The sequence below is a fragment of the Cnephaeus nilssonii genome (assembly GCF_951640355.1).
Source record: "Cnephaeus nilssonii genome assembly, chromosome: 16".
In the NCBI taxonomy this organism is placed as follows: domain Eukaryota; kingdom Metazoa; phylum Chordata; class Mammalia; order Chiroptera; family Vespertilionidae; genus Cnephaeus; species Cnephaeus nilssonii.
The window spans coordinates 24,817,773-24,889,861 of NC_137087.1; the positions used below are offsets into that span (position 1 = coordinate 24,817,773).

Below are 72,089 nucleotides of genomic sequence, written 5' to 3' on the forward strand. Positions count from 1 at the left end.
ACCGCTGAGCCACACCACCTGAGCTTACTTTGTTTTATAGGTTGACTTGACGTATAACATTCCCTTTGGGAAAAAAAGTATGCTTTATACCAAAGTATGAAATCTACCTTAGTTCAATCATTTTACACTATACGTGAGGCAACTGAGGTCATTACTGGTCTAGAGACTGGGATTTGCCAAGAGGCCCAACTCTGCTTAGCAGCTAGTTAATACAACTCTGTTATATTCTTCCTGTGGCAAAAGGCAAAATTTCAAGTCCAATGTGCTTTAAAGAAAAGGAAATTGCAGTTGGCCACATAAATGAGAAGCTCAAGAGTTGCTTCAATAATACTGGATGCAGATGCCCAAAGCTGGTGTCCAGGTGTCCTTCCCTCTCCATCTCTCAGCACTACACTCCTCCAAGTTGGCTTATGCCCAGGCAGGCTCACTCTATCCACAGAGTTGCTCTGGAAAGTTCAGATTTATATTCCATCAGACTCAAGTCTAGTGGAAAGACAGTTTCCCTTTTATGTGAGTTTCATCACATCTGAGCCAAAATTGCTCTTCGCTGGCTTCATGACACTGAATCAATCACTGTGTGTAAAGAGATGGAATATGCCGATTAGCTAGGCTTAGGTCACATACTCACTCTTTAAGCAAGAAGTGACACTAGCCCACTTGAGCCACACAGATGGACTGGGGAGGAAGGGTGGTGTTCCTAAGGAGATTTTGGGGCTCCAACCAGAAAAGTTAGCAATGAATGTTGGAAGAGCGTCAACGCAAAATGTGCACTATCCTTAGTCACCTGATGCTGTCAAGAGCTTGTCCATTGAGCCACTCTCCATCCTAAAATGAGTGGTAATGATACACACATGAAAAGCAGAAATGACAGAAGGCAAATGCGAGAAGGAATCCAGTGTCTCACCTCTGCTTTTTCCACTTAAAGTAAGAGAGAGGCAAGGCAGGAAAAATGAAAGGGAGGGAGGGAGACAGGGAAGGAGGGAGGCAGGGAGGGAGGGAGGCAGGGAGGGAGGGAAGGAGGGAGACAGGCAGGGAGGGAGGGAGGGAAGTTGCAATTAGCAATTCACACACAAATTGTCCCTGAAGCTGCAAGCTACCTTTTGTGTTTCTTTTTGCTGTTTCTGCCCTGCAAGATGGTGCTCTGAGACCTCAGAACTCTACAGTGGAGACCCAGAAACCAAATGGCACCTAGAAACATTGTGGGGACCACAAGGGGAGATAATGTGTATTTCAAGCAATCCTGTTATTCAAAAAGGCAGCTATTTTTCTATTCCTCTGATTTTTAATTTAATTAGTAATGGAGTACAGATTGGTTCATGAAAGGTTTACCAAACATGGGCACTTAGGTGTTTGGTTGCTATTAAACTATATGAAGCTCAGTTTCATTTTCCCCAAAGCAACTGTCTGAAAAAACAATGTGTGTGTGTGTGTGTGTGTGCGCGCGCGTATACACAAGTGTGCACACTGAAATTAAAGCCATGTTGCATTCTTAGATATTTTTTATTAATTTAAGCCAAAGTCATTTAGCATATCTGTTGATTTACTAAAAGTATTGATGATAGATACTCTGCTAATTCTTCAGCTAAAATGTTTTATGGTTATTTCTGTATGCATTTAGTGCTTTCATTCAAAAACTTTTCCTAAATACTTACTCTGAACCAAAGTCACCTTTCTGAGTCTACAAACAGAATGACAATCTTATGCCCACTTCCTACCCATGCTTTAGTCAGGTAGGAGAGACCCATAATCATAGTGTCCTATATAATAAAAGCCTAATATGCAAATTGACCAAATGGTGGAATGACCAGTGGAACGACCAGTCGCTATGACACACAATGACCACCAGGGGGCAGAAGCTCCATGCAGGAGCTTCCCCCAGCTCCCAGGCCCCAAGTCAGCCAAGGCAGGTTTCCAGCAGGGGTGGGGGTCACCCAATCTCCCCACTGGTCACCCCACAGAGGGAGGCAACTGACAGTGGTGGAGGGGGGGTGAGGTGCTGGCAAGCAGGTGGTGCTAGGCCAGCCAAGGAGGGTGCCAGTGGGGACCCCCAACCACCCTGACAGTTGCCCCACAGATAGGCCCTGATGGCTGGCCAGGGCATGAATTTCATGCACCAGGACTTTAGTAATTCAATAATGTTTAGAAATACAGTTAACTGCAAACCTAGATGATTCAGAAAAATCTCAAAAAAATCGGGACAATGGGCTAAATTCTAAAGGATAAGTAATAGTTTTTAAAATTGCAATTTATAAAGAATTCGTCTTTGACTATGACATTAGGAAATCTCTTTTTGTTGTTGTTGTTTTCCATAGAGCTACTTTAACATGAATCTCCACTGTATTTTTTACTCCATTGTGAATTCAATTAATTTTCTTGTATTTCCATGTCACCCCAGGAACTGTTCTATGTTGGCACATTGGCATGCTTGCCTATCTTGGGCATTTAGTTTATTTCATTCTATTTTGACTTCACTTTCCTGGAACACCATGTGGCTTCAGTAAAAACTGCAACTTCTTAAGTGTTTCTGGCAGCTTTGTATGATTAAATCAAGTTATGGAAATGTGTTATGACAAGTTATATGCTTTTCTTCAAAAAAAGTTTCAGGCTTTATAAAATGAACAAAAAAATGTTGTGAAAAGGAGGCCTATTATAAGACTGGATTTTGTTTACGCTTAGGAAAAATGAAAACCAAGAAAATGATAAAACTTTAAAACCTATGTAATAATTACATTGAGCATCTGATACATGTAAGTTAATGGAGTTTTAATAAATGTTAATTGCATAAGCACTAAATTATTACTGCATAATTTAAAACAAATACAGGTAAGTAAACAAAAAGAATGAACCAACTTAAAAATCACCATAATCTCAATGCTCAGAGATAGCCACCATTAATATTTGAGTACTATATTTTTCCAGACTTTTCTTATCACATCTGCTTATTTACATAAGTAATTTTTAATAAAAATGGGTTCATGTCATGCAAAAACTGTTTTGTAACCTACTTTTCCATTTAATAACTAGAGATCTGGTTATTTAATAACTAGAGGCCTGCAGGATCAGGCCAAAACCTGCTCTCCGACATCCCCTGAGGGGTCCAAGATTGCAAGAGGGCACAGGCCAGGCCAAGGAACCCCACCAGTGCACGATCAGGGCCTGGAAGGGACACGGAAGGTTGGCCAGCTGGGGAGGGACCATGGGAATGTCCGGCCCATCTCGCTCAGTCCTGCTTGGCTGGACCCCAGCAGCAAGCTAACCTAACAGTTGGAGTGTCTGCCCCCTGGTGGTCTGTGCACATCAGAGTGAGCAGTTGAGTGGCCTTAGCATATCATTAGCATATTACACTTTAATTGGTTGAATGGCCCACTGGACGACCAGACACTTAGCATATTAGGCTTTTATTATATAGAATAGGTCAGTGGTTGGCAAACTGCGGCTCGCAAGCCACATGTGGCTCTTTGGCCCCTTGAGTTTTTAGCAAAGGCCAGCTTAAGAGTACCCTAAGTAAGTTAATAACAATGTACCTATGTATATAATTTAAGTTTTAAAAATTCGGCTCTCAAAAGAAATTTCAATCATTGTACTGTTGATATTTGGCTCTGTTGACTAATGAGTTTGGCAACCACTGGGATAGGTCATGAACATCTTTAACTATCTATATATTTCTCTATCATTTTAAATATTTGCATTAGTTATCTAAACAACACAATAAAAATACAAGATTTTGCAATTTGAAACCACACTTCAAGAAATGTCATTACAGAAACATCTTTGCATAAAATATCAATTACTTAGTCGACAAGTTCCTAGTAGTCAAATGATATATGCATTTATAAAAAAAAATTGAGCCATAGTGCTTAGTTTTTCCTCAGAATAACTGTATCAGTGTGAATACCCATCAATAGAATATAAATGTGCCCACTATTCTCCTTACTTTTGCCATCACTATTACTATTTGTAATTTGCCAATCTTATAGGCAATAATATTTTCTTATTCTAATTTGCATTTCTTTAATCACTAGTAAAGTTGAATGAGTTTGGATTTTGGATTTTATTTTTAGTTTATTATGTATTTTTTGTTTTGTGTGTTACCTATGAATGTCCTTTGGAAATGTCCTATGTAAAGTTATATACTTTGAAAAGAGCTATGTGTTTTATAAATTTCAGCAATAAAATATTGTGCGAAAGGTGTTAAGTAATCATGTTTATGTATACTTTTTTTTAAGATATTAAGTGAGCCTTTTCAAATGCTGCTTTTCCTCATTGCTCCCTGAGCTGCCAATGACGCCCAATATGCTATGACATCATCATTGGGCTGCCCTCCTCCACAGACTTCTCTCTTCCTTGGTGGATTTTTCAACACCCTCTGCTGGGCCACCACCTACCAGCATAGACACCCTCCTTACATGGGTTGCCCGCCCCCACTCTGGTTGCTTGGCCTCTTTTAATTGCTTTTAGACTGAATTGCTCAATGGGAAAAGAAAGAGATAGTAAGAGAAAGAGGAAGAAGAAAATGAAGAATAATAATCATTTTAATAAAATGAATTTATAGAATTCTTACCCAGATCTTTATCATTTGTAAGTGAACCTTCCCTTACACAATGGAAATGTCTTAATCAAGAGAATGTTATGTTTATTTCTCCTTTTTTAAAGATGAGGTAGTTGAATATTAAGATTAATCAAACCTTATATTTACTGGGATGGGGGGGCACTCTGAAGTAATTGTCTATATAGGGCAAGTACATTACATAAGAAACAGATGCGTTGTGCTTAGAGCCAAATTAGTAAATCTTTCTAGTTCTAAGAAGTGTCTACATTAAGCAATTATGCATATCTCTTAGCTTTTCCCTGGGTCACTGGTCCCTTTTGAAAATCTAATGAAAACTATAGCTCTTTTCAGAAAAATGTACATACTGATTGAAACACACAATTTGCATTCAAATTTATAGTGTTTACATTCTCCTCTAGAGAGTATGTAACCTCCCGGTCAAGGACAGAAATAAGTCTTTCAATAATGTCAGTGTTTGCCTACATAAATACGCCACCAGCACCCAGTCTTTGCAGCCAGACCCACCTCGGCTTAAAAACAAGCTCTACCACCTACTTGATTTGTAACTTTGGCCTTAACTCCTCTGAGCCTTGTTTATAAAATGGATATAATTACTACCTCTGGGCTAATGTGAGAATTTGCATTTATGTAGAAAACAATGTCATGAAGTGTTGCAGTGGAGGAATGTGGGCCTTGGTTACCAGATCATAGAAGGTTGTTTTTTCTAAGAGAAGTCAGAAATTAGGGTTTTATAAGAAATTTCTCAATTTTAACACATTGTGTGGTCCATCATTTTGCAGCCTCTTCCTTACATGGAGACATGCTTATATGTAGCCAACATTGCTCTGTTTTTTTTGGATAAAAAGGTAAAAGCATAACTAGATGAAAATATAGTTATGAGTAGCAAAAATTTTTTTTTCATATAAGTCTATTTAAGATACTAAACAGAGAAAGCAAAACCTGAGTAGCTCCTCTGCGATTATATAAGATGTGCATAACATCTGAAAAGAGAGATATTATTTTATTGTTTTATAATTGCTTGAAGATGGCATTGATAGTACTATGTATGTGTATGATTTCAGGCTTTAACAGACAACCCTGTAATATTTTAAAAAATAAAGTTGATATAATCATAGTTGTCTTGAATAAATAGCCAGAACTTAAACTTCAACAAGTTAATTTATAAATTCTAGAAAAGCCAACAGTGGTACTTGTTCTATATAGGTTGGTTTATGTTTACCCAAATTGTGATTAACCAAAGTACAACTTAGGTGTTCTTTATCAAAAATGCCAAATTTTTATTTGAACATCCTCTTTAAAGTGAAGCAACTGAAGGTAGAATATTCTTATCAAGTAAGATTGAAAAACAAAAACACAACGTAATACTTTCCTAGAAAGAACTGCTAATTTTGCATCGTATTCTAAATAAGAAAATGTATTTCACTGAGGCAACATATTCCTTTCTTCCAAATAGTGCACTTTGAGCCTATTCTTGCAGTGAGGTCATCTCCCTCATCTGGCCCTATGAAACTAGGGCGTAAAAAAAATACTCAATTATATCATATTGACTGCAAACATTGTGGGGATACCAATGAAACACAAACAAACAAAATTAAGACAATGTTCAACAGAAAATTAAATATTTAAAAAGTCATAAACTTGAATGGACTCGTAAAAAATATACTTTTTCTTTCTTATAAATTTTGTCTCTCTTAACAAAATCAAGCTTATAGGAATTTAACTAGTATTGAGTCTGCAGCCATTCCCATGCCTTTGCCTGTTCCACTGTTTAGTTAATGTAGGAGTGAGACCCCAGAGATACACTTGGTTATGAAAAAATGCTGCTCTTCTTCAGAATCTTTGAAATGTCTTTTAGGAAGTAAAATCTGTGTGCTCTGGTTGCTTTCAGAACTGAATTATGAGATATGCCTTGCTGTTCCAAGGTGCCAAGAAAAATGGAAGCATTACTAAGGAAACCTTCAAACTTACTAGTTAAGTCAGTGGATATAGTAAATAAAATACCTAGGGGAGGAGGAACCACATCAATAAAGGGGATAAAAAAATCAGTGCATTTCATTAGAAAGTCCTTCAATAAGCAAGACATTGATTATTTTCAAGCAAGGAATCATTATCAGAAATGGGAATCAGTAAGGTCTAAGAGATGAAGTTCTAGTAATTTAAAAGAAGCATTTGTTTCTTCCCCTGCAAATGTGCTCTGAGGCCTAAGGAGCAGGGCTACAGAACCCCAAAGCTGTAAGAGCAGCGGAGATCTCAGAAACTGCTGGATGAAACTCCAGGCTGGCTGCAGCTCCTATAGAAAGCCCCACCAGCCCCTCTCATGGTGCAACCACATTAGTGTAGGAAGTGTACAGCTTTTCCAGGTAGCTCCCAAGCACTTTCTGCTGCTCCAAGTAAAGGGAAGTATAGTCAAAATTTCCTTTAATCTAAAAGAGCACCAGAAATGCCAGAGAGGATGAGAGACAGAGACAGAGACTTAGAGGATGCTGAGACAAGAAAGGAAACAGAGGAAGTAAAATTACCACAGAGACAAATGGTAATGTGCCCATCTTCTGGGAGAAAACATGATTAACAGAAGCTAGCAGGAAAAGGATGTAGCAGCTAATACCAACAAAAATAAAGCGCAGGACTATACTCCTTCTCTTGATGAACTGATACTTCATAACCTCCCTCTAATACTTAGGGCAGCCCTAGAGAATAAAAGGAAAGGAGAAAAACTCTGGATGACTTTGAGAACATTTGAAGTATCTACCATAAACCTGAACAATGTGCGCAATTACTCAATTGACCAAGGTTATATTTACAGTAGAGGCCCTGTGCATGAAAATTCGTGCACCAGTGGGCTCTCTCGGCCTGGCCTGAGGGATCGGGCTGAAGCCGGCACTCCAACATCCCTGAGGAGTCCCAGATTGCGAGAGGATGCAGGCCAAGCTGAGGGACCCCACCAGTGCATGACTGGGGCTGGGGAGGGATGCAGGAGGTTGGCTAGCTGGGAGGGAGTGCAGGAGGGCTCCAGGGCATGTCCGGCCCTTCTCGCTCAGACCTCATCGGCTGGACCCCAGCAGCAAGCTTATCTACTGGTCGGAGCGTCCCCTGGTGGTCAGTGCACATCATAGGGACTGTTCCACAGGTCAACTGTCTACCCGCTGGTGGTCAGTGCATGTCATAGCAACTGGTAGACCGGTCAACTGTCGGCCCCCTGGTGGTCAGTGCATATCATACCGAGCAGTTGAGCGGCCTTAGCATATCATTAGCATATTATGCTTTGATTGGTTGAACGGACAACCGAACGACCAGACACTTAGCATATTAGGCTTTTATTATATAGGAACAATGGAGTAAGAGTTCTAGGTATGATTAATTTCATTTATTTTTTTTTCAATAGAGAACATTTATATTATTATATTCTTGAATTTTGTGGATAATCTTTGCTCCTAAACACGGTGTCTCTATAATTAATGTTGGAAAACATGCTTCTGCCCAGCCAGTGTGGCTAAATAGTTGAGCATCAACCTATGAACCAGGAAGTCATGGTTCGATTCCAGGTCAGGGCACATGCCTGGGTTGTGGGCTTGATCCCCAGTAGGGAGCGAACTGGAGGCAGCCAATAGATGATTCTCTCTCACCATTGATGTTTCTGACTCACTTTCTCTCTCTCTCCCTCTCCCTTCCTCTCTGAAATCAGTTTTTCAAAAAAAGAAAACATGCTTCTAAGGCCTTACACACACCTGGCACATGAGCATTCAAAAACTACTGATAAAATAATAATAAATGATGTATGGTACCATAATATTCTAAAATTATGTATGTACCATCATTAGTTTAAATGCTTGTCCTATTGCTGGACAGTTTGAAGGTATTAAAAAATAATACTATGATAATCATTTTTACATACAAAGCTTTTTTTCTAACTGCTGATGTATAACTTAAGCTGGGTGACTAACAGGGAATTAATTATTAGATCCATGAGTATAATTCTTATAAGTCTCCTTATAAGTAACACCAAATTGTGTTCTGGAAGAGTCATACCAATTTAATTGCTACCAACAGTGTATTGTTTCACTTCATCATTGCCAAACATTGGATATCTAATTTTTTTTCTGGATAATGTAATAGTCAAACAACATATCATCTGATTATTGTTTAACTCTGTATTTCTTTAATTACTAGTGAAGTTAAATAAATGTCACCTACAATAAGTCCACCTTCAGGAACCAGTGGAAGAATAAGGAGATCAAAAGGCAACTGTAGTAAAATCAAATCTTCTACATGAGGAGCATATAATTCCAAGTTTAAATACATTCCCCAAGAATAAACAAACAAATAAATGGAGCATTAAGCTGAATATGTATAACTGAAGCAAGTTAAAAGACAAAGTATAAGTTAAGCAAATAGCTTCAAGGGACATGCATTTATTTATTCATGGCCACTAGTGTTCCAAACCATAAATCTACTTAATTAGATTTAATTACAATACTGTTCAAGACAAGCAGACATTATAAAATCTGAGAGTGGCATCTTACGTATTGCTGGAGGCATGTCTGTTTATGAAAATAATTGACATCTTCACTCAAAAGGACTAATTGAATGAATAGTTTAAGACTATATGGCTAATGATGGGAAGAAAAAAATAAAAACAGTCTGAATTCTTCAAATTTTAAAGATCACTGTTTTTTATTGGGACCTCTAACTCACCAGGCAAAATAGAGTAAAATTACGTTGCTTTGGGGAAAAACAGAATATCCTTGTGTTTGAAACTTTCAGCAAAGTTAACTACTGCCTTCCTAGTTGATATTTCTATATTTATTGGCCAGTTGTATTATTATTTATCTATTTACAAGGCTTTTTCCCCTACAAAGCTGTGAGCTCGTTGAAGTACAGGGCTGTGTCTGGTTCATCATCTTATTCCTAGTGTCCATAAGAGTCCCTGCTACATAAGAGGCATTCAGAAAAGATGTTGAATATAGGAATAAATGGGCACTAGGAAAACATTAACATGCCAATAATAAGAGTTTTCATTTTGGTCATCATTTCTAACTTTGAAAAACAGTTCAGCTCTTTAGTCGGGTGTTCTGAAATAAAGCTTAGCCTTGATCATTTCAGGATAGTCCCTTGCACTGATGATAGCTCTGTAAAATTTCTTAACTCTGTCACAGTCATGAAACATGAGAACTTTGGGGCTCAAGATGTTAGCAATAGATAAAATATCAGATCCAGATAACCAAAGTGGCTATAAGATGCTCAAGTACCCAACCACCACTTCACGTTACCATTGTAAGTGATAAACAAGTGACCTTGTCTATGTGATGTGACATTTGAAATATATTAATTAGTCTGTCTCTCTACAAACTGGATTCCCTAAATGATCGCCCTGGGTAGGATTTAAACAAATAACTGCAAGTTTTTGACAATTCCAATCTGCTATGCTGTGTATACACGCCTCGCTGTTACCCCCAATCAAAGCTCCCCATCAAATCTCCTATCTGTGTATAATGTTTGCTTAGATAACCTGCTAATCAAGCCAGCACTGTGGTAATACTGATAACAATTATTTCTAAGCTTGCCAGGTAACGCTGCAGGACAAAGAAACAAAGGTAATAAGGCAATATTTACTAACCTCCTGCCCATCATAATATGCATAGAAAGTGCAGGTATTGTGCAGAGGCAGATGAGGCTGCCTCTCTGGCCACCCTTGGCTCTGCCCAGTGGCTCCTGGATCTAGGAAGGAGGCACATCTGTGTAACTCTGTATAGGTCAGGCGCAGCTTCCTAGGACACAACTTGAGATTGAACTGAACGTTATCTCAAGGTTCTAATTGTCTAGGTTCCATGTAAACCTTGTAAATTCAATGATACCTCAAGGAGGAATAATACAGTCATATTCGTAATTTTTTTTCCCCTGTCCCTTCATCACGAGATTGAGACTCAGGGGGGGGGGGGGGGGGGGGGGGGGCTTAAATGCCGCTAGTATATCTGTGGGTTTGTAAAGACAAATAAAAATTAAAAACAAGAGGTTTAATTCTCCCTGATAAAAATAAGGAAAGAGGTATTCCACCTCCCTTTTCTTAGAGCATATTTTTGGTAAGTTTGTAATTATAAATTTATGTAAATCTTTAAAAAAAATAAACCTCTTGACTGTTTTACAACCCAGGAATGTCTTTCTCAAGGACCTGGAGCCATCCCTTTGAAAAGCAAACATCAAGTGGAATACTGCCCACATCTCCCAGGCTCTGTGGGAGAAGTGGGGTCTCATTTCCACAGACAGCTGGCTCCAGGTTGTATAACCATCTTCTGTCATAAAGATATGAAAAATATAAATTTACCTTTGTATAAAGGCAATAAAGTAACACAGATTATCATTCCAACTCCCAAATTTAGAATGAACTGTGTGTGACTAGTTATCATTTATCTTTAGAACATATACACTGAGTGGCCAAATTATTATGATCTCTGAACACATAATAATCTGGCCACTCAGTATGTGTGTGTGTGTGGGGGGGGGGGCGGGCGGTGCATGAATTTGTGCATAGGTGGGGTCTGGCCAGCCTGGCCAGGGGGAGGGGACATGGGCAGTTGGCCAGCCTGCCTGCTGGTCGAACTCCTGGTCGAGGGAACAATTTGCATATTAGCCTATTATTATATAGGATATACACTGAGTGGCCAGATTATTATGTGTTCAGAGATCATAATAATCTGGCCACTCAGTGTATATCATGTGTTGTACCTGCTTGCCTAGATAAAAGTGAGATTTCTGTAGTTTTAATCTCTTACCAGATGGCCTGTGATGTGCATCACATTATGGTTTAATGCTTACTCAAAAATAAAAGTGTTTTCTTTCTCTAATGCTTTTGTGTAGAGGTTTTCTGGGTTGAGAGATAATTTTGTTTTCAATTATATTTCCCCCAAAAGGAAGAGGCATTTGCTCAACCACATTTGTCTTGGTTCTAGCTAGTCTCTCCATTCAGATGGTAATTTTATTCCATTTGATACTTCAGCATGTCCCCTGCCATGCTGGCAATCTCCTGGGGTATAAATATGCTATCATCGCATTCCTGGTGGGACTGATCCAGCTGCCTTTGCTGTCCTGTCCATCAGCCCTTTGCCTGCTCAAGAGTGCTGTCTCCCCAGCCAATGTCCACATGAGCTCAAGAGGCCACAGACATTATGATGCCTCCTGCCCTACTCTGGAAAACCTGTAGACATTCTCCAACCTCCTCATGACTAGACATAACACATCCGAATTTCTGTACTGTTTCACCATGATGGCTTGGAGAATTCTTCCATGAGGCTCACTGTTCCTTAGGCCTTACCTATCTCAGATATCCCCAAATTCTCACATTTGTTGTTATCAAGATGTGGCTCAGGCTGGAGCAAGGAGACAAAACACAGAGCTCCTATACCACAAAACACTTCTTTTTAAACTGTTCCCACTTCCCCAACTCTAAGGGCCTTTTCTCTTGGGTGGAGAGATAGGTGAAAAACTGTAGCTTCCTTGAAACTTATTTTCAGACTTACAATGCAATTGTGCCTTTTAACCCTTGAAAATAAGAACTTGGGTATATTTGTTCTTTATTTCCACGGTGCCTAGACAGTGAGCAAAGTCCTAAGTCATAAAGGAAGCATATGGATAGAGGAAACAATGAACACAACCCAAGGTATCAACCACTACATATATGACCAACGGAAAGTGAATATATATCATTTGCACAATGGCCTTTATTTATGCCTAAAGCCTCAGACATCTTTTTTTATTTTTTACATGAAAGAGAATAAACTTAGTGGGTTTCCCACATATGGAGTTTTAAAAAAAATAGCTTACCCTAGTGGAAGCAAGAACATTACAGAGCCATTTGAGGGCCTAAAAAAATCAACTGCAGATGCACTGTAAGGACTAAAGAAGCAAATCAATAACATAAGAGATCTCCTGGCCTGTGGACTAAATAATGAGATGAAAAACCTGCAAGCTAATGAAAATCAATACATGTTCATCTCTGTGTAGAAAAACTCAATACATTCAGAGCTCCTCCAAGTTACCACCTAACAAAATGTATTGCAAAATGTACATCCACCGCAGTGAGATGTGCTAAGTAACATGACTGTAAGAGGCCATTTTACTCAGACAGTTCCCAACACTCAGTCACAGAACTGATTGCAGCTGCTCATGCCATCTGGTAATTGTTCTCATACATGGAAAGTGACCAAACTATTTGGGAAAAGGCACAGCAGGTACCAAGTCATACTACTCATCTTCTGAATCTATACCTGTCTAATTTATCTCTAACAGCCTTTCCAGGCTCAGGGAAGTCACTAATATAATTAAAATACTGAATGGCAAGATACTCCTCATGAAGAGGTAAGAAAAAGAAATCCAGACAATTTGATAGTGCCATGGGGTATGTCCACATGAGAATTTTTCAATAGCAAATCAGAGAGATATAGGAAAGTTAGAGAATAATATGGCTCTCTAATTGGAACTCAAGACAGACAGATGTGCTGTAGAAATATGCAGTACTAAGTGGATTCTTTCAAAACAATTAACACTAATGTTCATTTTGTGTTCTACCAGAAGGTTCTCTGAGAAGAGGAAGGGCTGCTTCTTAGGAGAAGGAACGAAGCAAGTAACATATTTGATATTCTTTTTTCTTTTTTTATTATTCACTTACAAATACATATTGAGAACTTGTGTGTGCAAGATACTAAAGATACAATAGGCCTTTTTTTTTAAGGTCTGATACTATTCCTAAGGAGCTTCTAATCTTCAAAAGAAATGTATGTGTAATTTTTAATTAGAAAATGAATATAAGTGAAAAGAAGAAACACACTTGGCTTCTGTCAACTTAGCTACACTGGAAACATGTTTCCCAGCATCCTTTTCCCTGTCTGATTCCAGGGGAGGGCTGGACAAGAGAGAATACATAAGAGGTTTGGAAAGCGAAAGGGAAGCAGCAGCCATGATGTTCTACAAGTGAGTGCAAGGCGAGTGCCCTCCTTCACCTCCACATAGTGAGCTGGCTCACCTTTTCACAGCAGCTGGGTTCTCAGTGCCTCAAGTTCTCACTACATCTCCTCCAGCTTCTCCAAGTCCTGGGTGTACAGCTCTGCAGTGAAGAATGCCAGCTCCATCCATGTTGCAACTTTGAGGTCAATGAAAGACAGACAGGGGGGCTTTCCAGTTTGTTTTCATGGGTTCCAGTTGGTCCTTGTTTGAACAAACCCCATCTCTATGCCCAAAGTCAGATTCCTCTCATGGGTCTTTACTCTGAAGCTCCTCATTGGGTTTGTCCAGACAGACTATTAGTAAGCTTCACAGTATGGAGCCTTTTCTTGCACAATCCTGACCCTTCCCCTTTTAATACACAGAGATGTTACCCTCCAATAAAGCTCTTATAATCCTAATTCCATCTACTGCCCAAAGGACTCAAAGACACAGTTGGTACCAAGCATAGTCCAAGAACACAGATGGTAAAATGGGTTTTGAGACTGGATTGCTCATTGACAATAATCAGATGGTGTATGAAGTACGAGAAGTCCATGGTACACAGTGGACAAATTGCTTAAACATTTATCAGTGGAGATTTGGAAAAGTATTCTATCATCAAGGACCATCCTGGCTAGTGTTGTGGAATTTGACAATTAAGGGAGTTGGGAGGGCATGCCAACAAGAACTATAGAATCACTGGTTATCACAAAGTTGCATTGATGCCCCACAGAGGGATAATGAAAGCTAAGGGTCATTAACAATTATAGTTGACCCTTGAACAAAACTGTTTGAACTGTGTGGGTCCACCTACATTCAGATTTATCCACACAGTTCAAACCTGCATTGTTCAAGGGTCAACTCCATGGCTGGAAATCCACTTATGTGGAAGGCCAACTGTAGTTACAGGTGGGGGTTTTCCACTGCATGGGAGGTTGGTGCCCCAAGCCCCCGTTGTTCAAGGGTTAACTATAATTGAAAACAATGAAGGATAAAGGGCCTACTGTATAGCTTACAAAGAGGCCTTTATCCCCTACCATGAAAGGGCAGAAAAAGCTAAAAACCAAACTCAGAATTTAGTATTTAGAGTTACAGACTCTCAAAAATAACTGAATGCTAACCTGAGGCAGGTCTGTTATACTAACTCCTGGCCAAAGAAACTTGAGACCTTGATCTATAAGATGGGTACACGACCCTGGGTCTGGGTGAGGCCACGCGCCCCTGGGTCCGGGTGAAGCTGGATCCCGGGTCCGGGTGAGGCCGTGTGCCCCTGGATCTGGGTGAGGCTGGGTCCCGGGTCCGGGTGAAACCACGCGCCCCTGGGTCCGGGTGAGGCCGCGCACCCCCTGGGTCCAGGTGAGGCCACATGCCCCTGGGTCCGGGTGAAGCCGTGCCCCTGGGTCCGGCCGAGACCAAACCAGAGGGAGTCGGACCTGCATTACCACCATTTGTCCACCATCCAGAGCTGAGGGGTCAGTGCCGACATGTACACATAAGGAACTGGTGGACATTGATATGGGTCTCAAAAGAACTGTTGGTCCAGAAAGAAGCTCACTACAGACTGATTCATTTGCCTGTCAGCATAACTATTATTGCTCGTCTCACATTCAGTTCTTATAAGTATATCTCTAGTGACACATGATTACGCTCATCTAGGGGAAATGATGAACAACATAGACTGATGAACAAGAACAGAACCAGAAACAAGGAGGCATCGATCGGACTATCGGGCCTCAGAGGGAGGATAGGGGAGGGTGGGGGGAGGGGGGAGAGATCAACCAAAGGTCTTGTGTGCATGCATATGAGCCTCACCAATGGTTAAGTTCAACAGGGGGTTGGGGCATCCGTGGGGAGGGGTGTGGGATGGGAATGGGGGGATGAGGACAAATATGTGACACCTTAATCAATAAAGAAATTTTAAAAAATAATAAATAAATAAATAAATAAATAAATAAATAAATAAATAAAATAAGATGGGTACAGCTGGATAGATGCCCCTGAAGATTTTGGCTCCCCAGTTCTTCCAAACCATCAGAGCCTTCAGAGATTGCCTACTGTACCTCCATATCAAGAGTTCTAGTATTTAGTGATGAAATGGGATTTTTAAATTTTTACAAAAATGAAGAATGTAAAATAATATCTCACTGTGAAGTTAATTTACTTGTTCCTTTTTACCTCTATCTTACTAGCTATGAATGACATCTTCATAGCTTTTGCCTATTTTCTATTTAGCTGTTTCTCAAATTGAAATGTAGGGTTCTTTCAATGCTCTGGGTACTAATTATTGTAGGATAAACCTTGAAAATATCCTTTCCTGCAGTGTCATTTGTCTCTTCACTTTTTAATGGTCTCACTTGAGGCAAGAAAATTTTAACTGCAATTAAATTTATTAATCTTACCATTTTTTATTTGTAGCCTTTGAGTTATTTCAGAAATTTCTCCCTAACTATTTGCTCCTATATCTTCTAAGGGTTTTAAATTATGCATTTTGAATGTATATCTTTAATCTACTTAAAATTTATTTTTCTTTGTGGTATATAGTAGGGAACCTTTGAAACTTTATTTTTCCCATGTAGATAACCAATAGTTTCTGCATAATTTGTTGTACAGTCATTTCCCCCTTCTAATATAGAATTCCTCTTTTATATATCTAATTTTTATTAGTGTGTGGTTCTATTTCAGTGCTCTTTATTCAATTCCATTAATAATTTGCCAATTGAGATTATGCTCTAGCATGTTAATTACTACAGATTTGGTACCTGATGAATCAAGTCCTCTTACTCGTTTTCAAAAGTGTCTTTACTATTCTCAGACTTTTATTCTTTCATAGAAATTTCAGAATCAGCTCATCAACTTCCACAAAAAAAAAAACAACTTTTTTGTATTCACATACTTTTATATACATTTGATAATTTTCCGTAAGCATAAGGCAACATTTCTGATTGTCCACTTTGTGCTCCTTCCTCAAATTACTGAGATTTCTCTAGTTGGCTGTAATACATTTTTTTCTTACTCTATAGATGAGACCACTGAAGTGACTAGAAAAATAGTGAAACAGTAGGTGCTAAGATTATCTAGTGAATTAAAAGCAAGTAGTTTGTTAAACCAAGATCCATAAATTAGAGATGTTGGGAGAACTTTTGGCTTCCAGACCCCTTCAGGCATAAGTAAGAAAGAGACAATTCATTACCACAAAGTTATAGAGTAATTTTTTCCATTAGTGCAACCCCCCTAAACGTTTCTTAGCCCTAATAATATTGTGCAACCTTCCAAAAGAATGGCCAATTTGCTTCTCTAAGTTGGGAATCCAATATTCTTTGCAGACTGGAGACTCTTATTTACTTAAGAAATCTTTAGTTTTGTCTCAAACTCTGCCAGAGTCTAAGACCATAAGCATTTCCCACAAGTTCTGGCACACCACAGTTTCTATCCAGGTATTTATTTTATTTATATCATGTTGACTTACTTTTTCTATTTTAAAAAACTTCAAGCATAAAGAAAATGTGTGAGGGAGTAGCACAATATATACTCATACACCCTGCACTTATAATTGCCAATTGCTAATATTTGCCATGTTTGCATTTTATAGGTAGATACAGAGACAGACAAATACATATATATTTTTGTTGTTGCTGCTGAACTTTCTGAAAGTAAGTTTTAGCCATGATGACATTTCACTCCTCAAAACATTAACATGTATCTCCTAAGAATTAGGATAAGTCCTAAATAATAACAATATCTACATCATATCCAGAAATACAACTTTTACATAAGCTATCTTATTATAGTCATTATTTAAATTTACTAATTACTCCATGAAGCCTATTGTAACTACTTTAATATTGATCCAAGATCCAAATTTATTTGCTGAGACAAGTATTCAAAACCATTCATTTTCCTTCTCTTGCATTTGGTCTTAGCCATGTGACTTTCAGCAATCAGTGAACTGTTAGAAGACCTAAAGTTAGCAAGGCCCTGAAATATGCTTGCCCATTTGTTTCTATCATTGCTATGAAAAGAGCTTCCCTAGCAAACGAAACCCAAAAAACTATACCTCTAGTTAATGCTCTGAAATAACCACACACGGAGCAGCACTACCCAAGTGACCCACAAACCCATAAACAAAATACATGCTTATTACTGGATGCCACAGATATTTTATACCTAGTTGTTATGCCACAAAACTAAGTGATACAAAAATAAGAGATCCACATATATTTACTTACCATGTCTTCTGGTGTCCTTTAATCTAGATGGGTTCTCTTGCTTACCACTTCCTCACCACACACACACACCTACCTTGTTTTCCTTTCGGGTCATTGATAGTTTTTGAAGAGTCCAAGGCAGTTGTCATGTAGGATAGTCCAAATTCTGGATACGCCTATTGTTTCTTCATGAGTAGATTAAGAGTCAATGTTTTTGGCAAGAATATTATGCTCTTCCACAGAGGCCTGCACGCCGCTGCCGTCATGTCTCTAGTGATTTCTGAGAAGTGCCAGCACATTTTGCGAGTACTTACTCAACACCAATATCGATGGGCAGTGGAAAACAGCCTTTGCCATCACTTTAAGGGTGTAGGGCGAAGATATGCTCATGTGGTGTTGAGGAAAGCAGACATCGACCTCACCAAGAGGGCAGGAGAGCCCACAGAGGACGAGGTGGAACATGTGTACACCATTATGCAGAACCCATGCCAGCACAAGATTCCAGACTGGTTCTTGAACAGACAGAAGGATGTGAAGGACGGGAAATACAGCAAGGTCCTGGCCAATGGTCAGGACAACAAGCGTTGTGAAGACCTGGAGCAGCTGAAGAAAATTTGGACCCACAGAGGGCTGAGCCACTTCTGGGGTCTTCGTGTTCGAGGCCAGCACACCAAGACCACAGGCCGCCGGGGTCGCACTGTGGGTATGTCCAAGAAGAAATGTGTCTGTAGGCCTCGTCTGTTAATAAATAGTCTAAAAGAAAAAAGAATACTAAACTAATTGTTGCTTATTTTCCATGGTATTATATATTACATAAACCACGTATTAGTTTGTACAATTTCTAATAATGCTAAGTTTGGTGACTTGGTTTAGAAAATATCTATGCTATTTCTCCATTTTACTGGTATTTTCTTTTATATTTAATAAATAATATATGGGGTGATACTTTGAGACTGTGCATATCCTGTGCCCAACAACTTTTTACAGAATGGCTTAACAATCATAAATGGTCCTCTTTTATAGAAGGGCATTATGCTAAGTAAAATAAGTCAGACTACTTATTAATACTCCTCCTTCTCCTCTCTATTTTATAATGCATAAATCTAAACATAAAATAACCTTGAATACAATTATAAAATTATGATAAAATTTTTCTTTTTCACTAAACACAGTACTCTAAGAATTAAAAGAGTTTCCTTGAGAAAAAATTTTAATTTCTATATTGCTTACCCAAATTATCCCAGCTGATTTAAAAGTGGGGGAAAAAATCAACCCATCAAGCAACTATTCTGTCTAAAAAAGGAATAGATGTTACTCTCCCTGAATACAATGCCCATACCTATTTCTTCCATTAGAGAGTAACATTACAGAAAGTTTTAATGTAATTTTTCTCTTTTGCCTTTTCTAGATCATTGAAGACATCCAATTACTTGGGAGAAGACTGGATCCTATCACAGAAGCAATGCAAAGTAAAAAGATAAGATAATATTCAGGATTCAGGATGTAAAATTACTGTTACAAAAGCATTCTTCAAATTTCTTTATTCTTTCACCAACCATCCCAATTTATCATAACAGCAAATAAGCATGAATAACTCAGATCATGAAGTGTTCTTACAATGTAGAGAATATAAAAGGAATATTTTTGCTAGCACCAGAGAACAGAAGAGGGCAAAAGAAGGAGAGACAGGATAAAGAGAGAAAGTAATTACTTCTATTTTTCCTCTTGTAGCCTCCACATAGAGAGACAGGAGGTATCTGAGATATGCCACAGCAAGAGGCAGAGGGAGATCTTACTATTGTGTCTCTAGGAGGCGGGTGATTTGCTGGCTGCCCAATACATATTTGGGCTACTGCCACCCCAAAATACCCTTAATTGTACAGCATGGTTTGCCCTGGGAATTAGGTCACTGAGTCAGTGTTGGTTCCTCACACCCAGACTGAGCTCTCAGAGGGAATGCAGAGATTGGCTAGGGAGTTTCCACAGAGATACTTCCCTAGTGAAGGGAAAACAGCAAATCACCCAGACAGGTTTAAATGCAAATCACACCAGACCTCAGAGGGGTCTATAGTGCTGTGAGGAATCAAAAGAGGCCAAGTCACCCAGGAAGCACCACCAGGCTCTGGCCAAGTGGACAGAATCCAAATCACTGAAACTAAGATGCCAACAAGGGAAGGAGTAACCAAATGAACAGAAAGCACTGTCCTTAACATTAGAGAAGTCAGGGAAAAAAAGACTAAAGATCTTGACTCTCTTTTTATCATAAGCCTGCATAAATTCTTACCTCACCATCCCATCCCACCCAATCATCAATAGCAACATCATCAACATGGTATTATAGGTCATTCCACTTTCAGCACCCCTTACAAAGGGGAAGAGATTAACCAAAGAACTTACATGAATATATGCATAACCATGAACACAGACAATAGGGTGGTGAAGGCCCAGGCAGGGGGCGGTCAATGGGGGGAAAAAAGGGGACATCTGTAATACTTTCAATAATAAAGATAAATTTAAAAACAAAAACAATAAAATATTTATGAATAAATTTAACCACGAATGTGAAATATCTGTACACTGAAAATTATAAGTCATGGATGAAAAAAATTGAAGATGACAGAACTAAATGGAAAGATATCTCATGTTCATAGACTAGAAGAATTAATTTTGTTAAAATGTCCATACTTTTCAAGGCCATCTGTAGATTCAATGTAATCCCTATAAAAATTCCAGTGGTATTTTATTTTTATAGAAACAGAAAAAGTCCTAAATTTCCTATGGAATCACAAAAGACTCTGATAGCCAAAGCCATCTTTAGACAGCAGAATAAAGCTGGAGGCTTCACACTTCCTGAAATGGGTTAAAGACTTAATGTAAGACCTGAACCCGCAAAACTCCTAGAAGAAAACACTACTGGACATAGGTCATGGCAACTATATTTTTAAACATGACACTTAAGTATAAGCAACACCAACAGAAATAACAAGTGGGGCTATCTATATATATAAAGACCCAGGGTCGTAACATCCAAAATGACCAAAGGCTTGACCAAACACCAGGTTGTGTGCACAGCAGGCGAGCAGGCTGAACTGTTGACCTCTCGGAGAGAGAGAGAGAGAGAGAGAGAGAGAGAGAGAGAGAGAGAAAGGAAAAGCAGCGGCAGCAGCTGCTGGTGAGGCCCGGAGAGAGAAGCAGACTGTGCTTCTCTCTCCGGGCCTCGCCAGCAGCCAAGCCCCTCTCTCTCCCCCAGAGGTCAGCAGTTCAGCCAATCGCCAGCAGCCTGGGGTGGCTGCTGATCAGCCCCGCCTCTATGATCAGGCCCAGAGATGCTGACTGGCATAGAAACCGACCAATTAGAACCAAATCTGGGTGAAGTGCGAGGAGCCAATGGCTGCCTAGGAGGCAGAGCTTTTGAAGCTGACTGGAATAGAAACCGACCAATAAGAATCTAATCTAGGTGAACTGCGAAGGCAGAACCTAAGGTGGGGGCTAAGGAGGGGTTTTAAGGGCAACAGATTTTTGGTGTAAGGTGTAAGAAAGTAATTCAATTTTTTAATGATTGGTTTGGCAGTATTGTGCATATGGCTAGCTATCAGTGCAGATATAGAGATTATGTATTTTTGTCTGCCAAGAGCATCTCCTCCTGCTGAAAAAGGCTTCCCCCTCCCATTTAAGCAATCCTATCCTATATAATCTATCTATACTACTAAAAGGGTAATATGCTAATTAGACCAGGTCGACCAGCCATCTTCCAGATGTCCAACTTCCTTCCAGACAAAGCCATGGTGGTGGGGGCCGAGGCAAAGGCTGTTAGGGGCGATCAGGCTGGCAGGGAGGGAAGTTGGGAGCGAGATCAGGCTGGCAGGGGAGGGCAATTAGGGACAATCAGGCAGGCAGGGGGGCAAGGTAGGGGTGATCAGGCTGGCAGGGGAGGGCAATTAGGGACAATCAGGTAGGCAGGGGGGCAAGGTAGGGGCGATCAGGCCGGCAGGGGGGCAAGGTAGGGGTTATCAGGCCAGCAGAGGGGCAAGGTAGGGGTGATCAGGCCAGCAGGCAGAGGGTTTAGGGGTGATCAGCCAGGCAGAGGGGTTAGGGGAGATCAGGCATGCAGGCAGGCAAGTGGTTAGAAGCAAGTCAACCCAGATTGCAAGAGAAATGTCCGAGTGCCGATCCACAGGGATCAGGGAGCAACCCCCTCCGTGCACAAATTTTGTGCACCAGGCCTCTAGTATGAAACTAAAAAGCTTCTGCACTGCAAAAGAAATGGTAAGGAAAAAAAAATGAAAAGGCAACCGAGGAATGAGAAAATATTTGCAAACTTTGTATCTGATGTGGGATTAATATTCAAAATATATAAGAAGCTCATCTAACCCAATAGAAAAAAAGATAATTAAAATTGAACAAAGATCTTTGAATAGACATTTTTCCAGAGAAGATATACAAATGGCCAACAGATGCATGAAAAGGTGCTCAACATCACTAATCATCAGAGAAATGCAAATACAAACCACAATGTGAAATCAGTTCACATGTGTCAGGATTGCAATTATTAAAAAGACAATAAATAAGTGTTGGCAAGGATGTGGATGAAAGGGATTCCTTGTGCACTGTTGGTGATAATGTAAATTGGTGCAGCCACAATGGAAAATGATATGAAGGTTCCTCAAGAAACTAAAAAATAAAACTGTCATGTAATAGCATTCTCACTTCTAGATATATTCAAAGAAAAATAAATCACTATCTCAAAGAGGTATCTGTACCCCCATGTTTATTGCAGTGTTATTTACAATAGCTAAGACACAGAAACAACCTAAGTGCTCACTGACAAATTAATGGGTAAAGAAAATGTGGTGTACATATATACACTGGGATTTTACTAAGCCATAATAAAGAAGGAAATCCTGCCATTTACAACCACATAAATGAACCTTTAGGGCATTATAATAAGTGAAATAAATCAGATAAGAAAAATAATGATCTCACTTATATGTGGAATCATAAACAAAGACACAAATTCACAGAAAGAGAGCATAAAATGGTGGTAGCCAGGGGATGAGAGGGGTATATGGTCTAAGAGTACAAACTTCCAGTGTAAGATAAAAAAGTTCTGGAATCTAATGAACAACATGGTGACTATAGTTAACAATACTGTCCTATCTAATAAAAGAAAAACATGCAAATTGACTGTACCTCTGCTATAACCACAAGCCATGCCCACAAGCCAATCAGGAGCGAGTATGCAAATTAACCCAACAAATATGGCGGCAGCCACGGAGCTGGAGCCAGCCAGAGGCTTGGGTTGCCCCCGGCAATGGAGGAAGCCAAGCTTCCCCTCCACCCCCAGCCTGCCCTGGCCTCCACTCAAGGGTACAAGTTTCAATTATAGAAGATAAATAAATTGCAGATACCAGGGCCCCCGCTTGGGTCCCCGGGGTGTGTGGCTGGCCTGCAAACCACCACAGGCCCCTCACCCAGGCCGCCCCACACCCCAAGGGAACCCCCACCCTGATCCAGGACACCCTTCAGGGCAAACCAGCCGGCCCCCACCATGCACCAGGCCTCTATCCTATCTAATAAAAGGGCAATATGCAAATTGACCATCACTCCAACACACAAGATGGCTGCCCCCATGTGGACACAAGATGGCCGCCACAAGATGGCCAGCAGGGGAGGGCAGTTGGGAGGGACCAGGCCTGCAAGGGAGGGCAGTTGGGGGCAATCAAGCCTGCAGGGGATGGCAGTTAGGAGGGACCAGGCCTGCAGGGGAGGGCAGTTAGGGGTGACCAGGCCTGCAGGGGAGGGCAGTTAGGGGCAATCAGGCTGGCAGGGGAGCAGTTAGGCATCAATCAGGCTGGCAGGGGAGTGGTTAGGGGGTGATCAGGCTGGCAGGCAGAAGCAGTTAGGGGCAATCAGGAAGGCAGGAAGGCGAGCAGTTGGAAGCCAGCAGTCCTGGATTGTGAGAGGGATGTCCCAGATTGGAGAGGGTGCAGGCTGGGCTGAGGAACACACACCCTCCCGTGCACGAATTTCGTGCACCGGGCCTCTAGTATTATATAATTAAACTAGAGGCCCGGTGTACAAAATTCATGCACTGTGGGGTGAGCGGTCCCTCAGCCCAGCCTGCGCCCTCTCACAGTCTGGGAGTCCTTGGGGGATGTCCCCGTGGAGAGTGGGCCTACGCCAGCAGTCAGACATCCTTAGCACTGCCGCGGAGGCGAGAGAGGCTCCTGCCACCACAGCTGAGCTCGCCAGCCATGAGCTTGGCTTCTGGCTGAGCAGCACTCCCCCTGTGGGAGCGCATTGGCCCCCAGGGGCAGCTCCTGCATTGCGCATCTGCCCCCTGGTGTTCAGAGTGCATCATAGCAACTCGTCATTCCACCATTCGGTCGATTTTCATATTAGCCTTTTATTATATAGGATGTTGCTAAGAGAGGCCCTGGCCAGGTGGCTCAATTGATTGGAGTGTCGTACCATACATCAAAAGGTTGTGGGTTCAATTCCTGGACAGGGCACATACCTAGGATGCAGGTTTGATCCCTGGTCCAGGTGATGATGGGAGGCAACCAATGTTTCTCTCTCTTTCCCCCTCCACTTCCTCTCTCTCTAAAAATCAATAAAAACATATCCTTGGGTGAGGGTTAAAAAAAGAAAAGTTAAGAGTAAATCTAAAAAGTTTTCACCATACATACACACACAAAAAGTGGCTTCTATGTGAGGTGATGGAAGTTTATATATCAAAGCATCACATTGTACAACATAAACTTACACAATGTTATATGCCAATTATATCTCAATAAAGCTACAAAAAGTAAATAAATTATGCAATACAACTAATATTTCCCCCTAGAAACTTAGAGGAAAGGACTTTGTGATGAATCGGCTCTCCTCTAGCCCACATTTATAATGAGATTCTGCACATTCAGGCATTGAGGTTGAAGTGTGAATTAAATATTTTAGCATGTTGTATTGTTTTTGTGGCCAGATTTTGATAAAGTGTTGGACATCTGAGTGGGAAAGAAGTATGCAAGGAAGGATAAAAGAATAGGATATGTTTTTACTTGATTTTTACTCAGTAGTGTTATCTCTTAAGTGTTTTAGACATGTCTATGATAATTTGCTGACACTCGCTAAGCCTCTCCCCTCAGTAGATGCTAACAACAATAATAAATCATCACACACTGTCAACCTAAAATAACGTAATTATTTAGTACTCTGAAGAGTTCCAATAAAGGCTGTTTTTAGTCAGCCAAAGAGAAAAAAATACAAGAGCCTCATAAAATAAGGTCGATTTTTAAGGCTAATACTTCATGGACTTGCTAAACTTCAAATAAAATTATTACCCCCAGAGAATGTTCAAATGTAGAAGCAAACGCCTCTCCTCCCACCTCAGATATGGATTTAAAAAGACTTAATGAAAAGAGTATGGGGTTAAAACATATTGTAATAATTACAATGTTCTAGAGAAGAAACTCTTGATAGAAAAAATATTTTAAAAAAACATATAAAAGAGAACAATACAAATAAACCATTATTATTGCTGACAAGAAACTCACTGGTTTATTAGTTCTCATCACTGGGAGTTTATATCTCATAAAAAATTCCAGTTAAGAGTCCTATTCAGATTATATATTGCCAAGTTTACCACAAAGAAAGAATGAATTAAAGTTTGTATCAATAAGAAATTTTCTGGTCATACAAAATGCTTAAGTTAAATATTAGAGAGAAGAACAATCTCAGTATGTTAGTGGGTTTTGAAGATAACAAGTGCTAGAAAGGATGTAAAATTCTAAAAATAACACTAAAGCACCTTTCCCATGAAGTAGGCATATTAATTTCCTTCTAAACTTAAAAAGTACAATCTAAATCACTTGGTCAGAGATCAGAGTACAGTCAGGCATTTAATAAAATCCAGAGTACACTCAATCTATGATCTTTCCAATACCCTTGACCTAATCACCTCCAGGATCTTGGCAAAGAGTACAATAACAGCTATGCCTATAACCTCTGGGCAGGAGACTGACTCATCTATAGGAAACACAGAGTAGTTTGATAGAAAAGACCTACAGTATGTCAGTCGGGGTAGTCTAATAAATAGGCCTGCTGCCTAGGTTGAAAGCTTTATAACACTGGGCAAATCAGTAAATTCACTGAGCAAATAAAGGAAATATTGAGGATGAGGAGATCTAGGTTTCTCTTACTATTGGAGAATGTATTTACAAACATGGAAAGGGAAAGGTAACAAGAACTTTGAAGTTTTGGATTTAAGCAGATGGTTTTAGTATGAATTCATGGTTCATGATTATTGAAAATATATATGTTTGTATATACATACCAAGGATCCTGCTCTTGGTTTCTAATTACCATCTTCCCCTTAAAAAAACAACAACAAACAATACAGGAATTCTTGGAGAAGTGGCTGATTCCAAGGCAGGAGCATGGACAGTACAAGAGGAGCCCAGACATCTTATGGTGCTAGACTATTATTTTCTTACATAAAGAATGATGACAACATATCAAAAGACATGAATAATCTTGAAGATGCTTCTATTAGCCTAATCTAGAATGATTTGAGCATCAAAAAATGATGACAGTAACTAATTATAACTCAACACTAAAACAGGAATCCATAATTTCATAGTGATATAAATTAAATAAATAAATGAATAAATAAATGGGAGGTGGGAGAAAACTCTTCATTACAGTAGAATGATGAAATGACAAATAATAAGTATGTTTAAAATAGTGAAAATAGGTGGTTCCCAGAAGCAGGGGATTAGGGATAAGAAAAATGGATAAAGGTGACCAAAAGGTATAAACTTCCAGTTATAAAATAAATTCTTGGAATGTAATGTACAGGATGGTGATGATAGTAAACAATACTGTAGTATGTATTTGAAAGTTGCTAAGGACTAGATCTTAAAGTTCTTACCACAAAGAAAAAAGTGTGTAGCTATTTGAGGTAATGGATGTTAAATAAACTTATTATAATGATCATTTCACAATATATGCATTGTGTACCCTAAACTAATACAATGTTATATGTCAATTAACATTAGCACTCCAACTCTACCAGTGGCTAGTGGCATGCCAGGAACTGTTATGGAAAAGGTGTGTGATTTTCCACTACAGATGACAAGACCCGGCTCTAGAATCCCAGGGGTTTACATTGTAATTCTCCTATTGATAAGGGCTTGTCACAAACCTCCCACAACTTCTTTTCCCACCACAGAGACTTCCAATACCATGGGCTATTCTAGGTTGACAGTCCATCTTACTGTAGTGTATACTTCTGGTAAGGTTTTGATTTGCCTTTGCTCATCCTATCTAATAGACAAATATGCAAATTGACCATACCTCCGACACACCCACAAGCCACGCCCACAAGCCACACCCACCATCCAATCAGAGCGAGTATGCAAATTAACCCAAACCAAGATGGCTACAGCCACAGAGAGCAAGGTTTCCTAGGTAACAGAGGAAGCCAAGCTTTCTGCCTGCCCTTGCCAGGCCTAAGCCTCCACTCAAGCTACAAAGTTTCAATTATAGAAGGTAAACAAATTCAAACAAATGGCAGCAGAATGGAGCTTGAGAGAGCAGGCCAGGGTTGCCACCGGCAACAGGGGAAGCAAAGCTTTCTGCACATCCTGGCCGGGCCCACCCGCTTAAGGCAACAAAGTTTCAATTATAACCCCAACACAAATGGCTGCCGGCCTCGGAGGGAGCCCCAGGCTTGGCTCCGCTCCAGGCTACAAAGTTTCAATTGTAGAAGGAAAATAAATTCCAGATATCAGGGCCTCCACTTGGGTTGCCAGGGGGCATGGCCGGCCTGAAAACCACCACAGGCCCCTTGCTCAGGCCGCCCCACACCCCAAGGGCACCCCCACCTGATCCGGGACGCCCTTCAGGGCAAACCAGCTGGCCCCCACCCCTGTACCAGGCCTCTATCCTATCTAATAAAAGAGTAATATGCAGATTGATCATCACTGCAACACACAATATAGCTGCCTCCATGTGGTCAAAGATCCTGCCCCCATGTGGACACAAGATGGCCACCACAAGAAGGCCATCAGGAGAGGGCAGTTGGGAGGCACCTGGCCTGCAAGGGAGGGCAGTTGAGAGGGACCAGGCCTGCAAGGGAGGGCAGTTGGAGGTGATCAACCCTGCAGGAGAGGGCAGTTAGGGGTGACCAGGCTGGCAGAGGAGGGAAGTTGGGGGCAAACAGGTTGGCAGAGGAGTGGTTAGGGGGTGATCAGGCTGGCAGGCAAAGCGGTTAGGGGCAATCAGGAAGGCAGGCAGGCAAGCAGTTGGGAGCCAGTAGTCCTGGATTGTGAGAGGGATGTCCGACTGCCTGTTTAGGGATCGGGCCTAAACGGGCAGTCGGACATCCCTCGAGGGGTCCCCGATTGGAGAGGGTACAGGCTGGGCTGAGGGACAACTCCCCGCCGTGCACGAATTTCGTGCACCGGGCCTCTAGTGTTTTATATAAATGGATAAAATATCATTTTGAGATTAAAGGAAACAATGGTCCTGCTAAATGCTCAGCTGACACACTGGATCATGACTGAGTATCTGGAGACCAACTATAAGACTCAAAAAGAAGTTGTATTTTTCTTTTTCTTTTCTGTGGCATGTTTGGATGACTGGCATTAGTTAAAGAGACGCAGATTTTGGAACAATCACCACCACAGGTGTCTGAAGAAAAAAAGTACATATTTTGGAGATGAAGATCTCCCTCTTACTGGACAGCCATTTGGATGACTGAAACTTCAGATGGGAAATTAAACTTGATTGATGGCTTGTAACCAAGAATCCAAATCAGAATTACCTGGAAAGTTTTCTTTCAAATCATACAACCTAAAACCTGGTGATTCTAATTCTATAGACCTTGAGGCTTCCCAGTGTTTCTATGAACATCCCAGGTAGAAACTTAGAGATTTAGGTGACCTTGACATTCCTTGTAACACTGAGGTCTTTTAGTTTGGCTACTGTTGTTTTAATTGGAAATAAAATCCAAGGGCTAACTATAAAACATTCAAAATAATATTGATTCAAAACAAAAGACTCAAAGTTTTCATAGGACGAATAAGTAAACTAGACCTTGGAAAGAGAAAGCAATTGTAAATATAGAAAAGAAATTATCTCTAGTCAATATCCTCAGTCCTCCTATTTCCCCCTGTCCCCAAAATTGATTAGTCCATAATTTTGGATGTGGTAAGAGATAGTTTAAATAGATAGAAAAAGTGAATTAAAAAACAGACAGCTATTCAATAGAAATTTTGGAGCTACTGCAACAAATATGGATAGGTGTGTCTTATTAAATTATATTACTACCCCATGTAGCTAGAATAATTGGTCTCAGCAGAATTTGATATGTTTGTTGAATTCCCTCTGAAAATAGCTTTATTTCTTTATTTCCTATAAAGGATAAATAATCTTTCTAATATAATGTACATCATGTAATTTTAAAACTGCCCTAAAGGGATACATAAGAAAGCTCAGACGGGGTAGCAATTTTGTTTTTAAAAGAGGAGGAAGTGATTTCCTGTAGCATCTTTTTGTCTTACCAACCTATAAACAAAAATGTAGATCCATTCTGCCAGTTTTACATGTGAATAAAATATTTCTTTGAACATTTTTTCAGAAGATCATGAAATAAACTAAATTCAACCATACTAAATAATCTACACTTATAAAAGAGAAGCATGCAAATTGGCCACCACTCTGTACAGCCACCAACCAATCAGGAGCGAGTATGCAAATTAACCCAACAAAGCTGGCGCTGCTGGAGTGTCTGGGCCTGTCGGCCCGGCTGGGGGTTGCGAGACCAAGCGGCGAGGCTGGATACGCGCCATTGGAGTGTCTGGGCCTGTCAGCCCCTCCATGAGGCTGGATGCTGCATCCAGGGGGCACACACAAATTGTCCCCTCAGGAGTTCGACTGGGAGACCAGGAGTTCGATCACTTGCTATGACATGCTCTGGCCACCAGGGGGGCAGTGCAGAATGAAGGAAGACCCCAGCTGGCAGCTGGGGAAGGGAGGCCCCAGCCAGCAGCTGGCAGCTGGGGAAGGCAGGCCCCAGCCAGCAGCTAGCAGCTGGCAGCTGTGGCAGGGAGGCCCGGCCAGCAGCCATAAGGCCCCAATCAGCCCTGATTGCCGGCCAGGCCTAGGGACTCTACCCGTGCACGAATTTTGTGCACTGGGCATCTAGTAAAGCTATAAGCAGACTACAGAAACACCTCCCTTCTCTGCCAGAGCAATACAGGTATTGGTTTGGACTGTTCTGCAGTGTCTGAGAATGTCCTACCAATCTTGGTGATGGCTGAAGTTCAAACGTCTATAGACCTTAAATGAACATCCATTCTGTCAAAAGTTAACTAGCCAATCTTTGCCATCAGAGATACTTGAATGACACATCTAAGTTCATACCCTTTCTGTGTGAAATCAGAAAACCTACCTCATTCATGTAAGACAGTCAGCCATTCAACAACTTCTTAATGAGAGAACTAACCACTAAAATTTATATATTTTGGTGACTGTTAAATGCATATATATATCTCACACACACATATTCAAACTTACCTTCTAAAATATGTGTATTTCATACAACTTTTTGAAGTATGGTAGCAACCATACTTAGGTAAAAACTGCTGTTTGAATTTTAACCCTGCTATTCTGGCTTCTGCACGCACTTCCTTGCTTAAACAATAGGGCAGTTACCTCAGCTTCCAGACTGAGACCTGGAAACTCACCCCACATCACAAAGGTTCTTCTCCTGTGCCTGTGGACCAGAACCGCAGGAGACTGATTCCCACGGACTCAGTAGCTCCAGGAGTAGAAACTGTAGATAACCTTTAGAGATGATTAACTTTGCTCAGTTCTGCTTCTTCATTCCAACGTCCAGCAGGATGTGGCTGGGAACCCCGCTGCGGGCTGTTCCCAGAATTTAGAACAAAGAAAAATTTTTGTGGTTTAGACCTTTAAAAGGACTGCCTACACCTGAAACAGTGTGGTTGTGGGTGTGGCCACCTGCGTGTGGTGCTCTCACGGCCGTCCTGGTCAGTTCAATAAATCCTTGCCTGCTTTTTTTAATCAATCAGCATCCTTTGGTGGTCTTATTTTTGACTTCAGGGTTCGACCCCACAACAGTTTTATCTAAAAAAATAATAAACTGTATCCTTTCACTTACATCAGAATAAATCAATTGAGAAAAGATCACTGAATCAAAATTTAATAGTTCACATTGAAATAAATAAAAAGCCATTTTAAGATAACATTCCATCATAGAAGCTTCTTCCCTCAGCTTCCTCATTCTAGGTACCAGAAGCTTAATTATAACAATCCAATATAATTACAATCATCAGATATGAAACACTCAGTCTTTATTGTGTAATGAGATATATGACACATCCTTACTTTCAGAGAACTGAAAATGTTAAACATTAGCCCTAGCCAGTTTGGCTCAATGGACAGAATGTCAGCCTGCGGACTAAAGGGTCCTAGGTTTGATTCTGGTCAAGGGCACATGCCCGGGTTGTGGGCTCGATCCCCAGTAGGGGGCATGCAGGAGGCAGCCAATCAATGATTTTCTCTCATCATTGATGTTTCTATCTATCTCTCCCTCTCCCTTCCTCTCTGAAATAAAAATATATATTTTAAAATGTTAAACATTAAATTCTGATTCTCCATTCTACTTCACAAAGGGGTGTGGGGGAAAATTCTGGCCCCATCTGAAGCCTTTACTGTGTGTCCATATTGCTTGTAATATTCTGATCTGGCCAAAACTTCTATTTTATACTCCAAAGTCCTGATTGCTACATACCAATAGTTACTCATTATTTTCTTATTATTTCTAGAAAGCAATGCATGAGCCTACCTCTCTTAGAAATGAGCTGAGTATAATTTTTAAAAGTTAGGTATCAGTGGTATATGAGTGTTATATGAACCAGTGGTTATCTGTCCATTCTGTACATCAAGCATGTCAAACTTGCAGGCCACATTTTGTCTAACTTGCGGAATGATGAGTCGCTATGATATGCACTGACCACCAGGGGGCAGACGCTCAATGCAGGAGCTGCCCCCTGGTGGTCAGTGTGCTCCCACAGGGGGAGTGCTGCTCAGCCAGAAGCCTCTCACGGCTGGCGAGCGAAGCAGCAGTGCTAAGGATGTCCGACTGCCGGCTTAGGCCTGCTCCCTGCGAGAGGGCACAGCCCAGTCTGAGGACACCCCCCTCCCCGAGTGCATGAATTTCATGCACTGGGCCTCAAGTTTTATTATAAGATGTGTCTTCTAATGCTGGCAGACACCCAGGAGGCCCAGTGGCCAGGACTACCATTGATATTCACAGTTGGAAAGAAGAGGACAAATGAAGAAGGCCCATGTACCATCTGTCTACATAGTAAATCAAACTTTAAAACTGTTGAATAAAATGACTTTTATCTTCTTACCTAGACAAATATACGTTCATAATAGAACTGAAACATATATATAAATTAATATATCTAAATTATATAAATATACATACAGACTATAGTATACAGGGGTTGGCAAAAGTATGTTTACAATTGTTCATAAGGAAAAAGACACGCTGGTCATGATTATTACAACTGTATTAACTCAAAGGAATTCTCAATGCGCCCAGCCAGTGTGGCTCATGAACCAGAGGTGGCTGGCTCAATTGCCAGTCAGGGCACATGCCTTGGTCCCCAGTGGGGGGAGTGCAGGAGGCAGCCAATAGATATTCTCGCTCATCGATGTTTCTATCTCTCTCTAAAAAAAAAAATTTAAAAACTGTTGCAATGGCACAGTAAACCTACTTTTGCCCAACCTTTTATAATTAAGTCTATCCTCTCTAATAAAATGGTAATATGTAAATCAACCATCACTCCGCTACATAAGCCACGCCCACCAGCCAAGCCACGCCCACCAGCCAATCAGGGCGAGTATGCAAATGAATCCCAATCCAAGATGGCTACAGCCACAGAGAGCAAGGTTTCCCAGGTAACAGAGGAAGCCAAGCTTTCCATAGCCGTTGCAGGCCTAAGCCTCCACTCAAGCTACAAAGTTTCAATTATAGAAGGTAAACAAATTCAAACAAATGGCGCAGAAAGGAGCTTGAGAGAGCAGGCCAGGGTTGCCAGCGGCAACAGGGGAAGCAAAGCTTTCCGCACACCCTGGCCGGGCCCACCTGCTTAAGGCTACAAAGTTTCAATTGTAGAAGGTGAATTAACTGCCACAGAAATGGCTGCCGGAGCCCCAGGCTTGGCTCCGCTCCAGGCTACAAAGTTTCAATTGTAGAAGGAAAATAAATTCCAGATACCAGGGCCTCCCCTTGGGTTGCCAGGGGGCGTGGCTGGCCTGCAAACCACCACAGGCCCCTCGCTCAGGCTGCCCCACACCCCAAGGGAACCACCACCCTTATCTGTGACACCCTTCAGGGCAAACCAGCTGGCCCCCACCAGTGCACCAGGCCTCTATCCTATCTAATAAAAGAGTACTATGCAGATTGATCATCACTGCAACACACAATATAGCTGCCCCCATGTGGTCAAAGATCCTGCCCCCATGTGGACACAAGATGGCCACCACAAGATGGCCAGCAGGGGAGGGCAGTTGGGAGGCACCCGGCCTGCAAGGGAGGGCAGTTGTGAGGGACCAGGCCTGCAAGGGAGGGCAGTTGAGAGGGACCAGGCTTGCAAGGGAGGGCAGTTGGAGGTGATCAACCCTGCAGGAGAGGGCAGTTAGGGGTGACCAGGCTGGCAGAGGAGGGAAGTTGGGGGCAAACAGGCTGGCAGGGGAGCAGTTAAGCATCAACCAGGCTGGCAGCAGAGTGGTTAGGGGGTGATCAGGCTGGCAGGCAGAAGCGGTTAGGGGCAATCAGGAAGGCAGGCAGGCAAGCAGTTGGGAGCCAGCAGTCCTGGATTGTGAGAGGGATGTCCGACTGCCCGTTTAGGCCCGATCCTGGTGGGATCGGGCCTAAACGGGCAGTCGGACATCCCTCCAGGAGTCCCAGATTGGAGAGGGTACAGGCTGGGCTGAGGGACAACCCCCTGCCGTGCACGAATTTCGTGCACCGGGCTTCTAGTATATATATAAATACATATACATATGCTTGTTATATGAATAAAAAAATGACAAAATATCAAAGACACTTGAATTTGTTATTGCTTATGTCTGAGTGTTCTACTAATGTACCAACAATATTATTTTACATTCACTCCATAAAACTTATATTTTCTTTCATATCAACAAAACCACCAATCATGCTGCTACAAGTGAAACTTTCATACAATTAAGTGTTATCAATAATAATCTAATGAATCTTAAAATATGGTGTTCATTTTGAATATATTTTTATTTAAAAAATAATTAAATAGAAAAATCATTTTCATGTTTCTAAAAATGTTTCTTCCTAAAATATTCAAAATTATCCATAAATATTAAAAGGCAAACTACAACTTATAAGTAATTCATATTAAATTTTAAAACAATTATTTAAATAAAGCCAAAAATTTCGCATTTTATTTTCTGAAAATTTAAATGTCACATTAAGTATTATTATAAAAACAAAATTATTCTCCAACCTGCTATTGAAATTCTATCTAGTTGCTATTGTAAACAATCAACACCACACTTTTTTTAGTGTTATGTCTAGACTACATATGTACAAATTTAAGAATGATATTAATTGCTTAACTTTGCAAAATGTTGCTATCAGCCAACATGGGCAATTATTGCAAATATAATTTCAAACACAAAAATAACAAGATAGTGGGCATACAGCATTATGGGAATATATAGTTTCTGCAAGAATGTGTTATAGAGAAAAAGGTTGACAAGTTAATGAATTACCTTTTCTTTTATTTAGTACTTTTACTGCTCAAATCCTTCCTGTCTTTCAAAATATTGTCCTTCGCTGACTTCAGTATAGACACAATCCAGAAACTATCAAAGAATTCCAAAACAGGGTTGCTAAGTTTTGTGAATATAAGGCAAGAAATGTAAAGCAGTTCCTTGGGGGTATCGCTGTAAGCGGTTGGGCTTTTATATTGTTGGCTGGGAATGGGGAGGGGAGGGGAGGGGAGGGGAGGGGAGGGGAGGGGAGGGGAGGGGAGGGGAGGGGGTATTCAGAATCATCCAGTGGAAGCCAGGGAGGCAGGGAGGGAGGGAAAGAGAGAGGGAAAGAGAGAGAGAAAGAAAGAGGGAGAAAAGAAAGAAAGGAAGGGAGGGAGTAGGGAGGGAGGGAGGGGAGGGAGGGAGAGAAGGAATGGAAGGAATGGAAGGAAGGTAAGAAGGGAGGGAGGGAAGGGAGGGCAGGAGGGAGAGAGGGAGGGAGGGAGGGGGAGGAGGGAGGGAGGGGAGGAAGGAAGGAAGGAGGAAAGGAAGGAGGGAAGGAAGGAGGGAGGGAAGGAAGGAGGGAGGGAGGGAAGGAGGGAGGGAGGGAGGGAGGGAGGGAAGAAAGGAAGGAAGGAAGGAAGGAAGGAAGGAAGGAAGGAAGGAAGGAAGGAAGGAAGGAAGGAAGGAAGGAGGGGGAGGGAGGGAGGGAGGGAGGGAGGGAGAAAGGGAGGGAGAAAGGGAGGGAGGGGGGGAGGACTAAAGATTAAACAAAAGCAAAGTCAGATCCACTGAGGAAACAGAGTCAGCATCTGTGATTGGAGCTAGAGACATAGCCACAAGGACTTTGCAGGGGCCCAGTGGTTACTATCCTTCTGGAATGGTCTCACCCCACTTGAATTTTGTGAGACCACACCTCCAACGTAACTGGGAAGCTTTTTCTGCTTAGATACAAATTTCAGGTGCTGTTCTGGCCCATGGGAAAGTAAGAAAAATGCCTTTCCCACTCCCTCTTCACTCCCTAAACCCACCCATGTCTCCAACTTCCTTCTAGCACCAGAGAACTCAGACTCCCTTTGTTTCTGTTTTTTTACACAGAAACCTTTTCCAGATAATAAACCCTAGAAAATGGGGAAGGGAATGGACTGCATTTTGCCCCTAGGAAAAGACAAGCTTTGTATATAAACATAGCCCAGAGCAAAAAAAAAAAAAAAAAAGATTGGAAGGAGGTGGGGATGACTAAGAAGTAGAGAGAAAAATTACTCCCTCTTTGATCCATGACTTAAGAGACAATTTGTGCAATTTATTTATTTTGTTTCTAGGTGTTTTCCAGTTTGCTTGTTCCTAATTTTGAAGTTTCCTGCATTGCAATCTTAAAACATTTTTACTGTTATTGTATTTTGGAATTTATTGAGGTTTTAAATTTATTTTTAATAACACTTTATGAAAGTTATTTTGTGTACATTGAAAAGAAAGATGGCAGGGACATTTTTATTAGTGTAAAAATTTCATTGACAAAAATATATACCAACTACCATTATACTCATATATAAAACATGCATGATTTACCTTACTAATTATGTTACTTAGGTCAGCTATACACTTACTTGTTTTCTGTAATCTGTCATGGACCAAGGGACATGAAGAATAAGTTGCTGGCTTTTTTACAAGTGTGTATTCTCTATTTCTTAATTTATCGCCTGTATTGTTTTCCATTTATTTATTATTTATGCTCAGTCTCTGGTTTTCAAATTTTGCTTGGGGAACTTTCAAAATTATCTAGGGAACTTTCAAAATCTGATGCCCAGGTTACACACCATACCAATTAAATGAGAATATGTGCAAGTGAAAACGAACCATCAGTATTTTTTAAGGATCCCTTGATGATTCCAATGTGTTGTGCTACTTGAGAACCACTCCATGTTATTTGATACGTAGATTTTTGCAGCTCCTAAATCTTCTTTGTGAATTATACCCTTTATTCTTTTTAAAGTTTACTTCATCTCATTTGATATGTTTGTACTGAAATCAATATTGTCGTATATTAAGATTGTTATCCCTGTAGATCCTGATCTGTAGGTTGGTGTCCCTGTTAGATTGGGAAACAATACAAGCCTGGGAAGAAATATAGTTATCTCACAGATTAAGAGGAATTTACCCTAAGTGGAAACCGAAAAGAATCTAAATTTATTGAATTATCTAAAATAATACACCTCTCCCCTTGACGTATTTAGACATCTCCTATTTCTTATTGCTTTAATGTGAAGCAACTCTATAAAAATAAAATAAAAAATAAAAAACACCTCAAATTAAAATAAAAAGATGGTTACCTCTGTTTTACTTGTTTGCATTTGTCTTGTTTTCCCTTTTCTTTTTAACTTCTCTGAGTCAGTTTAATGTGCATCTCTTATACACAACATCTACTGGATTTTGCTTTTTTATATACTAGTAACTTAAATGATTCTTTCATTGATGAGATTATCCCTTTAAATAGCTTGATAAGGCAGACACATTTGGTCTTAATGCTGTCATGTTTCCTATTTTCATGGATTTATGGCTATTTTCTTTGTTTTGAATTTTCTGCTAACTTAAAAGGTTGCACTTTTCAATATAATATTTACCTCTATAGGTATAAAGTCATATAATGCTCTAAATTCTCTATTGCAGGGGTCCTCAAACTTTTTAAACAGGGGGCCAGTTCACTGTCCCTCAGACCGTTGGAGGGCCGGACTATAGTTTAAAAAAACTATGAACAAATTCCTATGCACACTGCACATATCTTATTTTGAAGTAAAAAAACGAAACAGCAAAAACACCCGCATATGGCCCGCGGGCCTTAGTTTGAGGACACCTGCTCTATTGTATGCCTTTTAATTCCCTAGTATGAGCAGTAACGAAATTATTATGCCCTTAGTCCTCATTCCTCTCACCAACCCCATCAACTAGTTTTATTCATTTTACTATATTTTGGTGTTTGCCAATTTACTATTAAGTATTCTTGTATTGCTATTATTTAACTCAATTTTAAATTATTTCTTTTGATTCCTGATTATAAAAGATGGGGATAGCCATATCCATTGCCTTTTTTTCTCTTTTCTTCTCAAAGATAGTCAGAGTTTATAATTATACTGTTTCATTAGTAATACCTTAAATAATCATTTACAGCCATTATTTAACTTACCAGCTTTAAATGATAAATTTTTACCCTTGGGCATAAAGTAAATGGAAATCAGTATACTTTTACTACTGCTATATTCTCTTTCCTTTCCTCTTCAATCTTCTGTTAGTTATATGATTTCACATATAACAGTTTATACTCCTCTTCTTTTTTCATTTTAAGAACACTCTTTATTTGGTCTTTTTGCATGAAATAGGATTATGCATTGTTTTCAATACAGTGCATGAAGAGTTTTTAAAAAATCTATTGGGATAAAAATCCATTTTTGTTGGTTTTACTGCCTTTTCTTATGTGGGTGCTTTATATGAATAATATAAGCAGGAAACAACTAGTAACAAATTCATTTCCAAAGACAAAACTATTATAAATATTTCACCACTTTTTCTCGTTTTGCTATCTTAAAAGTTCTTACATTTCTTTTCTATGTTCTTGTTATAAAAAGGTGATCTGTTATGGTTCTTTTAATTCATTGAAATATTATTCACAAAATTTATCTGCTGTATGGAATGATTTTTTTTCCTATGTGTGACTATTCTGCCATTTATTTTTTCCTCTGCTGTTATGTATATACTGCTGGTGTCTTTTTTTTGTTTCTCTCACTTCTCTCACTGTAGGGGATGAATTTTTCTTAGACAATTTTTCTTAGACAATGTACTAGGTGTATGTGGCAGAAGACCCAGGGCCACATTCCAGGATAGCAGCAATTTTACCCTCTGTGAAGTCATTCATTTCTGTTCTAACCATTACCAATATGACTGAAACGATGCAACAGACATAATATTAGTATATTAAACATCAGCCAAATGATAACCTCTTTGGCTTTCTTAAACAATTTTGAGTTTCTCCCATGAAAAAATAATAAATCTACATTCCCATGAGGGTCCACCACCACCTCGTGCCAAAATTTGTTCTCTAAAATCTGTCCTCTAATATCATGAGCATTGTGCTTTGCACCAAAAAAGACAAACTTTTATTATATGTTAAAATATATTCTTCAAAGAGACAAGAGAAGAGAAATTGGTCTATTTTTTGCATGAGAAATTCGATGGTTAATTTTGAAGGGCTGCTTCAATAAATCCCAATTGAATTAACCAGTATTAGCTTTTTAAAATGATCAAGATACACAGCAAAACCACAATGCAAAATGAATACAAATGATTTAGCTCCAAATCTGATAAAATAAAGTGAAGAGTTGAATTAACTAGTGAACAAAATTAAGTGGAAATGGCGGTATTTCACAGCTAGTCAGCTAGGGCTATGAAAAATAATAAATATTGAAAAATCTAGAAAACCATTCTGATTCTGTTATTTTTCCCATCCAGAGGTATCTCCAAATCTATGTACAACTGTAGGTACTAATCACTGTTAATGTCATTAGTGATTTGGTGGTAAAGGTTATGTTTATTTACCCAGTCTTATCATTCAACAAATACCTATTGAACATCTACTTCACTCTGTATCAACCACTGTTCTACCGTTTCTAAAAATATCAATTAACTAGAGGCCCGGTGCACTAAATTCGTGCACGGGGGGGGGGTCTCCCTCAGCCCAGTCTGCACCCTCTCCAATCTGGGACCCCTCGAGGGATGTCCGACTGCCCATTTAGGCCCAATCCTGGTAGGATAGGGCCTAAATGGGCAGTAAGACATCCCTCTCACAATCTAGGACTGATGGCTCCCAACTGCTCGCCTGCCTGCCTTCCTGATTGCCCCTAACCACTTCTGCCTGCCAGCCTGATCACCCCCTAACCACTCCCCTGCCAGCCTGATTGATGCCTAACTTCCCTCCCCTGCAGGCCTGGTCACCCCTAACTGCCCTCCCCTGTAGGCCTGGTCACCCTTAACTGCCCTCCCCTGAAGGCCTGGTCCCCCCTGCAACTGCTCTCCCCTGCAGGCCTGGGTCCCCCCTAACTGCCCTTCCCTGCAGGCCCGGTCGCCCCCAACCTCCCTCCTCTGCCAGCCTGGTCACCCCTAACTGCCCTCCCCTGCAGGCTTGATTGCCCCCAACTGCCCTCCATTGCAGGCCTGGTCCCTCCCAACTGCCCTCCCCTGCTGGCCTGATTCCTCCCAACTACCCTCCCCTGCTGGCCATTTTGTGGTGGCCAATCTTGTGACGGCCATCTTGTGGTGGCCATCTTGTGTACACATGGGGGCAGCCATCTTGTGTGTTGGAGTGATGGTCAATTTGCATATTACTCTTTTATTAGGATTCTTATTGTATTTTATTTGTCAGGTGGGGATGAAGGAGGGAGAAGGAAAAAAGAAAAGAAAAAGTGGAAAATTTTCACAAGGTTTCTAACCTTTTAACATATCTCTAACTTTATTGTTGGCATCAGAAGCATAGTGTAACATCATGGAAAGAGATTTGAAGTCAGACACTTGAGTTTCAATTCCAACTCAGTCACTCACAAGCTGGGCAACTAATTCATGCTCTGCTCACTTTAAAAAGTCTATGTCAAAAAGTCATTTTATGAAATATAAATAATATAATTCAATTATCCAGCCTGCTGTTGGGACATAACTGAGGCTTGTTCTTATTCTTATTCTCATAATTTCAGAGCCACAGTGACTATTTCCTGGCACACCAGTATCTGTACTATTGAACGAATTCTCCCCCACATCCTAATACTGCTATTCCAGCATACATGTTGAAAGAGTATATTTGATAAGGATGACTACGAGAAGCCAGGGATCTCCAAAGGGGATTTTTAATGAAGTTTGCCCTGAGTCAAAATAATTTTCCAGGCTGGGATACCCAAAATAATAACCATTATTTTATTAAACTCAAAGCAGTTTTAAACTATTGGAATGATACTGTAGCTAAAACTGTGAGAGAAAATAGAAATGCTGAGGGATAAAATAATACCCTTTGAATGGAAAACACTTGCCTCTCATAGGACAAGGCTTAAATCAAAAGCAGGCTCTTAAGTGGTTAAAAAAATCCTTTTTGAGTCTTCTTTAGGGACAAAGGGAGTTAAAAAGCATAGAAAGATTTCTTCAAATGCCAAGACTTCTAAACTTCCTTTTTTCTTCTACTCAATGCAGGAGTTATTCATCTTCACCTGAAAGGCCAGTATATGGTAGTAACTTAGGCTATAGAGTCAATGAAATAACCAATGATAATAAGCAATTCTTATTATCAATACTCAGTGTGCAAATCAACATGGGGAACTTTCAAAATTATCTAGGGAACTTTCAAAATCTGATGTCCAGATTACACACCATATTCAAATGGAAATAACCAAGTCAGAGTCTTAACATCTTATAGTAGTAGCAATATAAGCAAGGAAACTTTGGATAGATTAATTTTTCCTTGCATTTCCTTTCAAATATTTCAAGAGCATAAACCCCAGGCTGAAAATCTTGAGAGGTTAGCTATGTGATTGCAGTGTTGTCTTGTAGAATGTCATCTGGCTCCTGTATTAATATGGATGGCCTAAAGTTGAAGATCAGCACTTCTATAGATATTAGCTTTCAACTGACTGATGGCATTCTGTTCTTTATAGATTTTTAGTTTTCACTCAGCCCAAACCTCCCTCTAAGAAATTGTAGGAGGAATCAGCAGCAACGAGGTATTCTTGATCTTTCTTGCTTATACACTCTCCACACTTATCTTGATAATATCCAATGCTTCACTTTTATTATCCAACCTTTCAGAAAGACCTAGCTGCTTCTAGCTCTTGCTTCATTCTTGATAGTCATTTCTTCGAGGTAGTTGGAGACAGTCAATCTATACGCAAATTGGCCTCTGGTAGTCAGACTGACTGAGCTTGGCTGAGATGAAGTTTAAGGCTGAAGTGAACCTGTGGGACCCCAGAATGGGTCTATTAAGGAAGGCAGGAATTCACATTTCCTACTAAGCAATTACAGATTGAGAGATTACATATGAAGTCCTGCAGAAATAGATTAAGATGGTAGAATCTTGTTCTCATAAATAGTCTCTTTTGTATGACACATTTAAAACTGTTGCCCACAATAATAAAGAATATAATCTTTCAATTCTTCAAATTCAAATAACCAATCTGAAAAATAAAACTAATAGCTAACTTTGTAATCAGTTCTTTGGAATTATGTATATCCAATTCTGTGAAGAAATTTTATTCACTGTTACATCATTTGCATTAGTGTCCAACAACACAATTAATAGATGTATACCAAAGAAGCTTGTTGGAGTCTCACTTTAGAGATTGTTCCTGAGAGCCTGAGGCATTTATTTGAGAGTTGTTAACCCTAATATTTTTGGCATTGCAATGTCCCAGTTCCGTGGTTGGCAAACTGCAGCTTGCGAGAGAACATGCGGCTCTTTGGCCCCTTGAGTGTGGCTCTTCCACAAAATACCATGCCCTGGGCGAGTCTATTTTGAAGAGGTGGCGTTAGAAGAAGTTTAAGTTTAAAAAATTTGGCTCTCAAAAGAAATTTCAATCGTTGTACTGTTGATATTTGGCTCTGTTGACTAATGAGTTTGCCGATCACTGTCCTACTTTTTCTTCTCCAACTTTCTAGTTTTTATTTGATGTTAACTCACTTTCACCTTCATAAAAACCAGAGACACCTGTAAGCATTCTAGGATAAGGTGCTCATTCCAGAAGTCTCCCAATGTTCGTACCATCACACTCCCCATGTTGCTGTGTGTAACCCTCAATAATTCTGTTGAAAAATTCTTCTTGTGCAAGTGAAAATATGAGTTTGATTTTCAGAAAATGGATGTGATAATGAGATACTAAAAAATGTAAACCACTTAGAACTTGAAAATCCAGACTTCACTTAAACCCTAAATCCTTGCATTATTAAACTTCCCTTGGCCTGAGTTCCCTCATCTATAAAATGAGAAAGACTAGACTTAGGTACACTAAGGCCTCTTAGAGCACCGATATTCTTTCACTTTGTAATTCTATGACTCTTTCATTCCACCATTTCTTCAACCAGTTCTAACACATAACCCCGCCAATGCAGAGCTAGACATAATTTGATATTTAAGCTGCAAGTAAAATAGATGTCAGGAGACCCTCTCCCCTGAGATTCAAATTCATCTTCTGTGCTCTGCAATGCTGTTCCTTCCACTGACAACCCTCTCAATCTCTTGATTGGTAAATTTTCAGCACCTCTTTTTCTCTTCCCGATAATGAACTCTGGCTTGCAGACTTCCTAACTTTCCTTAATTGGCATAAACCTGCCTTCCTCAACCCTCTATCTGAAGTTCACCACTAAACATTCGGTGTCTGTTGACTTTTGCTGGATACCCATTTACCAGACCACTACATAGCTATCAACTTTGGCTTCATCTGGAGATACTAGCAATGAGAAATGAATCATTCTTTTTTTTGTTTCTCACTTATTTTTCCACTATTTGATGAATATCTTCCATAGGCAAATCCTGAAATATCCTAGAGAAGCAAAAGAAAGATAAGGGAAAAGTCCCTGCACCCAAAGTAACTTTTAGTGTGAAAAGATGGATGACCATAGATAATGCAATACACAAAGGGAACAGACAGCATACACTGAGGAGCGACATGGTCTGATAGGGCAGGAGGTGCTCTCGTGTGAATTTATAAATACTGAAGTTGTTGGAGTCTTCTTCTAAATAGGAAGCATTGGTTTATTTAATTTTATTTGCTTCTCTTTTCTATTCAATTATTTGAATGGATTTTTATAGGCACACTAGAGGCCTGATGCACGAAATTCATGCACTGCTGGCTACTGGCCACTGGCCGAGCACTCCCTTCCTTCCCCCCACCTCTTGCAGCAGCTGTGGCAAGGGCCTCCCTCCCTTCCCCCAGCTTGCTCCACCCCCATCCCCTGGTCGAACTCACAGAAGAACTTTGGTCGAGGGGACAATTTGCATACTATGCTTTTATTATATAGGATGATATAAAATTCAAATAAACAGATATACCCTAGGAAAAAGTCTCTCCACCCGCCCTGCCCTCATTCTCTTTATTTCCTTACACCAGTGGTCGGCAAACCACGGCTCGCAAGCCACATGCGGCTCTTTGGCCCCTTGAGTGTGGCTCTTCCACAAAATACCACGTGCAGGCGTGCACATACAGTGCAATTGAAACTTCGTGGCCCATGCGCAGAAGTCGGTTTTCGGCCTGGGCGAGTCTATTTTGAAGAAGTGGTTCTAACGCCGAGCCACACTCAAGGGGCCAAAGAGCCGCATGTGGCTCGCGAGCCGTGGTTTGCCGACCACTGCCTTACACAGACGCAACCACAATTCTTCAAAGCACAGCTTTACAGTTCTGCTCCAGGATTGTTTTATTTTTCCTTTTTATTGAATTTAGTGAGGTGACAGTGGTTAGCAAAATAATACAGGTTTCAGGTGCACAGTTCTACAACACATCATCTGTACACTGTATTGTGTGTTCCCACCCCAAGTCAAGTCTCCATTCATCACCATTTATCCCCACTACATCCTACTCTGCCTGCTCTCTGTGAGTCTATCTCTACAGTCCCAGTTTTATGATGAATAATAAATCATCCTCCTGATTCCAAAACCTAGTGCTGCGTGATCGACAGTAGATACTAGCTAATATTTTAATTCTGAAGGCGACATTTGTTTCTTTGTTTAAAAAGAGCTGGTACTTTTCCAACTCCATAAATGTATGTATATTCTGGATGATTATATACTTGAGCAAACAATCTATTGGCTAGTAGAATTCTCTTGTGTCCAATAAACCGCATTCTGACCTATACCATCAGTGTCTCAGGTTACATTTACTATGTCACCACAAATTGAATTCTAGGCTAACATTTAACTTTAGCAAGATACAAATTGATGCAACTCGTTGGATAAAGAAACATTTATCTGTGTTTATCATGGGACAGGTATAAATTTCAACAAAATTAAGATTTATTCATGCTTGCTAATCTAATCCATTCTGCTCAAACTGTTCTAAAAGCAGTGAATCAAAATTGATACTTATTCTAGCCCAGAATTATCTGACAAATGAAGACTGTGTTGTCAGATATTATCTTCTTTAACATTTAACATTTATTGATGGCCAAATGAAAGGGAATGAGGAGGGTGTTTGCAAAAATTAATACTACATCAGGGATACAAAACAAAAATCTGAGTTTTTGTGGACAATTCTGCATAGTGTATGTATATATATATATAATTATTCTTTATTGTTCTTTTAGAAAAATACCTAAAACAGATGCTCTCAAATATGTCTTAGCAATTTCAAAAGCGTATCTCTAACTAGTTGGATAGATCTTATAGTAAGTTAGAAAACAGCAGAACACTAACACCCTGCCAAAGTCTCAGAAAAATAAAAGAATTTCTAGTAAATATTTTCCACAACGAATTTGTTTAAAGTATTTAGCCTGACATTATGAGAAGTCTTTTAGAGTTACTTACCTATTTTTATAAACTGAGCATTTCTATATTACATTTATTGTGTTTTAATGGAGTTTTAAAAGTGGAAATTGTATTAGCTTTTGATAATTAGTATTAGCTTTTGATAATGAAGGTATTTGTACTAAACCACAAGGCTTGTGGATATAGAAAGAAAAGTCTGATTTACTTGCCCTACCATGATTTGTGTGAAGGGAGATGAGTGTCTACTCAAGATCCTGTTTTGACCACCTCTAGGCTTGTCTTGAGTCCCACAGCACCCTGGTCTGGCCTGTAAAAGCTGTGCATTCATGGCCCATTCAGCATTGTCTCTAAAGAAAGGCATCTAGGAGTTTTCATATCCCCAGCCAAATGCTTCTTTCGGTGGCATGGTGAGGACAGACACCAGATTTCAAAGACTTAAGACATTTTCCCTGGCTGGTTGGAGTATCATCTCATATCCCAAAAAGGTTTCGGGTTCAATTCTTGGTCAGGACACATACCTAGGTTGCAATTTTGATCGAGGTTGCAGGTTCAATCTCCGGTGGAGACGCATATGGGAGACACCTGATTGACATTTATCTCTCACATTGGTCTCTCTCTCTCTCTCCCCTCCCCTCCCCCCCCTCCTCCTCTCTGTAAAATCACTAAAAATATATCCTCAGATGAGAGTTAAAAAAAATTAAGACATTTGAAGAAAAACATTGAGTCGAAGATAATTACTTTCCCGATTTAGTAAGTGAAAAGAATAAGAAGATAAAGCTACTGGTTCTATATTGTGTGAATAGTTTATAATTAGAATGTCGTTGTATGTTGTTTACATGTTTAAAAAAGAAAAATTAAAAATACTAGTATTTGTCTTGCTCTTTTAAAGATAGGAAAAGTTTATACATATTTGAGGGCAGATCTCCCATCTGAAGAGAAGGGAGATTTTAATGGGAACAAGGCCCTAGGGAATGTTCCTCACACTAGATCCTTAGATCCCAAAAACCTGTGATCTCTATGTATCAGTTAGAATTGCTGTTCTGCTTTATGTAACAGAAACCCAACTCCAGTAACTAAACCAAGTAGTGGCTCTTTCCCCCTCACATGAGAAAAAGTGTGGATTTGAGAGTCAGGGCTGGTGTGGTGACACATCAGCAGTACTCCAGAACTTCCCATCATTCCACTCTGCTGTTCTTTACGTCCAGTGTGTGCTCTCACACATGTCACTGTAACAACCAGAAAAAGGAGAGGAGAGAAAGGAGAAACAGCTTCTTCAAAAAAGCAAAGTATTTGGCAGATTTCTGCTTAAATTTCATTGCCAGGACTATGCAATACCACCATCTCCCAGGCAGTCTGGGAAGACAAATTTGTCAGTCCTTATCAGCTATTCCATTTCCGGCAAGTAGAGAGGAGGTCAGAATGGCAGCACCTGTATTTAGTAAAGAGAGACCTTTCTCAGAAATTTTGAGCAGGCTTTGGATCACATCTTTCTGGTTGACCCTTTCCTCCAATATCAGCAATCTCTCCTCAGAACGAAAAGTTGTCCAGTCATACTTCCTGATAGTCAAGTATTTATAATTTGCTCATTATACTCTCAAACTCTCACTGCTCACTTTCCCTAACTCTCTTTGGTTATCATTCACTTTGAGGAAACTATTTTCCACAGCTTATTTTTCCATTCAATTGCTTTAATCAACCTTCTTCCTGAAATCTCTCCAGTTATGCTTCTTTCCTTATTTCTCAGCATTGTTTATGCAATGTTGCTATGGTGGCCATAAAAAATAATGTTAGTCTAATTTGGATAATATCTTAGTCAAAGGCAAAAGCATGAAAGCATGGTATAAATGAGTTGACTAAAAATTGATTGGGTTGAAAATTCTGATGTCAGACTCTCATATTTCAAGTCTGAGCTGATAAGGATATCTCACCTCATTTTATCTTGCCATACTATGTTACTAGAGATCTACCTAGATTTGCAACGCTTTGTGATTTAGAGATACTCCTTCCCCTTTTAAACACATTCCAGATAAGTATCTCTCACATATTTGGCAGATGATTTCATCTGGATCTGGATGTTTTTCTTTGTAAAGAGAAAATAATACATTGTCATTGTTGCAATGGATTCTTCCTCTTGCTATACAACCTTAGGGTTACACTGCAATCATATTAAAATACTTCTTACCCTCCACATGCACCATATTGTTTTACACAATGGGACCTTTGCTAATGTTTTCAATGTCTTCCACCAGCTTAATTGTCTTCAGCAAGCTAATTTGTAGCATCTGTTCTGTACTCTAAAGATTTAAATAATTCTATATGGCCTGGACTTGGAAACCAGAGCTTCTGCAAACCTAAACTTTCCATAGTTTTATTTTCCAGCAAGCAAGTAACATTATCAGGAAGATTTTGCAATTTCCTTATATTGAGGGGAAAAAGACACTGAGACAATTTTATCACCACACAACTTCCATGGGGGAGCTGTTTGGTCATTAACTGTGACTTTACTGTCAGAGCAAAAAAAGAGCAGCAGCACTCTTGAGCCTGGGCTCCCAACAACCTGTTGTCTCTGAAGTTGTTGAGACATGACTACCTTTACAGTCAAATTTCTCAAGTTTTAGTTGTCATTTTTCAGTCTTAAATCTATCTTAACTCACAAAAAAAGGTGAAAAATTCACCTTTGCCTTCAGCACTACTAATTTTCCTGAAGACATCTTGACCCGCCCCCCCAGACCCCCCCAGCCGCTTCCAGTTTTCAAGATTGTCACTACTTTCCTTTCCTTTTCTCCTTCCTGTCTTTCATCCTCTTATAGGAAGACTACATCTTAGTCTTCCAAAGACTAAAAAGACCAAAACCAGTGCCAGCATTCACTATTGTTTCCTGATAGACCTCATTAAGGAAAGACCTGATTTCTTCACCTGACAAAAAAGACTGGAGAATTTATTCATCACCTTAAGAATAGCTTGACTGGGCATATTTATTTTGGTGTAGTAATTGTGTTTATGTAAGTTGCATCACTTACAGAGTAAAGTATAAAATACTATAATCATTAATATTAAAGGTGACAAAAAATAAAAAATAAAAAAATAAAGGTGACAATTTAACACTTAGCTTAAAATAGACTTTTAAAGGACATTTGAAATAAGGCCTTAAAAAAGATGACACATGAAGATATGACAAAATCTTTACAAGAAAAATTTGGCATCAATATTAATCAGCAAAGTCAACTATTTACATTGACCCAACAGTGAACTACAGCAAGTAGTGCACTGACATTCTTAAAAATTGTCAGAAGTGTGCTTTTATAAAATTGACACTAAACATAAATTGTTATACATTAAAGGAATCAGGCTCAGGTATCTGGATTTTTATGAGTTTGAGTTCTCAGGGGGCAAGCTAGAACTGCTACTGAAACATCCATCTTATATAAAAACTGCTGTTTGAAATTTTCACCCTGGTATTTGGCTTCTGTAAATGCTTGCTTGCTTAAATAATAAGGAAAATAAGACTACTCCCACTTCAGAGAGGCCATTAAACCTTCCCCGGACAAAATTATCAGTGCTGGCACCAGGCCAAGCCTTTGGTTGAAGTCTCAAGGCCCCAGCACATAGGGGCTCTTTAAGAACTTGCAAAAGGGGCCGGAAACACCCCATATTTGGGAGACAAAGAAGGTAAAAACATATAAATAGGGAAAGTTCCTCCATGTTGGGGCCCAGAATTTGAGAGACATTTTCCTCTGGACCCGCGCATAATAAAGTGTGACTCCAAACTCTCTGGCATTGTTTGATTATTCCGGTTCTCTGTAACATTATCAGTAGATCACTACCTTTTATTGAGTCTCCTATTCCCATTAGTGCTTTACATTGTACATTGTAAACATGACCTCATACACTCCTCAGAGCACTGCTAGCAATTTTATATTACTTTTCCCATTTTATAAATTAAATACACACACACACACACACACACACACACACACACACACACACACACACAGAATAAGGCAGTTTCCAAATCTTGTCCACAGTGACACGACTAGTAAATTAATAAGCTGGGATTCAAACCCAAGGACATCTGGTAACAAAACTGATGCTCTTTACCTGTGTGTAAATTATAGGGGTGCAAGTCATAGGACTTTGTTTTACCTTCATTAATATATAGGTTAACTCAGAATGCTTACAATTTTGTTTCAATTTTTTTAATTTAAAAAGCATTGTAGCTCATATTATTCCAGTGCTTAACTATGTTAAGAACTTTACTTAATATTATTTAATTAGAGGCTCAATGCACAAAATTTGTGCAAGGGGCTCGGCCCTCATGGCCCTGGCTACCTCGAGGCCCCGTGGCCCCGCCCACTGGTCGTTCAGAAGGTCATTCCAGAAGGTTGTCCCAGAAGGTTGTTCTGGAAGGTCATTCCGGAAGGTCATTCTGCCGTCCAGTCTAATTAGCATATTAGCTCTTTATTATATAGGATATTCATAAAAACTTTATGAGATCAATGTTATTGTCAACATTTTACAAGCAGAAAACCAAGACTGAGAAGTTAAATAAATTGCCCAATGTCATGAATGGAATCAGAATTAATACTCGAACGGTTGATTCCAAATCTATGCAATTTAACCACTGCATTTCACTCAACTACTTTCATCAAAAAATTTAAAAAATAATAAATGTTACAGAAAAGTGTGATCCTTCTCACAGTAATAAGCTGCCAAATTGGTATAAAGAAACATTCTCTGTTGGTCGAGTTATGGAAACTTGGGGTAGCTCTCCCACCCAGCTCCATGGGAAAACAAGATGTCAATATAGAACTAACATTTGTTGATGCCCCACACACTATGACAGGAACTTTCCCTACATTTTAACTTTTTTTTTTTCCCAAAGGAAAGCATCTCTGGGCTTATTTCCTATTTGGTGAAGTATAGACTATCTTATTTGGACAAATAGTTTTCTGGACCTCCATTTACTCATGTGTGAAAAAATGGGATTAGATAGATGATATGCAAAATCTTCTGGGTTTTCTCCTGTCACTGTCATCAGGAGTATCCTGCTCTTTCAACTTACTCAGCTATGCATGCCAGGCTAGTAATATTAAAGTTAAGTTTCTGCACAAAGACTACATGAGGTGTTAAAATCAAGTGTTTATGTAAAAATAACATTAAAAGATTAAAAGATTCTTCATCTTAAAATGTTCAAAAAAAACTTTAATTGATAAATTTCCTGATAAAATATATTTAAAATAAGTGAGATAATGAATGTGATTTTTAAAATAGTGTTAGCAGCTGGTTAGCTTTTTAAAGTAAATACTGATATAAATGAGCTCCCTATCAATGCAAGTATTTAAGAAGCTAGATACCTCTCTCAGGAAAGCAATAAAAATATTTTAATTGAGTGACAAGTTCCAATGAAATGAAAATTAAAACAGTATCATTATTTTTTATAAAGTAAAATTTGAAGTTTAATTCAGAAATCAGGAACTAAAATGGCCAGTGTCTTGATCTCAGCCTCTAGGACTGTAAAAAAAAATAATTATTTGTTCTTTAAACCACACAGTACATGATATTTGTTATAGCAGCCCAAGCTGACTAAGACTATGGCGATATGTATACGCTCCATTAAGACATGATAAAAGGTATAGACTTTATTTTATGCACCTTAGAAATCCTTTGAAGGGTTTTAGCCAGTCTCATAATCAAATTTAAATTTTACATTCATCATTCTGTCAACAATGTAGATGAGTACAAAACAGAAGGAAACAACATAAATCATAGCTTTTTAAATAGTTTGGTTAAAAGTTAATGAAGCTGTGAAATAAAATAGCATCAGTAGAAACAGAATTATTTAAGAAATAGGACTTGTTTATATGTAGGGTAAGGGATGTATAAAATGATCCCAAATTATCCAGCTGGTGTGACTAGGTGGTAAAATTAAGTGAAATATAAAACACAAGAGATAGCAGTTTTGGAAGAGGCCCTTGAGACCAGCAATTGTAAATTGTTCACTAATGTATCCCCAGTCCCTAGAATAGTGCTAAGCATGCAGAAATATCATAAAAAGAGAGATTATTAGAAAAGTCAGGAGAGTGGATGAGGTGTCATTCAAGGTCCTTTTCTAGTATATTATTGCATGTAAATAATAAGTGAGGCCTGCACACTACAATACTCTGGTCTTCAGAAATCACCTCTTGCAGAAGTACTTGGTAGCTGCTGCTCTTCAAAGGAAATGCTCAGAGGAAGTACTACACATGCCTTTCAAAAGTTCAACAGAGGTGCCTCAGGCTTCTGCAAAGACTTGATTCCAATAGCACTTGTCAAATATATTTTAATTATTTTAAAGCTATACTTGAAAATACACACTCAACTGTGAACTAGAATCATATCTGAGCCCTTGAGACCACTAATGAAGTTGTGTTTGACAGTGAAAGTAAATGTTATAAATCTGGATTTACAATATAAACCTATACTAACATAATATCTCCTTTAATTTTTAAAAATATTGTAGGGTTTATTATTAAAGGATTTATATTTAAAAATAATTATATTGCTTTAAAAATACACAAAAACATATCTTCATTTTACAGACAAACAAGTTTAGGCCTAGAGAAGAAAAATAATATGCCCAGGACACACAGCACATCAATGGAAGACATGGAGATAGAACTTAATAGTCCCAAATAAAAGTATGATGCTCTTTTCACAGTACCTCATTGCTGGGGAGAGATGGAATTTTCATTTAGAGAATTACCTGCTACCACTGTTAAGTAATTACCTTACCCCTTGTAGATAATGTGATTGAGCGATTCAAAAAGCATTGATGGAACACATAAAGGTCAAGAAAAAAACCATACCATTTATCTAGAAAGCAAAAATTAAAGTCTATAAATTATAAATAAGGGTAATGACTGATATAAAGAAGAGTCACACTGAACAAATTAAATCTATATGAGTCTGTAGAAAGAGATTGATTACAAACGTGTTATCAAGGTGAAGGTCAGGCTGGTGAATAGATGGGGGAGAAAGGACACATTTTCTTGCTGCTTCTAAAGAAAATGCCTCTTATTTTCAGTTCTCTTGCAACCTCTCCTTAGAGTAAGGTGACCAGATTTTAACATTGGTAAAGCAGGACACCATTGACTGGGGGGGCTTGGGGGGGTGTCTTTTTTTTAAAATATATTTTATTGATTTTTTTAGAGAGAGGAAGAGAGAGAGATAGAGAGTTAGAAACATCGATGAGAGTGAAACATCGATCAGCTGCCTCCTGCACAACCCCCACTGGGGATGTGCCCGCAACCAAGGTACATGCCCTTGACCGGAATCGAACCTGGGACCTTTCAGTCCACAGGCCGACGCTCTATCCACTGAGCCAAACTGGTTTAGGCTAGCTGTTATTTTTTTATAGTCAAGGTTCACTGCTATTCAAATGAGCATCCATGAGAAAACCAATGTATTAACCATAGAATATACAAATGATGTGATGAAGTCTAGAAATCAAAGATAGTTTGTTGCAATAACTCTCCATGTGTAATATGACTTGTGAATATTAGATGCAACACAGACTTGCTTTCTTTTGGTGTCTTGGGCTTCCCCTCCCCTCTGCCTCATTATCCACATCTCCCACACAAAATTAACTTTTCCTCTTTATCAATTTTTCAGAAGCAAAGGTATTTCACTCAAACACTGTCGGTTATAGTTTTTGCACACAACTAAAAATTATTTCATACAAGAGAACTAAAATACTTAGCTAAGTAGGGACCCCGTTTTTGTAAAGTTAGCAGATTTTAAGATCTTACTGAGCTCTTGCCTTCTTGTCACTGCTGCCCATTTGTCAATGATTCAGAATCCATCTACTTAGAGCATAGTTAAAAAGAAGAATTCAGAGGCTATGGACCTCCAGTCTCTCCAAACAGTAATTTCACCGAGCTTTTTGGGGGAGAATAGGGGTCCTCTTTAGAGAAGTGAAAACTGCTCAGTTAAGATATGAGCAGTCTTCATTTATTTATTGCTCAAGTGACATAACTGCTCATTCACGTGCTGCTAAGCAAGGTGAGGTGATACAATCAGTTAACAGGACCCTTGAAAGTTCTGATATTCTACAGCCAGTGCAATATGATTATCACAAGTGATAGTAAAACATAAGTCATAAGACAAAGATTATACTATCATCAAAACCAAAATATTTCAGGAGAACAATATACTGAGTCATTTTCTTTCTCTGAGGCATCTTTCCAATTCCTTTAGCCTAGGAAAGGGAAGCATTTTTCCTGATTACAATGATACACTGATACGAAGATGAAAAGCAGCCTTGTGGCTTCACCTTAGACATCACTATAACAGAAGCCCTGAGTGTGTGTGTGTGCACCTGTGCATGAGAATGCCCTGTGGACTTGCTCCTTCCCAGGCTTCACTTGCCTGACTTTCCCAAACCACCACAGTTACGTTGAACCTGTGGGATGACAGGGCTATGTCATTCTCACTGCTCTTTATTCTTCTTCTTGAAGAAGCTGCCTCTAACAGCCTTAACTGAGAGTATATAGTTATCATTGGAAATAAACCAAGTCTTATCCTTCTTGAAATCACAGATCAATAAGAGCATTTAACGAGTGGTCTCAGAAAGATAGCATTTTTTTTTCTTACTTTTTTTCCCCAATATTGAGATTTTACTGGCTGTTTAGCATTCTGTAATCAGAAAGTAGTTAAAAAGTATTCAAGATTATTCTTGAAACCTTTTTCCCAACCACATATCCCTTGAGCATCTGAAGGGCACAAGCCACATCTATAGGGCTCTTTCTTGTTACCCCAGTCAGAGCACTGGTAATAAAAGAGAGTTCTTCTAAGGATCTTTTGACCCAGACTAGCTTATCTAATAAATGAGTATTTGTAACAAAGTAATTGATTCCTTAGGAAACAAGCCCATAAAGCATGTCAGGCTAAAACAAATCTTTTTTTTTTTTTTTTGGCCTTACAAATACAAAAGATACAGGGTTGATTTTAGAAAAGACCAATCCATGAATATACTATATAGGCTGATAGGTAGATAGATGATCAAATAGATCTCACTACAGAGAGGGATAGATTTATGGTTTGCAATCTCATGGATAAAGTGACTTGAATGAGAAAGGAAGGACATCATCAAGGGCCAATCAGTCTTAATTCATGAAATATAGCCAAGACCCAAAAGCCATGAAGCCTGAGATGGACAACAAAATAGATACCACCTCTGCCATCACCAAACAGCAAATGCTCAGTAGGTAACAGGCTTCCTTTTCATGTCTCATCCACCAAACAACAGTGCCCTAAAGTAAAGTGCTCCTTGATGCCAAGCCATACAATGTGTGTGTTTGCATGTGGTGGGTGCTTAATGAGTACTTCTGAAGGATTATGATCTTCCTTTCATATAATTTTTCAGATAAGGGAGTAGATTAGCAAATAGTCATCAATACTTGTGAAGTGAGTGGAAGTCCTCTTTTCCTTTTCTTTACCTTGGTTCCCACTGTCACTTTAAGTGACTTCTCATCATCCCCCATCAAAACTCTCTCTTAGGAAAGGGTATGTGATGGAAGGGACATGAGTCTTAGTGCTATTCCTCCTTTGTAAGGATAGCTTCAATCTGAATTGAGTATTTGAGGGTCGCTCTCAAATTACACTACATAAAATCCTTTCTATTGATTAGATAATTTGAAAACCACTGTAGTGGTAATGGAACAGCTATCAGTTCATAATCTGCACTTCCTTTGTCTCAGAAAACTTCAGCTTTTCCCTATTTTGAAGCACAAATCCAATTTGTCACCAAACGCCCCACCAATGCACACATGCAAAAATATCCCACAAAATTCCCCTTATATCCTTACTTAAAGTCTTACAATGTTTTCTCCTTGCTTGTGGCACAAAATTTTAAATCCTTAATAAAATCTCATGATCTTACCGCTCCATCTCATCTCAGCCCAAATGTCCTGGTTCTCAATGCTCCAGCCACACTAACCTTTTCTGAGTTCTTCAGTGGAATGTTCTCCCTGTCATCATCTCAGGAAAAGATATGTAGTCCCCTCCTTCCCTATTCCCTTGCAATCAGTGCCTTGGCCAACTCATGCTATCTATCAAGTCTCCATTTAAATGTCACTCTCAGAGCACCTTGAACTTATTGCAAGCACAGTTATAGGAATACTAGGAAGATGTCAAAGAAATTCTGGACTGGGAATTATTAGGTTTAATTAATACAAAAAATAATGAGTTCAAACAGTGAATTTGGGATAGACAATGAGAGAAATAAATAAAGTAAGCAGATGACGTTTACATTTTGAAATCTTCAGAATAAAGTTGGCCAAGAATAAAAGCCAGTGGAACACACAATTCGGCCAAGACTAACCTGTAAGTGTACCGCCCCAGTGCAGGGCCCCTCTGCAGAATTAATGATGAAAATGCAACATACAAATTAAGTCTAAGGACAGAATAACATGTGGACTAGCCACCTCCACCTCGGGGGAAGCTCAGAAGGGGCATTTGAGAAGGGTTTCACAAAGCAAAAGAATGGACTTGGGCTAAAAAGAAGTGATGCAATTATCCTGGGAGTCTGTGATGTCATGGTCAGGATATCACCTGTTCATCCTGAGGCATTATTTCATGGAAGAAAAAAACCCAGGGGTCCAGGAATGTATAGCTCATATAAAAAAGGTTTAGTGAGTCAGCTTGGGTTACTAGTGTTTGTATTGGCTTACTAAGAGACTTCTTTTCCCCTTGGCTATCAACAAGGAACCAACCCTAAGGGATTGTTGTGATAAATACAAGAGGAGAGCACATGAAGCACTGACCACACTTGTAATTAAATGTTTATGTGAATATTTTTTTAAAAATTTTATTTATTAATTTTTAGAGAGAGTGAGAAAGGGAGAGAGTGAGGGAAGAAAAGAGGGGTGGAAAGGGAGAAACATTGATTTGTTGTTCCACTTATTTATGCATTTATTGGTTGCTTCTTATGCCCTGGCTGGAGATCAAACCCACAACCTTGGTGTATCAGGGCAACGCTCTAACCAACTGAGCTACCCAACCAGGGCAATGCTAAGATTTTTTAAGTTCTATCTAACCAGCTCAACTGTGAGCATCCAGTGACTAGAGTCTGTTTTTGCTCACCATTGTATCAGTAGCATATATGTTACCTAGAAAATAACAGGGACCCAATAAATACTTAGATGGCTGACTGAATAAGAGGCATGGAGAATCTATATAATTGTTGGTACCTTTACAACCTCTTGATCCTGGACATAGAGGAATATCCCAAGTCCAAAATGAGCACAAAAGTTTGATGAGTGCCAACAAGAAGTATGTGTCAGATACTCCGGGTAAAATTTTCCCACTTAATGGCAGTCTCAAGGACAAGCTGATTTCACTTCTCTCTCATAACAATTTTTACCTACCACATTGATTGACATATCACCTTTTCCTATATAATTTGCTGCAGTTGCAATGTGTTCCGTGAGTCTTGTTTTTAGTGGCTATTTTTGATGTGTGAGACACACATGTAGCAGTCCCGTGATGCTGTAGCAAGCTAATGTCAATTAAAGGGTTCTGAAAAATCTCTGAAAATGACTGGACTTTGTTTCTTGTAACAAAGACCTCAGAACAGCAGGGCAACTGAAAATGGGAGCACAGACAGAGGTCCTGAAATGAAGAACGTCTTCCTTTTTTTAATCATTTGGTTTCAGGGTTTATCAACATGAACAGAGGAAAAAGTAGGGAACAAGAATGCTGCCCTAAAATTTCAAAGCAGATTCCAGCTTCAGGATCTGACCTATTTCAGCCACACAGTCTCCTATTGCCTTGCAGTAGGTGTGGATCACAGACCAGCAGCATCCACATCACCAGGGAGCTTAAGAAATAGAGTCTGAAGCCTCCCTCCAGACCTATGACACTGAATCTGTGTTTTATCAGGCAATTCCTATGCCCATTAAAGTCTGAAAAGTTCTGCCCTGGAACCCCTATATATGATGAAAACCTTGGATTTAGGTATTAAACTACATTTTAAATTATTTTTAAAGTTAAATTTTTAAATTGAGGGTAGAAAAGATGATTCTTGAGACACACATAGATGAAAGAATTTCTTTTCCTAGGAAGCTACTAAAATTTAGAAAAGGTCAGAGACTACATCCTGCAGCTCCAAAAGGCAAATTCAAACTGGTCTAACCAGGGAGAACAACAAAAGCATTAATCATTCCCTTCCAGGTCCACTAACTTCAGATCTTCTCACAGATAAGAAAGAGGAAAATATTCTAACCCCAGAGGAAAAGTCAAGAAGTCAGATAAAGCCCAGAAATTAGAAATTGTGCACTTGGTAATATAAAAATAGTAATCATATTCCTCAACCCTCCTTTTTTCATGCCAATGTTCCTTAATTTTCCCCAATTGTACATAGTTTTACACATTTTATAGCTTTTCTCCCTTTCTTCTTTAGAATATAAATTCCATACAGAAAACAACAGCTTCTCACCGGCTCAAAATAGTTTTAGATTGTTGATAAACAATTATTAAGGCCAAAATATGAGGGAGAATTACATTTCCCCAAGTGGAAATGTTGCTGGAAAAATTAGTGGGTCCATTGTCTAATTTCCCGACTCTTGTAATATGTTGAGAAAACGAATTTTCTAAGACTCACATGGGAGAGTGAATGGTTTTTATTGGTGTGGAATTATATGTCTTGGGTTGTAAAGTTCCATGCCCGTTAACCAAGTCCTGAAAAAGGTGTAGCTGGGGCTCCAATAGAGCAAAACGTAGGGCCAGTGTCCACAACTTCTGTTCCATGGTAGAACTGAGTCCTATTCACAGTCCATCAGGCCATTGTGTGGAGGGCACCCCCTGCAACAGGAGTTCCCGCAGCGCAGGCAAGCAGGAGAGAGAGGGGCTCCTTTCTTTAGGAATTTAAAAATCAAGTATTCCCACACTTGCAGTGGCCACACCTATTCTGGGCAATGAATTATTGCCAGGTATGAATGACAGGAAGCATTTTCCCACATCACTCAGACCTTAATGGGCATACGTCTATTGTCCAGTCCCTTCCCCCAGCAATTGGCCAGGAAGAGACCTGGAGAGTGTTAACAGCAGGCAGCTTCCTGGCAAAGCTGTATGACTGGCATGCCTATATTATTTAGTCTTCCCTTTATTCCTTTTTGGTTACTTAATAACCAGGTTTATTATAATAGTACCAAACGTATGTAATTCAATTTCTCCTGTAATACTCACCTCCCTTTTCTATATCCCCATACCCTTCAGAACAAATTCAAGTGTCACCACCTCAGAGAAACCTTCCCTGGCTCACCCAACTCTTCCTTTCTACTTCCAGAGCACCTTGACCTTCCCCCCACTATAGCACTTACACAGTGCCATGACTCACCATCTGTATCCACACTCCACTATGAAGTCCCTGAAGCCAATGCCATAACTCAGATGTAGCTAGAACCTTTCAGCTTGACTCAAACTTGAATCAAATGTCTCACCTCACACCCCATGTGAGCTCAATATCTTCCCCACTCTTTCAGTAAATGTCTATTATTTTTTTTACAATGGTCCCTCAATTTCTGCTTTACTTCTGTGCATGTGATCTCTGCTCTGTGTTCATGCTAATTTGTACACCAATCTCAGTTTTATGGCCATTCACCACAAGAACTGAAACATATTCATGAATGTAGGAACTTTGCATAAGATTGAGTGACAGCAGAAATAACAGATAACATGCACAGCATACAGACTCTCTCCCTCAGGTGACTTATTCCTTTGCATTCTCCCACTGTATACAGCCTGGGCTCAATCATATGATCTAACCTCCTTCTGGAGAAGCAATCCATACCCTGGTCCCAAAACCAGAGGCCAGGTTAGCCTGTCTTCCCAGCAGTTAGAACATCTGTTAGAATTTTTTTCTAGACATTACATTTTTACATGCCCAATTGCTCTAGTAATGTTTATTCAAAAAACTACTGCATAAATCAGGGGTCCTCAAACTTTTTAAACAGGGACCAGTTCACTGTCCCTCAGACCGATGGAGGGCCGGACTATAGTTTAAAAAAAACTATGAACAAATTCCTATGCACACTGCACATATCTTATTTTGAAGTAAAAAAACAAAACGGCAAAAACACCTGCATGTGGCCCGTGGGCTGTAGTTTGAGGACGCCTGGCATAAATAATCTTACAATTGGAATCTGACAGACCCACTGAACTCTGTGTCATGGGAAATGAAATCTTGAATCTAATGATCTCTTCTTCAATCTTCAAAAGGGAACAAATAAACCTGCTTTTTTATATATATAACTTTCCCTTAATTAAGACTGATAACCATCCCCTCTAAACACAAGACATCTGAGGAACACTGTCAGAAGATGATGCTGGAAATGTACCTCATTCATCAGGATTCTTTGGTTGCTATCCAAAGAATCCACAGTATATCCTGTCAGAGTCAGAAACCAGGTGGGTGTGCCTTCACACTGGCTAGAAGGGAAACTAGGAAGCATAGGCTGTTGGGGATTATTTTTTTAAGACAGAATCCACAGTATGAGTTATTCATATGTGGAATGAATACCAAGAGATGTGAGCCAGTCACTAATAGCAGACATTTCCTACATGTACAGAAGTTTTAGACTCTGAAATGTCTAGAATAGCACACTAAGTAGTGAGAATAATCTCAGGATTGGGATTCAATAAAAAAGGAAAGTGTGAAGGAATGACATGTTCAAAACTATCTTTAGAATAATATTTCTAGCAAAAGACTGGATTGGATTTATGAGAGGATATAAGCAATATGTGATTATACAGGCAGTTCAATTTAAAAAAAAACACAATCCCTGAAGAATGGTAATAAACTAAAAACCATTGAGCATCTCTCTTCATTTAATCAATCCTCATGAAAACTAGTAGAAACTTCTAATGTTTACCCTTTTGTCCTCTTGTTTAAACTCCCGGCTCTTATTTTTCTGTGGCTAGTTCTGGCCAATGGTTTTATGAGAAAAGAGAAGTGTCACCTCTGAGCCACAGCATTTAAATGCTGATGTGAGACCATCAATTACTCTCCCCACCCCAAGTGCGCTCCTTCCCAGTTGCAATGAATGGTTGCAGGGCCTGTAAATAAAAGGAGCCCTAGTCACCTGGATTCCCAGTGACTGCATATGCAGAGCCCTCGCTGATGAAATGGTATGTCTTCAGAACAAAGTATACACTTGTGTTTGTTAAACTACCGTGATTTGGGTTTGTTTTGTTTAACTGTTGCATAAATTAGCTTAAGCTGTTTTATCTGATAAACCTTTAAGAGAGTGATTGACATTCTAATTTTTAGCTAGGGACAAAGAGGCTGAGAGAAGCTGTCAACCAGGAAATATGTAGTGGAGCTGGAATTGTTTTGTTTTGTTCTTATATGGTTGTGCTATCATTAGTTTTGTTGTTGTTAATTATATCATGCTTGTTTTATGATGTGATATGTGTGTGTGTGTGTGTGTGTGTGTGTGTGTGTATATAGGTGTGTATTTATATACTAGAGGCCCACTGCATGGATTTGTGCATATGAAGTAATCTGCCTCTATTACTTATTGAAAGGAAATTAATTAGAAGGTGACCAGTGGGGCTGGATTGGGCAAGAAGGGCCAGACACACCCTGGAGCCAACTTCCTGCAGTCCCTCCCAGGCCTGCTGCACCTGGGGCAGCACAGGGTTCATCTAGGGAGTGAACAGGGTCCTCCGGCAGGTGGGGTCCCTTGGCCTGGCCTATGGGGATCAGGCTCCCTCTTCTCTGATTCCGGGATGCATCACCCGAGAACTGCCATGCCAAGTCAACACAGCTCAGCAGCTTCTGCGTTGAGCATCTGGCCCCTGGTGGTCAGTACGCATCACAGCTACTGGTCAGATGGTCAGATGGACACTAAGGCTTTTATATATAGACTAGTGGTTCGGTGCATGAAATTCGTGCATGGGGGCGGGGGGTTCCTCAGCCCAGCCTACACCCCGGGGATCGGGCCTAAACCGGCAGTTGGACATCCCTCTCGCAATCTGGGACTGCTGGCTCCTAATCGCTCACCTGCCTGCCTGCCTGTCTGATTGTCCCTAACTGCCTCTGCCTGCCTGCCTGCCTGATTGCCCTTAACTGCCCTCCCCTTCCGGCCTGATCTCACCCCTAACTGCCCTCCCCTGCCGGCCTGATCTCACCCCTAACTGCCCTGCCCTGCCGGCCTGATCTCACCCCCAACTGCCCTCCCCTGCCAACCTGATCGCCCCTAACTGCCTCTGCCTCAGCCCCCACCACCATGGCTTTGTCTGGAAGGAAGTCTGATGTCCGGAAGATGGCCGGTTGACCCAGTCTAATTAGCATATTACCCTTTTATTAGTATAGATTATATAGGATAGGATTGCTTAAATGGGGGAAAAAACTTTTTCAGCAGGAGAAGATGCTCTTGGCAGACAAAAATACATAATCTCTATATCTGGACTGATAGCTAGCCATATGCACTATACTGCCAAACCGGTCGTTAAAAAAATGATCCACTTTCTTACACCTTACACCAAACAGCTGCTGCCCCTAAAATCCCTCCTCAGCCCCTATCTTAGGTTCTGTCTTCACAGTTCACCCAGATTAGGTTCTGATTGGTTGGTTTCGATGCCAGTCAGCATCAAAAGCTCTGCCTCCTAAGCAGCCATTGGCTCCTTGTAGTTCACCCATATTTGGTTCTGATTGGTCCGTTTCTATGCCAGTCAGCATCTCCAGGTCTATCTCCGGGCCTGATCAGAGAGGTGGAGCTGATCAGCAGCCGCCCTAGGCTGCTGGCAAGCGGGCTGAACTGCTAACCTCTTGGAGAGAGAGAGGGGCTCGGCTGCTGATCAACCCTGCCTCTCTCTCTCTCCAAGAGGTCAGCAGTTCAGCCCGTTGGCCAGTCCCCACCCACCGGAGCTTGCTGCGCGCACAGCCTGGCATTTGGTCAAGCTTTTGGTCGTTTTGGACGTTATGGACTCTGGCTCTTTATATATATAGATTTTTGCAACAAAAATGTAGATAATTTCCTTTTATTTTATACTAGAAGCCCAGTGCACGAAATTCGTGCACGGCGGGGGGTTGTCCCTCAGCCCAGCCTGTACCCTCTCCAATCTGGGACTCTTGGAGGGATGTCCGACTGCCCGTTTAGGCCCAATCCTGGTGGGATCGGGCCTAAACGGGCAGTCGGACATCCCTCTCACAATCCAGGACTGCTGGCTCCCAACTGCTTGCCTGCCTGCCTTCCTGATTGCCCCGAACCGCTTCTGCCTGCCAGCCTGATCACCCCCTAACCACTCCGCTGCCAGCCTGGTTGATGCTTAACTGCTCCCCTGCCAGCCTGTTTGCCCCCAACTTCCCTCCTCTGCCAGCCTGGTCACCCCTAACTGCCCTCTCCTGCAGGGTTGATCACCTCCAACTGTCCTCACTTGCAGGCCTGGTCCCTCACAACTGCCCTCCCTTGCAGGCCGGGTGCCTCCCAACTGCCCTCCCCTGCTGGCCATCTTGTAGCGGCCATCTTGTGTCCACATAGGGGCAGGATCTTTGACCACATGGGGGCAGCTATATTGTGTGTTGCAGTGATGATCAATCTGTATATTACTCTTTTATTAGATAGGATAGAGGCCTGGTGCACGGGAGGGGGCCAGCTGGTTTGCCCTGAAGGGTGTCACAGATAAGGGTGGGGGTTCCCTTGGGGTGTGGGGCGGCCTGAGCAAGGGGCCTGTGGTGGTTTACAGGCTGGCCACGCCCCCTGGCAACCCAAGCAGAGGCCCTGGTATCTGGAATTTATTTTCCTTCTACAATTGAAACTTTGTAGCCTGGAGTGGAGCCAAGCCTGGGGCTCCGGCAGCCATTTCTGTGGCAGTTAATTCACCTTCTACAATTGAAACTTTGTAGCCTTAAGCGGGTGAGCCCCGCCAGGGTGTGCGGAAAGCTTTGCTTCCCCTGTTGCCACCGGCAACCCTGGCCTGCTCTCTCAAGCTCCATTCTGCCGCCATTTGTTTGAATTTGTTTACCTTCTATAATTGAAACTTTGTAGCTTGGGTGGAGGCTCAGGCCTGCAACGGCTATGGAAAGCTTGGCTTCCTCTGTTACCTGGGAAACCTTGCTCTGTGTGGCTGTAGCCATCTTGGATTGGGGTTAATTTGCATACTCGCCCTGATTGGCTGGTGGGCTTGGCTTGGCTGGTGGGCGTGGCTTATGTAGCGGAGTGATGGTTAATTTGCATATTACCATTTTATTAGAGAGGATCATTTTTCTTGCCTTGACCCTTCCAATACTGACAAATTGATTTCTAAAAAGACTGTAATAATTGATATTTCCACCAATAGATAAAAATATTTTTTGCTGCGTGCATGACATTACTCTTTTTAATTTTTGCCAGTCTATAATGATAAAGTAACACTTAATTGTTATTTAATTTGCAGTTCCCTGACCAGGTCTAAGTGCAATCTTCTTTTTGTGTGTTTGTTGATTAGATGAATTAATCTTTGTTAACTGATTATTCATTTATTATTGTCAGTTTTTCTATTGGGTTGTCTTTTTTCACTGTCTATTTATAAGAGCTCTTTTTATATACTATGTGTTAAACCCTTGTCATTTTTTTTTGCAAATATATTTTACAAATTTGCTAGTTTATTCACTGTGTTTATAGTATCTTTGCCATATGAAGTAATCTGCCTCTATTACTTATTTAAATAACTGCTCAGCTTCATATGTTTCTTTTTCTCTTTCTGGAATAGTGGTTATTCACAAGCTTGTTCGTAGATACATCCTTTAGGTCCTTTTCCCATAATGGCTTTGAAATATTTCTTCCACCTCATCTTCCAAGGTATTAATTTGAAATACAACAAAAAATTGATATTAAACTAAGAAAATGTTTTAATTATAAAGAATTGGGTTTTGGGTTTTTTTGTGTTTGTTTTTTGTTATTGTTGTTATTATTGTTGTCTTTGCTATACCTCAATCTCTTTAAGAGTGTTTATAATTTTTCATATTGTTTAATTGTTCTTATCTCTTTTAGCAGATCTACTTGATCTTCCTCCCCTCTGGCATCAAGGTCCCTGTAACTGTATCTTCTTTGTCAGCTTACTGGTGCTCAGGTATAGTTGTTGGGGCACCCTATCTAAATGGGCAAGTCTTTAAATGGCAAATAATAAAGCTTTCCATACCCTTATGGGCCAGGAGTGTAGTAGCAGGATGACTTCCTGTCCCTCAGTAGATAACATGAGGGAGACACCATTTCCCCACTTTACTTGCATATTCACACCTCAAAAGTAATAGAACTCAGCTTACCCATTCATCTCCTCCTAGATTTCTTGAAGACTAAAAACATTAGGCAAGCTCACATGGGGTCTAAGATCTATTACATTGAGATCCTTTTCCTAGAGCTTCCTCGCTTTGGCCCATGAAGAGGAAATTGGTTCTAGCTCTCCTAGTCTGGATTTCTCCAGGGCCAAGACTCAATTACTTCTCACTCCAACAGCTGCTTTGCTCAAGAGAAGAAGCTCAAAGCTATGACTGGAACCTATTTCCTGAATAAAGGAAGCAGTGGTTGAGTCACAGAAGCTAGATATATTCAAAAGATGTAAAGAGGCAGTATTTAACAATGACTACAAGTTGAAAGTAAGGGGGAAGAATTAAGGATAATCAGTCTTCTAATTTGGAAAATTAGTTAGGTAAAGTAACCAACACATAAGGTGTTTCTAGCTACTAAACTCTTATTACACCTTGGAATTCATTGCTATTGAATTTTCTATGCCTCACATAATTGAACTACACAACTTCTTTGAAGGGAGAAAATAACTCTAATGACAAGAAGAGAGAAGGATATTTTAAAATATTGTTTACCTACAGGTCTACTTATGATCATGATCACTCCGACCCCAGTTTCTAAATGTATTTCCCCAACATCATCCCTATCATCTCGCTGCCTATTAGGCTGATGCCAACTGAGAGCCAGAGACTAATATTCTTGGCATAAAAATCAATCTAAATTGAAGTTGAGAGATATTTTAACTCCAGGTAAAGATGTACACCATGATACACTGTGACAAATTGCTTGGCATAGTGGTACTCAGACTGCAATTTTATACACCTAGCTCCAGCACTTCAAAGTGTGCTTTCCAATAGGGTTAACAAAGTCAACTGGGATTAATGATCCTTAATCAGTAAGAGGTGTATCACTGATCACAGTTTCAAAACATGGTCTGTCTTATCTTGTTATTCGTCACTATATGCCTGAGAAAGCATGGGATTCACAGCAGTTTTCATTCCCTAAAAGTTGCAAGACTATTCTGTTAGCTTACTTAAGAATTTCATTTACCTATGTTCTTTTGAATGAGAACTGTTTTTGAAGTGGAAATATATGTTGTGCCCTTGTCAGTAGTGGAATCTCAAAACAACAATAATGTTGTAACATCAAAAATGGTCAACAATGCAGGAAAAGATTAAAGGCTGAATACTTGTACCAGTTCTCCAAGGTATTACCAGATCTAAGAGACCCATCTAAAGGGGTAGAAGATTAAAGGAGAGAAAGTACCTGAAGAGACAAAATTCATTATTTACAGCAATGAATGCTGAGCTAGAGAAGAGCTGGAATATAGAATAGCCGTTAATTTTAAATATGACGGGGAAGTGTCATGGTGAGCCTGTATGATGTCTATATGAAAGGAACTGTCCAGTTTGTTCAGGAGCCCCATAATGCTTCCTGAGGATGAAGTCAGACAAGAGTACCTCATGGATTCCCTATGGAGGTGACTGTGCAATGTAATGACCTATGTCCTCCACAGCATCCTTACAACAAAGCAAATAATAAACTTTATAAAATTGTTTCTTATCTTGTCCCTCAGACAATGTGGGAAAGCAACATAAAGCACATTTAACCAAAAAATAGCTTATATGAATATCTAATCAGTATGTTGTATACCTGAAACTAATATAATAGTGTATGTCAACTGAATTTTTTTTTATTTTTTACATCGGGTGCTGAATGATAATAAAAGCAATAGTCCTCAAGTGTTCTGAAATTCTTACTAAAGACAATATGATACTGTACTGCCCCAATGCTTCTAGTTTTTCAAAGAGTTCTCCATGATTTTTCAGAAACAGCCCATACACCTCCACTGGGCACAGCTGGTTTAGAAACTGTAAGAAGAGATGTAACGGGACTCAGGAAATAAAGCTTCGTAGTTTGATGGTGAACTAATAACTCAACTTCTGATTTATTTGTGCCTAGCTATCCTTGGATGTTTCTGATTTTTCTAAGATATGGAAAAAGCTTAAGGCTGGGACCAGGATTGGGCATGGTGCAGAGGTTAACAAAGCCTCATAAAGCATTTACAGTCTCCAATCTGTAACTCAAAAGGGAGGATTACTGTTTGAAGAACAATTCTTAGGTTGGGCCTCAGAGTAATTTAACAAAAAAACATTTAACTTAAACCAGAGTATATGAAGGCAGAGACTTCAAGTGAACAAGAAACAAAGATCAAGAAAACAAAACAAACCTTTTCTGGATCTGAAGGCAATTTTGAATGATTAAGCAACAGCAAGAAAGGGTTGATGACAGAAGGGACAACAGAAATTAGTTTACTGTTTACAAAAATCTTTAAAACTAGATAATAACAGATCATCATTATTGGGTGAGAAAATTCTATTAGTAAATCAGTTGAAACAGTATGTAAACAGATTACTACACTTTGCATTTTTGTACCAGTTCTCCAAGGTATTACCAGATCTTTATAAAGATTTGTGGATGGTAATTACAAATCACTTCCACCTTCTTTATTCCTAGGTGCTAAATGCAGAAACCTGAGCCAAAGATAAAATTGGGCATAAGAGGACATAAATATTTTTATACTGCTACTTGAAGTTTTGTAATATAAATGAATGGGAAGCAATTCATTTTCATTTCCAAGTCTCTCTGCTGTCACCCTATTTTAACAACTTTATCAGCCATTCTCTGATTTTACCCAATGACAAAAAAAATATTCATGAATCGTATCTTAAAACTAAGAGTCTGAAAAAAATTGTCTTACCCATGACCCTAAGATCCACTGTCCACTAAGACTAGTATCAATCTTAATGTAGTCATGCTGAAGGCCAGACATCCTTTGATCAATGGCGTCTAGGTGACTATCAGAGTAACTTTTCAGAGCACACGGATAATAGCAATGATGGAGCCCAATCTCAAGAGCCAAGTTGTAAAACATATCAAGGAAGCCATGACAAAGACAAACGAGACTATGGTCTGCAGAAATCTGAGTTATGTAATGTGAGTAACTATTTTCCAGCATATTTTCACTTAGAAAATCAAACAAACAAAATATGGGTTAGCTTAGCAATTTCAAAAGACCTGTTTTCTGCATTAGTATCTGGTATGAAGAATTTAAAATTTCCAAATTAGAAGTTTCAATTTGAAGCATTCTAAAAGTCAAAATCACTTGCAAAGCCATTAAGGATGAACTGATTTTCCAATACAGCAGCAGAAAGCTAGAGGCACTTTCTGTTCCTTTGAGAACTCATCTTGTCGTCAAATTCTGGCACTAAAGATTAAGAAACTTAAGAAATACTTAGTAATTATAAGCTTCTAATTGCACACATTGTCCTAATAAGATTACATGGTCACCCTGAGACTGAGCAAACATTTGAAAACGCCTTTCCAGGAATCTGCGTATAAGAAGATTTCTTTCATAATCTCAGTCCTACTCCTGTCTTAGAAATTAGTTTTAAAACATATTTGATAACACCATTTCAATATCGGTGTGCTTGCTCTGCCTTTTCTTCAACAAAAGCCTCATTGCTGGCAATCATCCCCGGCCAACCAGTCAGCCTTCCTTCATGCATCCTTTTAAATAATCTCCCTGAAGCAAAGTTTCTAAATCGGTGTGCTTTCAACAAGATACTAATAGGTGTTCTCTGTGAGGAAAAAAATAAGTTTACATAGTCGACTAAGCTTGAGGCTGGCTAGTAAAACAAACATAGATTTCTTAATTATAGGATTTCTCTTGAGCATGTACCCTCTCCTCGGAGAAGAGGTTAGATTTAGCATCAGGTAAGCCCATCTTCCCTTTGTTTTCCCCCAGAACACTATTTTAATCTTTCAGACTTAATGCCCATGAAACATAGTTAGGAAGAATATCTTTAAAAGAAAGTAATAAGAAAGAGACCATAGAATAGGATTAGTGAGACTCGATGAGTGGCATATATCTGTGTTTCACACATATATTGCTGGAAGCTTTATTCACAAGCCAATTCTGCCTAATGACCAGCCCCTCACCCTGGATGGAGAAGCCTGACCTTAGGGCTCTGACACCCTGTGTCCCAGGAGTCAAGCCTGTTTTATGCCTCTAGTGAATATCTGTCACCTTCACCACATCACCGACCTCAGTGAAGAGATGGGATTGCCATCTGCCTTCATTTGGCTGTGGGTAAGAGTCCATCACTGAATAGGTACACAGGGAGGTTACCTGTCAGTTTGCCAACCACAGCCTGGTTGGTTTGAATAATGCCCCTCAAGCATTAGGCTGCCTTATTTTGAGAGTGTTACCTGCTGTAGGTAGAATAATGACCATGGATGAGAAGCCAGACCTCTCCCAAGCTGTTCTCTGATATCTTTACCAATGAGGCATCACCAGGATTCTCACATTTAGAAACACTTGGCTTGGGAAATAAAGATAAATATTACCAAATAATGATACATTTTTATTAGAACTTAATCTACTAATGAAAACTTAGGCTGGCCAGTAGAACCAGGAAATGGGTGTCCACAGAGGCTAACAAGCTGGTCATACCTCTAGAATTATTTTGTAACACACTATGGCATTTAGTCTATTTAATCTTTCTCTTTATTCATGTACATATCAACCCAAAGGTTGCTTCCTCACAGAACCATACCTAACCAACTTACCTAAAGCATCTCTGTCCCCACCAAAGTACTCTTTTACTTTATACCAATTACCACAATTTGAAATTATTTATGTATTTATTTTCTATTTGACCCCATTAGAATAGAAGTTTATGATACAAGAAGTGTATCCCTTTGGCTCCATTTTATCAGAAATATCCAAAACAGTGTCTGGTCCTTATTAGAATTAAATCAAACCAGATGATCAAGAAAGAGATCCATACTTACCTGTGACACCAGCTTGTAACTTTTAGTTAACAAAAACCGTAATTCCCAAGACAGGCTTTCTCTCATAGCAACATTCAGTCTGTAAAGGGAAAGTGGGATCCATGGGAGCATCCAAGGAAATAATCACCTGCCTGAAACGATTAAAGGGCTTTTCAACTTGGAGGCAGGAGGCTGAACCTCATGGCTCTCTAGGGGGCCATCTGTTTATATCCATACTAACAAATCATTTTTATTCACCTTTCGTGACCCTAGTATTAGATCTCTCTAGTTTCTAGCAGTTAAAAGGATGCAGACACTCCTCCAAATTTCTATTCTGATTAATTGCCTCGCTCATCTCATAATATTAATACTCATTATTTTAGTTGACAACAATTCTGTTGCCACTAACTAATTAGTGTCAGATTCATTGCTCACCTGATCAGTTACAGAATATTTTTAATGATAAAAGATATATAACAAAACATAACAAATAAAATGAAAATAAAATTTTAAATCAATGATTTTGAAGGGTTGAGGAATGCACCAGGATTGCATCTTTAAAACCAATGAAAAAGGTAAAATACTGTACATTCTTAGTTATTCTTTGTTCCCAAAATGAAATCCCCAGATATTTGAAAATATATGCATTACTGACAATATTTTCTTTTGAATTGACTATAAGAAACGTCAGAATGAAGGATAAGACTTTTTTTAACATAATGAGTGCTTAACATTATGACCAAAGAAATATAATAGAGGGTGAGGGCTTAGGACTTGTTAGGTTTAAGAAAGGATGTTAAAGTTTATAAAGATACTAGTTGCCCGGTGCACGAAATTCGTGCACATTAAAAGGGAATTAATTAGAGGAAATATTTTAATATTGCTATTTGCCCTTTCTCTATAATAGAAGTGTCAGATGAAAGAAAATTAGTAAAATGTATATGAAAATCTCCCTCCTGTCAGTGTCTGGGGCGTGCCTTGGGACCTAGAGTCAAGTCCCCGCCCACCACCCGCACGCACTTCGAAAATGCAGAAGACCCAGACCCGGCCGGCCCCACCCCCATTGGGTGAGACCCAGACCCGGCTGCCCCCCCTCCCGTCAAGCCCCTCTAGGCAGGTCCCCCAGCCCAGCGCTGGGGTGGGGGGCACCGCCTGAGGTCCCTTGCCCCAGCCAAGCGCCATGCAGCCTCAGGTCCCTGCTGTTCTTTTGTGATGTTACAGCATCCCAGATAATTTGCATATTCTTCTATTATTAGTATAGATATACGAACAGACCAATGGGACACATGTTTTAATTTTATAGATGCATCTTAATGTTGCCATTCAAGCTATCACACCCAATAAAGAGAATAAATTCAGAAGCTTTACTGCACACAGACCTCTCTGCAGGATGTCCACTTTTCTTCTACAATATGCAGAAAATTAACCAGTGTCAATTAATTCAATTTACTTCAAATGATAAAAAAATTAACATTACATAGTCACCTCTGGGAGGCAGAAAACTCCCCTGAAGGTTACCTGAGTCTAGACATATTCCAAGGACTACCCCAAAGCTTCACAATTACAATACCAAGAACTTACTTGGGTATTATTACAAGTACATATTTGATCTTTTCAAGTACTTTTTAAATCATAAAATCATATCATTTGTCTTATTTCTTGAGTACTAAATACTGTCATGGTCAGTACTACTAGTATATATTTTAGGGCCTAACTCTTCCCTTGTCATTTCAAAAGAATTAACCTTAGAAAACTGCAAACTTTTTGAGTTCATGTCAGATCTTTCTCGATTCCCTTCAAAGTATTGGGAACACTACTAAATATAGTATAAAAGCCAGAGACTTTAATTTTTAAAATGTAATTGTAAAAACCTCTGAGAATTAGTCCAGGGCCTGCTCTGCTCCTCTAGAATTGTTTCTGTTCCCTAAAAGTTACTAGAAGAATAATCATGATCATAGTACTGGCTTCTATTTACAGTACTATAGTCTTCATGTAGCATACATGATCTCATCCTCTTCTTACCCAAGAATGTTAGAAGAGGACAACACAGACTACCTGGCATACAAAGGGACTAAGACTCTATATAAATTACAAAGAGGCTTTCAAATCAGGGACCCAACAGATGGCCAGTTCAATGATGTGACACAGGTGGTTACTTGCGTTCAAAACTTTGCATATCCCATGGCCAACACCGAGAAATAAAGTATAGATCATGGAAATTGTGGGACTGCAGTAGAAGCACTGGCTCTGCTCTTGATCCAATGAGCAACACAAGTGCTCAGTTGCAAATTAGGATCCTGGTGAGTAGAAGAGTGACTAGATGGAGTGATTTAATACTAACCCCCACTTTATTGTGGGCAGTGTAGCGAGAGCTTGGGTGACAACTGGAGTAACCAATTATCTCTGTCCAGGAAGGTTAGTTCTATTTAGGGGAAACTGAAGACAGAGAACAGACACAGAAAATGAGGTGGGCGTTGGCATTACCATTCTTAACAGTTGAGTGGTAGGTAAAATAAAAGTTTTTCTTCGGCTTGCCACCGATTCACTGGATGAACCAGATACGTTGTTTATCTCTCTGCCTCAAACTTGTTCATCCCTAAAATGGAATATTACTTAATTCCTACCTCCTTTATTTTGTTAAAAAATATTCTTCATGTTTTGTTTTGTTTTAATGAAGAGAACCATAAATATATTTTAAATGATGAGCTTGAAAACATATAAAATGTGGTAGGAAGAACACTGGACTTGAAGTCAGTACATATGAGATTAGAATATGGTAAGTGGGGACAGACCATTTGGGTCCTAATCTTTGCTCTACTATGTATTACCTGGTTGATTTTGAGAAAATTTCTCTCTCTCTCTCTCTCTCTCTCTCTCTCTCTCTCTCTCTCTCTTTTTCTCTCTCTCACTCT

General features: G+C 39.8%; 1 pseudogene across 1 annotated transcript; it reads left to right on the plus strand.

Annotated features, from left to right (window-relative positions):
- Positions 1-18,012: 18,012 nt before the first annotated feature.
- On the plus strand, positions 18,013-18,528 carry LOC307112533 (small ribosomal subunit protein uS13-like; annotated as a pseudogene). The gene has a single exon. The product of its transcript is annotated as a small ribosomal subunit protein uS13-like (transcript).
- Positions 18,529-72,089: the final 53,561 nt, after the last annotated feature.